Source organism: Anolis sagrei, chromosome 1 (genome assembly GCF_037176765.1).
Source record: "Anolis sagrei isolate rAnoSag1 chromosome 1, rAnoSag1.mat, whole genome shotgun sequence".
NCBI lineage: Eukaryota > Metazoa > Chordata > Lepidosauria > Squamata > Dactyloidae > Anolis > Anolis sagrei.
Window position 1 is genome coordinate 62,602,070 of NC_090021.1, and position 60,948 is coordinate 62,663,017.

The 60,948-nt window shown below is 38.2% G+C and overlaps 2 protein-coding genes across 5 annotated transcripts; one reads left to right on the top strand and one right to left on the bottom strand.

Moving 5' to 3' along the window:
• Positions 1–24,812: 24,812 nt before the first annotated feature.
• ERMARD (ER membrane associated RNA degradation) lies at positions 24,813–55,030 on the bottom strand. Of its 4 annotated transcripts, XR_010909433.1 has the most exons (19): positions 54,943–55,030; positions 53,145–53,313; positions 50,989–51,128; positions 49,391–49,492; positions 48,841–48,930; positions 48,284–48,381; positions 47,223–47,359; positions 46,177–46,291; positions 45,043–45,145; positions 44,210–44,239; positions 43,414–43,482; positions 42,648–42,818; positions 41,904–41,987; positions 40,731–40,810; positions 38,333–38,461; positions 34,032–34,241; positions 32,940–33,053; positions 28,545–28,619; positions 24,813–25,519 (listed from the first exon to the last, which is right to left on the bottom strand). XR_010909433.1 is itself a non-coding variant. In XM_067465542.1 (18 exons), the coding sequence occupies exons 1-18, from the start codon at positions 54,973–54,975 to the stop codon at positions 25,477–25,479; spliced, it is 1,917 nt and encodes a 638-aa protein (XP_067321643.1). In that variant the 5' UTR covers positions 54,976–55,030; the 3' UTR covers positions 24,813–25,476. The 4 variants fall into 4 exon arrangements, 3 of the variants coding, with proteins under 3 accessions (XP_067321643.1, XP_067321647.1, XP_060609754.2); XM_067465542.1 differs by lacking the exon at positions 28,545–28,619; XM_067465546.1 differs by lacking the exon at positions 24,813–25,519 and having other exon boundaries at positions 26,848–28,619.
• Positions 55,031–55,096: 66 nt separating this feature from the next.
• Positions 55,097–60,724, top strand: DYNLT2 (dynein light chain Tctex-type 2). Its single transcript, XM_060753775.2, has 4 exons — positions 55,097–55,180; positions 57,147–57,350; positions 59,512–59,670; positions 60,520–60,724. The coding sequence occupies exons 1-4, from the start codon at positions 55,100–55,102 to the stop codon at positions 60,628–60,630; spliced, it is 555 nt and encodes a 184-aa protein (XP_060609758.1). The 5' UTR covers positions 55,097–55,099; the 3' UTR covers positions 60,631–60,724.
• The last annotated feature ends 224 nt before the right edge of the window (positions 60,725–60,948 follow it).

Below are 60,948 nucleotides of genomic sequence, written 5' to 3' on the forward strand. Positions count from 1 at the left end.
CTTGCACGTTTCCACATCTCTTGCAGTTTTTGCTGTCTGGCTTACAGAAAAGCTGATGGCGTATGTCCTCTCTTCTGACAATCTGCAAATGACCAGGCTAGAGCCAAAATACTCTGAAGGCACCAAATGTGGTCATATCTCAAAAACTAAGAAATGTCAGGCTTGATATTATTTGGAAGGAAAACTGCCTGGTCATAGCCTCTGGGGTGAGAAGGGCGGGGTAGAAATAACCTAAATAAATAAATAAATAAATAAATAAATAAATAAATATGCCAACTGCTGTAAGTTATATTCAGAGTAACCCAATGGCAAACCTCCTGTGAAGAAATTGTGCTAAGAAAACTTCATTTGCAATTCCTCCAAAAGTGATGCCAAGGACATTGTGGGGATTAAAATGATAGCAACCCCCACCCAACAAGCCAGGTGCTGAATACATTTGACTAGTCCTGTCACCTCCTGGCACTGGCATCTATGAGTCCAAGGGGACCCTGCAAACCTGGAGCCAGCCCTGTGTACCCTGATTCTAATCTGAATGGACCTTGTCAGCTGTTCCACTCTCATTCTTCCTTAAATGATCCCTCAGCAGCCATTGATATTAACACCTGTCAGTTCAAAAGCTCAGCCATAAGGAATAGTATATGCCGGTGTTGCTGGCATTATGAGCATTTCATAATGTGTTTGTGTGTGTGGGGGGGGGGGGGGGGGAGGGGTGGCATTCCTTTAAAGGAACACTTAACGTGACAGCTGTCTTTGCTTTTGTCCATACAGTGGAAGTTCAGGGAAATACCTTTCAGATATAACCCCCGGTGGCGCAGAGGGTTGAACCGTTGAGTTGCTGAACTTGCTGACTGAAAGGTTGCATGTTCAAAACTGAGGAGTGGTTTGAGCTACCACTGTTAGCCCCACCTTCTGCCAACCTAGCAGTTCGAAAACATGCAAATATGAGTAGATCTGGCGGGAAGGGAACAGCACTCCATGCATTCATGCCAGCCACATGACTTTGGAGGTGTCTGCGGACAATGCCGGCTCTTCATCTTTGAAATTGAGGTGAGCATCAGAGTAGGACACAATGTCAGGGTAAAACCTTTACTTTTTTATAACCCATTCTCAGAAAATAACTTCATAATGTTCTAAGCTTGAAGATCTTTTCAGCTCATGGGTATCATACATATGATTGCTAATAGGCTAATCCTGAGTCTTTTGATACACATTTAATAGGAAGATCCACGCAACGCACTGGGACTTTTTTTTAGAATAAACAATCACCTTTTTGCACTAATAGTTGTTTGTCCTGGAACAGCTAAACAAATTTCTCAAGAGTTGCATGGAGGGAACTTCCCAAACATCTATGCTAATAACATTCTGCACTCTTTCCCAAATTAACTCCCCCACTCCCAGTTTTTATATAGACAGCCAAAGACTGTGTCTTGGGACTGACATTTTATTGGAGTTTTTGCTACTTATGTCAGAAGGAATATTTTGTATTCAGAGACAAACAGCACAGGATTGCAACAGATGGGATCGTTTTAATTTTTTAAAAATGTTTTTAAAAATCTGAATGGAAAGATTTTCAGCTAGATGGCATTAGACAATCCACCAGTTAGAGAGCTGAGTTTGAAAAGGAGGAGAGAGGAAGGGAAGGGAGAATCCCATTCTCTTATCCCACCAGTCTACCAAGTTAAAGCTTCTCTCCTTTGACAGAAGCAAGTGGCAAACTTAAGGAAGCAATGGGTCATGGGAAAGGTCCCATTAGATCAGTGGGAGCACACACTAAACAAATAAAGCCACATGGATGCATGCATTTAAATACTACCCAAGGGAATATGTAGACATATGTTCAATTGGGCTGACGGGGGCAAGATAGGGCCTCAAGAAAGTGATGTTGTTTCAAAAAATTCCATCAATCACTCTCTGGTCTGTGTGAAGTGGGATGATGAAAACTGCAAAAGAAACATGTGCTTGCCTCTCTTCACCTGCTGCCCCATTAAAGCATCACTGTCTTGGAGATGCTGTTATTTCAATTCCAGACCATTTGGGACAGGAGGAGAAAAGAGGAGGGAATAGTGCAAGACGGCAGAGGAAAGCAGACGAAGAGGCAAGTTCCCTTAGCTTTAGAGAGACACTTTCCTCCTCCAGGCTGGGTTACTTCTGATTCCAGTAATGACTTCAAAGGGCAAAATGATCTTGTAGGACTTCAGATAGTGACAGAGAGAACAAAGTTTGTAGCATAAGCTTTCATAGACCAAGGGTGCATCTGTACCGTAGAATTAATGCAGTTTGGCATGACTTTGATTGTCATTGCTCACTGCTATGTAATTGGGGGCTTATAGTTTGATATTACTGTGTTATCTTATACTGTTTATTTTATTTGTTATTTCATATATTTGTTATGATGTATTTTTGCTGTTTTGTGTCTAATTATGTTGTATTATTTTTGGGCTTGGCCTCATGTTAACCGTCCCGAGTCCCCTTTGGGGAGATGGTGGTGGGTTGTAAATAAAGTTTATTATATTATTATTATATTCTTCTCTGGCATCTCACCAAATTCTAACCCCCATGATTCCATGGCAATTAAAGTGGTGTCAAACTACATTAATTCTATAATGTAATAAATAGCCCTTAAGTCTACTTCCTCAGGTACAGAGTCCTCAACATTGAAAACACTGTATTGTCAAAGGCTTTTATGGCTGGAATCACTGGTTTGTTGTAGGTTTTTTCTGGCTATATGGCCATGTTCTAGAGGCATTCTCTCCTGACGTTTTGCCTGCATCTATGGCAAGCATCCTCAGAAGTTGTGAGGATCTCACAACCTCTGAGGATGCTTGCCATAGATTCAGGCGAAACGTCAGGAGAGAATGCCTCTAGAACATGGCCATATACCCCGAAAAAACCTACAACAAACCAGTGAAGACACTGTTTTGAAATGCCCTATAGTTAAAAAATCAGTATCTGGCAGTCTCAATTCTGTGCCAATTTGATGCCAGCCTGGTAAGATGGCACCAAGACTTTCCAATGCCATTTGAGATTGTAGACATATGAAGGAATCAAATTAAAATAATTATGTCTCCTCTCCCTTCTCCCTTACAGCTGTTTGTTTGTCAGAATACTTTGTAGTCATACTCTTGACATCGAATTAAGAGAATTTGAGGAATTGGCACTACACAATACATTGCTGTTGATGTTACCGTCCCATTGATTTGCCATGTGGAGCTTGTCAGTGGGACAGGAATGACTTGCAAATAAAAATAGCTGGCGGTACCCAAAATGCCAGAGCTGGAATCACTTGAAGAAATACTGGGACAGCATTTGAATGCACTTTGATAACCAAATGCTATCATTACCATGGCTGTACATGCATGTTAGCATTGCATTAATATGCGAGGAAGTTTGGGTCATGATAAGCTTTAACTAAAGAAAAAACTTGTGCACCAAATTCAATTGGTGCACAAGTTCTCCTATGGATGCAATTGGACATTTTTGTCCAACATAGGATGGCCATAGTCAAGATTGTGGGAGCAGTGTTTTGCATGTGACATCATTTGGTGCAATGGTTCATTGCATACAATTTGGATTGTGTGATTTTAATTGATGTTTTAATGTTTGATGTTTTAATTGTTCTGATTTTAATGCATTTGTTTATTTATCAATATGTATATGTATAGTAAAAGGAAAGGTTTTCTCCTGACATTAAGTCCAGTCATGTTCGAGTGGTGCTCATCCCCATTTCTAAGCCAAAGAGCTGCATTGTCCACAGACACTTCCAAAATCATGTGGCCGGCACGACTGCATGAAGCGCCATTATTTATATGTACATGTGGCATCAAATTGTTGCCTTTGTAAGGCTGCTCTGAGTCCCCTTCAGGGTTGAGAAGGGCAGGGTAAAAGTTTTGCAAATAAATAAATAAATAAATACGTAATCATGCATCAATGTGCAGTGTATATGCAAATGCATATATATGTTGGCTGTGCAACAATACAATTTACGAATGAGTCAGCCCTGTGCCCTAATAATCTTTTAGATATGTTTGTGGTGTGATGATTATGCTTATTTTTATACTGCGTAATGTTTTTCGTTACACGTTTGTTCACCACTTTGAGTACCGATTGCGAGAAAAGCAAAATAGAAATGATGATAATGATAATTATAATTGCTGTATAATTCTATGACAGTAAATTAGCAGTCAATCTTGTCAATCAAGCATCCTATCTACACTCATCAATAAATACAATTTGAACCTGGCTTCAAATTGCGGTGGCCAGACAACAAACTCCCACAAAAAGTATAAGAAAGAAAACCTTGGATATACATCAATGCTTTGTGGTTTGTATAATCACCACCTGGGCCTCAAACCAGTTCCAGGAATTCTTGTGTGATCATCTGCATAATGAGACCACTTTCTTCAATACTGGTTGGAAATGGCATTAAATGGTCAGTGTTGGATGAGGCCTTGATCTTGGCCATGTGTTTCCAGTGTAGGCTGCACATCTCTTATTGAAATGCTAGACATCAGAAGTATTTTAGATTTTGGATCCCCCCCCCCTTCCCCAAGATCTTGAAATACCTATAATATCACATACATGTATAATGAGATGTCTTGGAGATAGGAACCTAAGTATATTTCATATATACTTTATACACATTGTCTGAAGGTAATTTTATCCAATATTTAAATCATTTTGTGCATGGATGTGTGTAGAAGCTGTTGCTTAGAATAAACCATTAAAACCATTCTAAGTAAAAGGAGAAGATGTTTCGTAGTAACATTGGGGTGATAAGGGCGGGAAATGGGAAAGATAAGGGTGGGAAACTGCAGTCACTATATATGTGGAGAAGAGAAAATTGGGACTGAGACTAGGGAGAAATGACATCATCATGAGAATATCAGTTATAGACAAGAAAGAGAAAGTTTGAACAGCAGAGAGAGGGGAACACTTCGGGTGACCCTTCATATCTGTCTCTTGCTGGTACATAATGATGGTTTAGTTGCTTTCCACTTTCAACAATAATAGACAGTCAACTCAAACATTTAAAATGGATTTGAGAAATTTGTGAAGGATAATAAAACTCTCAATGGCTAAATCATTTCTCTGAAGGTAGTCTGAACCTGAGTGCTAGGAAACAGTAAATTACTCACATTTCCAATACAATTTAAGAACAATTATAATAGTTTCATAATACATTTTAAAATCAATTAAAATGACCTACAGTCAAAACATCAAACAGGAATGAGATTAATCTTTTGGCCCTCAAGTTTTAATAATTAAAGTTTTAATCCTGTTTGAAGGCTTGTTTGAAAAGCCATGTTTTCAAGTTTTTCAAAAGCACTGAAGTTTGGGGGCTAGTCTAATTTCTCTGGGGAGGGTGTTCCAAAGTTGGGAGGGCCACCACCGAGAAGGCCCTTTCTCTCGTCTCCAAGCTGCTTTTTGGTGGTATTGTAAGACGAATAAAATATTGGTCAGTTACCACCATGAAGAAAGGTCACATAAAACTTGCTATATTGGCATTTTTGGTTGTTCCTAATAAAGATATTTTGAGTCAAGACATTCTAAAGACATTATCAGCTGGACTGCAACTATTGTAAAAAAAAAAATTAAAACACTTTTCTTGATGCATTCTGTTTCTGACTTTTGTTGATACTTCCTCAGGATCAATTTCTTCTGTTTCATACTGAGTAGACAAAATAGCTAAGCAGCTTAATCTTTCTTAGCCCATAGTAGAATTGCTTATTTAAATGGGAGGCAGTTATTCTAACACCTGAAGTAGAAAATCACACAGACGTGCACACTTGCCTTTCCCCATCCCATATTGTTACACAACAACATGAAATCTAATTATTTCATGACACTGAACATGATAATCTGCTGCCTCAATTTGTTATATGATTTGGCTAACAGTTTCCTATGATGCTTATATTAACTGGTAGTATTTCTTGCCTCAGGACAATTTCTGAGGCAGCATATTAGTTTAGGGTTAACCTTTCTCACTATACACTGGTCAACATAATTCAATTCGTTGAATGGCATTATCCTTTGAACCTTTAAAGCCAATAAAATGCCTGGGTTTTCTGGCGCATTTCTAGGATCTTTCCAATAATAGACCTTTGGGTTTTGCCCTTTAGCTTTCCCACTTCCATTCTAACTTATCTTAAAATGTATTTTGCATTATGGTGAGTTTAACTGAAGCAACCACAAAACAGCAAGGAGGTTCACACCAGGGCAGAATTCTTTGGGGTACATATTTACCTAGACCTGCTACTAAATTGAGAAGTCCATCTTTTTCTAGCTCCATTTTAAACCACTGCTCAGTACCCACACATAAATAGTATACCAGTCACATTTGTTATTCTTTGTTTCAGAACCTGTGTCTTGGTCCTCACGGTGCCTTGGTGGCTGCCGTTCATTCTCTGCACCAGCCAAAATTTCCTTACTCAAACTGAACTACAGACCACTAGTGTAATAAAGTCACCAACTCTAGGCTGAGTAACTATAGAAACTCCCGCAATAATTACAGAGGCTGCTCAGGAGTGTACAAAAATAGATGGCAAACCACATTTAAGAGAGTTTGCTAATAAGTACCCAAGGACTGGATTCAAGGGAGGAACAAACCACAACTGCATAGCAAGAAGTGATAATCTCCTTCCTTGGTAAGTGTTGTGTTTGCTGCAAAACCACTGGCAGCTGTGGTTTCACAGGGAACAGAAGAATCACAGGGGTTAAAGGATCTTCCTTCATTCTACCTATTCCTGTATTGTGTTTGCAAAAGACCAGAACAGCCTCAGAAAGAAATACTGACTTTCTGAATTCGCTGTGTTTGCAAAGTCCCATATCACCAGAGCTTTATGAAGAGATCTCATTTATCCAAAACTTCAAGATGTCCTGTCAAAGGTGTCCTATCAAAGAACATCTTTACTGTTCTATTGTTGATCTATAAGATTGTATAATATCTGTACAGTTTTGAGGTTTCATCACCAGATATGTTCTTCTGATAACTTCACTTTTTTACCTCTAACATATTCTTCTACCTCCTGCTATAACAATTATTCTTTGTGCATGATGTCTATGTTCATCATTCTCCCCAAAATTTATTCATTTCTACAGAGTGTTTTGGCAATAAAATTTCCTCTGCCTTACTTTTTATGCCTTTTTACTGCTATCCCTCAATGCTTCCTTCAGAGACACTTAGATGCACTTTTCTTCAGTTGCTAAATCTGTCTTCTTTAGTCTTGTATCCATCTATCTCATTTACATTTCTCTCTCATTTACATTTCTCTCTGCTGCTACTTCTATCATTCACAATTTTAGTTCAGGGCTTCACCAGTTTTTCCTGCTATCTCTTCTTCAAATGTCAGCCAATTATTTGTTATTGCCATGTGCCTTCACGTTGACTTTAACCGACATTACTTTATCATAAGATTTCCTTGACAATATTTATTCACATATGGTTTGCTATTGCTCCAAGTCTGAGAAAATGAGACTTGTACAAAGTTACCTTGTAAATATCCATAGCTGAGCTGGGATTTGAACTCTGGTCTCCTGGAGTCCTAGTTCAATGGTGATATCTCTAACAGGAAGCTGGCAAGGTTGGGTCTCATACATTTTTGGAGAGAAAACCCTCAAAGGGCACAGGGATCACCTTGTTTTGCTTCTTTCAAAACTCTATAATAACTCATTCTATATTTGGAGCTTAATAACAGATGAAGTGGGGGCTAGTGGCTTGCATGATGGATGAATCAAATGGACATTATACCAGATAGTAAAGGAGCTCTCCAAAGTGCTGAACCTATTTGAAATACAAGGTTCAGAACTTATGAGAACTCCTTTATAATCTGGAATAAAACCAAAGACCACTGATGTGGCTGAGGTCAGCCACATAGTTTTAAAATCAAGTTCAGCATGATGTGGGGAACATTTTTGGCTTGAAGGGGAACATAAACACTGCAACACTGGGTTTTGGAGCACCCTGTAGACCACGGTCACACTTTTCCTGCCCCTTCAGTAGGATGTTGAATGTGCTGGGGAGTGCTCTAGAGTGAGGAACTGGAAATTATTATTATTTTTCCATTGTGCCAGGGACCATATATGTGCCTGTTGGTCCCATTTACTTCTTTCTTACTTAACTACACACTGGGTAGTAGCAGCTCAGAGATAGGCACTGATCTGGAAACCACTACGTAGAGTAATAATACTAATAAATTTTATTTATATCCCATGCTTACACATGAACTCCAAGGTGCAGCATATAACATAAATGGTACATGAGTATAAAACAATGTTCTAGGACTATTACTGAAGCAAGACTATCATAAATGAGTGGAATATATATTTTAGGAATACCTTGGAAACTTTCTACAGTGTAAAGTGATTCTATAACAGAAATACAGAGGATTTAAACATGTGCAGAAAAAAACACTTCAATCATGAAGGAGAATATAATGGAAGTTTGAACCTTTTAATTGCCATCCCAAACAAATAATAATAATAACTTTTTCATTGCTCAGTCCTCCAGTCAAGAACGGACCATTGTGAGAAATATATGTGTACGTGGAGAAGTGTCAATGAAGTGACAAACACTGTTATTGTTCCTATATGAACCCTAAAATATGGCAAAATATAAACTGTCCACCTGATTTCTAAAGTCAAACATCATGAAATATTATTTATTTATTTATTTGCATCACTTTTATCCTGCCCATATCAGCCTGAAGGCAACTCAGGGCGGCGTACAAATCAGCAACAATTAGATGCCATATATAAATACATACAATGGTTAAAAGCAAAAAATCACATCATAGTACATTTAAAAACCATAAAAGCAATAAACAGTAAAAATTATAAAAACTATGTTTTCTTGTTCAATTCCTCATTTCCATTGTCTTAGCCATTCCTAGTTCATATTCCAATTTGAGTTTATCTGGTCATGCTGAATTTTCAAACGCTTGCTCAAATTGCCAGGTTTTTACTCTTTTCCAAAAGGTCTAATATCCCTGGGCAGAGAGGTCCCCAGCCAAGAGCCCACCACAGAGAAGGTCCTGTCTCTCGTCCCTGCCAGACATGCCTGTGAAGCAGACGGGATCGAGAGCAGGGACTCCTCAGACGATCTCAACTTCCTGGAAGGTTCATAGGGAGATATGTGTTTGGATAGATAAGCTGGGCTGGAATTGTTTAGGGCTTTATAAACTAAAGACAGCACTTTGAATTGTGCCCAGAAGCAAACTGGCAGACAGTGGAGCTGGCACAGCAGTGGAGTTGTATGGCCCCTGAGTGCCACTCCTGTTAGTAACCTGGCTACTGCACGCTGGACCATTTGAAGCTGTATCAGTATGTATAATCTTGTGAGATGTAAATGCTATTTTAAGTGTATTTCTTATATTTTAATTGTATTTTAACCTTAATCCACACTCTATTGTTTAATTGTTTTTAATATTTGTTTATTTATCTTTATATATAAAAATGCTCTGTGCATAACGAGTACCTTAAAAACAAAAGAATCAATGAACGAAATTACACCAAATTTGGCAACAAAACGTCTTACAACACAAGGAGTGACCATCACTCAAAAAATTATGATTTTGTCATTTGGGAGTTGTAGTTGCTGGGATTTATATTCAACCTACAATCAAAGAGCATTCTGAACTTCATCAACAATGGAATTGAATCAAACTTGGCACACAGAACTCCCATGACCAACAGAAAATACTGGAAGGGTTTGGTGGGCATTGACCTTGAGTTTGGGAGTTGTAGTTCACCTACATCCAGATAGGACTGTGGACTCAAACAATGATGGATCTGGACCAAACTTGGCACAAGCACTCAATACACCCAAATATGAACACAGATGGAGTTTGGGGGAAATAGACCTTAACATTTGAGAGTTGTAGTCACTGGGATTCACAGTTCACCTACAATCAAAGAGCATTCTGAACCCCACGAACAACCGAATGGGGCAAACTTCCCACACAGAAGCCCCATGACCAACAGAAAATACTTAACGCCATCCAATCCAACTCCTTTCATCAGGGCAAGAAAACATAATCAAAGTCATCCTGACAAAGAGCCATCCAGCCATTGAGATAGATAGATATAGATAGATAGCTAGATAGCTAGCTAGATAGATAGATATGATTTGCACGCACACAGATATAGTATCATAGATTTGAAAGGGACCCTTAAAGAAGGACAATGATATGTTGCATGTTCCAGGGTGGGAAAACCTGACACTCTCCACATCAACACGGACAAAGAAACAGCAAGAAATACTGTTTACCCACAAGCATAAAGAAATTACATATATTAGAAACCAACATTTTCTCATTACTTTATTTTCCAGATCAACAGACTGGGCCACAGCAACGCATGGCAGGGGACAGCTAGTATGTTATATTGAATTCATTTATTTCTTGTTTTGTTTTGATTGCTATTTGTTTGTTTATGGCATTGAATGTTTGCCATTTCTGTTATACTTTAGAAACTGCCATGAGTCCCTTTGGGGAGAAGGGGCGGGTTATAAATAAAGTGTGATTGTTGTTGTTGTTGTTGTTCATTTTGATTTGAATTGTGACCAAAGTGTGGGATTGTTGGTCACTTTACATCCCCACAGAGAGAAAGCTGGGGTAGAAATAAAGTAAGTAAGTAAGTAAATAACCCTGGATGATAGCCGAAGGGAGCAGATGATGTGACACTAACATTTCCTGAGACGTAAGGATTTTTGAGACCACCCAGCTTTAGATGGAAAAGAGTTAAAATAGGGAATATGGAGAAAATATTTTATTTCTTATCCTTCTCTGACACATCATTCGCTGTGCAAAGAAAGCAGCCTGTCCTGAATATCCCTGGCACTAACATGGAAAAAAAGAAAGGCTGTGCATGTGTGAGGGAACAGAGACAGACAACAACAAAACCCCCAAACAGCAACCCAAGATTTGTCTTCAAATAGCAGCACTTAAATGCTAAGCTCTGACTGCAGCAGGTGCTTGCAATCCTTGATGAGCAGGTGCAAGCAACGGGCCATTGGGGCTGGGGATGCCCTGCAGCCAGATTAGGGAATTCATTCAGGGAAAGAAAAGGAATGTGCAAAGCCATCGGGGAGCTGGCCAAACACCGGGTGACTCTTCTGAAGAAGGCCACTGCCTGTAATGAGCCCCAAGGCCATCATAATTGGAGCCTCCACTTTTGCTCCCTGCTTTGCATCTGTCGCACTATCTCTTACAAAGAGTCGGGGCATTCAAGCTGCACAGAAGGAGGAGGAGAAGTAAAAGAAAGGCAGTGGCGGTGATGGTGAGGTGAAGGGAGGGGGAAATTGGGAAGGAGAGAGGCATCTTTGCAAGGCATGCCAAGCTCTTTCTCGGGAACAGATCGGCATCGTCCCCAATGACAAACAAATGATCCTGTAAATACTCTCCCCAAAGAAAAATACTGCCAGAACCAGGAAAAAAAAGGAAAGGAATTAAAGGACAGAAGTATTCAGGATTGCCAACTTTGTCTTCATGGTTCTGTAACTGTGGATGTGCAGATGTTAGCAAACAAAGGTGCTTACTTTGTGCCTTCACCTAATGATCTCTGCATATTGCTGCTGCCAAAGGCATGTGAACATATACCAGCCATGTTAATTGCCAATTTCTTACTCAGATTAAAATGGTCCCATCTGCCCTGGAGATAAAAGAGATGAGTGGTGTGTGTGTGCATGAGAGGGGGGCATAAACTCCCATAAGCACCACTGATTAATGCATTACCCTCAAGGGAGCATATATAGAGGTATATAATAGGTAGGTACAGAGTTGCACATAAAAATGTGGACTGCCTTGAGAATTCACTAGTGTCTTTTACTCACCCTCAAATGTTGGGAAAGTGGCACCAGGGTACTAGGGATGCCATTACAACTGGGAAAGTCAGGGGAAATGATCTGTGGTTGTATTAAAATGAAATGCAGTGAAGAAGACATTCACATTCTGAGTATGATTTGTTGAGATGGCCTAAGACATTTTGCAGCCTGAAAGAAAATGACAAATGGTGTCTCATGATAGTCAAAGTGCCCAGAACTCAATTCTAGAGGCAGCACACCTTTACTCCTATAGGGAAAACTCAACATTATCATCAACAACAAAGTGGTTACCTATCATAACATTTTAAGTTAAGCCTAGGTAAAGGTAGCAATCAGTTATTTGTGATTATTTTATGGTTATCTTCAATACATAATCTGTTTGAATAATAAATAAAACAAAACAGGATGAGACTAGTTATAGAAGGGATAATAAATAAGGAGGATTTGGAATGGTTGGAGGAAGATTCAGAAGAAGTAGAGGACAAAATTTGGAATATATATTTTTAAGGATATAAAAAGGAAATAAATTAAGAGAATAAAAAACCCAATGTTGAGAAATGTGATAGGAATTTGGAAGGAAATATTATTATCAGAAAGTTCAACACTAACACCAATAATAATGGATAAAAAATCCCAATTTTTTAAAAAATATATTAGATAAAAAATTAAGAGAGAAGAATATAGATAGAATTGGAGATTGGATAAAAGCAAACATGAGGAAGGAAACTATATTGAGAGAATTTAGAGATATTAAACTCTCATGGTTCCATTGCCTACAGTTAGAGCAATGGTTCAAGAACTGGATAAAAAATAATGGGGAAGGAGGCAAACTTACACAAGTTGAACAAATGATACAAAAAGAAAGAGCTATGAGAGGATACCACAAGCTGAAAGGAATAACTAGCAAATTGTATAAGATAATAATTGATATTAAGGGGAAAAAAATAAAGGACATAACATTAAGAGAGATATGGGAGGAAGATTTAGGGATTAGAATAAAAGAAGCAGATTGGGTACAATTATGGGATCAAAGATATTTAAAGAACTTATTGATATGTGTTAAAGAAAATTATTACAAATTGGTTTGGAAATGGTACTTAACACCAGTAAAGATTGCAAATATTAATAGGAATTCCACAAAAAATTGTTGGAGAGGTTGCATATGTGGTGGCAATGTAAATATGTAAATGAATTTTGAGGGAAGGTATTTGGAGAGATAGAAGCTATAATGGATATGAAGATAGGGAAAAGTGCAAGTATTGCATTGTTGTCACTATATAATGTTAAGAAATTAAAAAAAACAGAGAAAGATGCAATAGATAACATGTTAACTGCAGCAAGATTACTGATAGCGAAGAATTGGAAAGGTAAAATAAACATATCAATTGAAGAATGGTATAAAGAATTATGGAAAATAGCAATAAATGATAAATTGACATGTAGGTTAAGAGTCAGGAAAGGGGTATGGAAGGAAAATGATTTTGATAAAGTTTGGGGAAAAATTATTGAGAATGGCTTAAAAGAAGTAGATGGGAAATTACCTCCACAAGAAGAAATGGTATTTTGGAAAGAGAATGCAAATTGAAGTGGCTCGGAAGGGACGGGGGGCACAGAGGTGGGGAAAAAAATATATAAGATATATATATATATATACACTTTGATTGATGTAATGAATTGAGGATGGAATATAAGATTATTGAAGGTATTGATGTATTGATGTATTCTAAGAAAACCAATAAAAATATTTGGAAAAAAGAATAATAAATAAAATATATGTGTGCATGCACACATCCTTGTATGCATGTAGATGTTTCTACTCCAGCTGCAAGACTATTAAACCTAGACACTGGGGCCCCTTCCACATCTGTATAAAATCTCACATTATCTGCTTTGAACTGGAATATGTGGCAGTGTAGGCACAGATAACCCAGTTCAAAGCAGATATTGTGGATTATCTGGCTTAATATTCTGGGTTATTTGGCTATATGGAAGGGCCCTAAGAGGAAATTCAGAGTACGAATCTTGGGGTTATTTCCCTTTTAAAAATGGTATTAATACTAGCTAATTAAGTAATTAAGAGCTGCAGTAGCATCTTCAATCAGTATTTGATAGACTTCACTGGAGTGATCTGTGGAACAGGTTACTCAGCTTTGGTCCAGATGAATGATGAAATGAGAAAAAGTAAAGTCAGGTCCTACTACAATCAGTACTCCACATTCACTGGGGACTCATGTGGCACATTCATTGGGGACTCATGTGGAAGTAAATGAAACACCACATTTGATATTTTTATTGTTTCTTGAATTACATAAATCTCAATAAATATAATTACTTTAATAACTTTTTCACTTGTGAGAATACCTCTCTAGAAATTTCTAGGTACTCTTGCATAACTCAATGGTCAATGTCAACTGGAAGCTGAACATAGAATCACACTGTAAGACCTACAAATGCCAAGAGAGAACATTTTAATTAAATCTGTGAATAATCAAATCTACAAAAGTCAGAAGTACAGATCTGAGGGCCATAAGTAGTTCAGATAACAGCTAACAAAATTGTTGGTGGCCATTGCATCGCTGTTGTTGTTTTGCCAACATGTGATTGTACTAGTGCCAGAAAAAATAGACTCCCCTGGCAAAGGGACAGGATTCTTGCACTTCAGTCAATTCCTTTAGTGTTATTAGAGGAGACATCTCACTAATACTGTAGTTTGTAATGAAAAGTCAGTAAACCAGTCAGTCAGGAATTTATAAATATGTGTGATGATCTGATATGGCAGTTTCAAGCCTATAGCTGATTCGAAGGTTGTACTGCTCCAGAAAATCATCTGCAAATAAAATCTTAGCCTCATTTCAGTTGAAAAGAATCCCACTTCCTCTGGCTTCACATGTAATCATATGCTATTTCTTTTGGATTCCATGCTTCAGCAGTATGGAGGTTAAGCGGCCTTTCAGATCTTGTAGGGCTTGCAACTGTGATGAGCCCCAGCCTACAATGTCAGTGATCAGGGATGATAGGAGTTGCAGTCCAACATCTGAAGGACCATCCTCCATGTCTGTTATGAGAAATGGGCTTGTTTGTGCAACAAATAGTTCAGTGGCGGTACTGCGGCCAACCAAGTTATTCTCAGCCATCTCAATTATCCAAGAATGTTGTATAATAATAATAATAATAATAATAATAATAATAATAATAATAATCTTTATTTATACCATACCACCATCTCCCTCAACAGGGGCTTGGGGTGGCTTACATGAGGCCAAGCCCAAACAGCAAATACAATACAGTAAGAAACAACAAAATAAAATCCGAAATGTAAGCAACAACACAGTAAAATACAGAAACATGATAAATACAATAAGCAATGGACACAAAACATAAGAGTGCAATCAACAATCACAATAAAAGTGAGCGGGCCGCATGTACGATAAAATGATTAAAAACTCAGGTGAGATAATTCTTATTTATTATTATTATTATTTACTTTGCTTCTATACCGCTGTTCTCAGACCGAAGGCGACTCACAGCGGTTCACAACAATAAGAGACAGCAGAAATTCAATGTACAATATAAAAACAGTTAGCAGTCTAATCCATTACACAATTAATAACAATAAACAGGAACAGTTTATTTGCAGGGGAGATCTCATAGGGAAATGGGGTAATAAACAAGCCTTCATACAAGGGGGTGATTTATAACTAAATCTCAGGCCTTAAACAGTGCATCTAAAGCCAAAGTGCATATTAAAAAGCAATTAACCATGTAGTCCTATATGTGATCAGTCAGAAGTATGTCCAGAACCTGGGCATGCTATGGTAAGAATGACAACTCCCAGAGCCCCCCAGTGAGCACTGAGTTAAAAGAGACTTAATTCCAAGTAAGCATATGTATAACCAGTTTGTTGACTTTGGAGACCAGTCATGAAAACCTACTGTGGTGAGTTACTCACACTCATCTCTAGAAACCCCCTTGTACAACTAGTGCATAACACTTCATAAAATGTAATGAATCCTTTCTTCTTTCTCTGTATTTCTCACCGGTCCAGGATTCTTCTTATCAGAGTTTCTTGACACGTGAGAAACATGATTTTCAACCATTTTGTATTATTCACCCTCCCCTACACACAATTATACACTCATTGTTTCATTCTCATTTGAAAACAGTGTGGCATAAGGTAATCATAACCAACCAAGTGAACTTCTTCAGGTTGTTATTCGTTCTTGTTTCCTGTTGCTTCTGTAAGTTACAGGTGAACCTTTGGCATGCCCTTTGGGAGATTTATTCATTAACACTTGGATCAAGCTCACACAGTGGCCAAGATGCAAAATTGCAGTGGAACTCTTTTCTGTTTACTTGCCCTTTCAAGTGACATACATTTCCATTTTCTTTTTTTGGAAGGAGAACTTTGTTGAAGAGCTTCCCCTATTGTGCTGACTTTATAAAAGTCTTCAGAATTAGTTTCAGTAGTTATTTGGAAGTGGCCATTGCCTTAACAGACACCCTGTTGTTATCTCCCCCTTCTCTCTCCCCCCACCCCGCATCTTTTGCTAAGCCGGCTGCTTATTCTGCAGACCCAGGGCTTGTCCAAGTTCTCCTCCCAGCTCCCCCAGTAACCTTTACAGGAAAAAGCATCCCATTAAATGGTAGGTGTGTGCTGCACTCCTGACCACATAGCCCAAGATGTTTCCTGCCTGTATTTCAAGAGCAGCCTCGGATGCCACAACCCCACCTCCCCTCCCACACCCCATAGGGGCCGTTCTGTCAGTCCAGGCATTTAATTAGCTAATTACAACCTGCTGACATGAATACACCAAATATGGAGTTTGGAGAACATTTTTTCTTGCAGTTCATTTATTATTAACCCCCCAGTAAACATCTGATACGCTCTTCCCTTAGGGGACAGAGTGGTAATTGGTCCCTTGAACACTAAGTTCTCTTACTAATCTGCCTGAGCTGGAACTGAGTGTCGCCATCTGTCCATATTTACACATACACCCCACCGTGCATTTCATGTTCTGCTAAAGAAAGGGAGAGAAGTATCAGGGAAGCAGTTTGAATCCAGCTAGGAAGACCAGCCACTTTTGTGTGGCACTTTTCAGACAGATGTGCCCTCCTCAGGAAAGGAGATGAGACAGAGGAAAACAACAACAACAACAATCACAACAACAACAACTCCACTTGCCTGGTTCTCCTGTATTTGTTTTAATGCAAAGTCTTTTCCTTTTCTCTGTTTCCAATTTGTGAACCGTGTAAACATGGAAATGGCCCTTTTCTCAAGACTCGAGAAAAAATAAAAAGTTTGACAAAAGATTCTTCTCACCTCAAGTTAAGTCTTTTATCTAGAGGGGATATGTTGTTTTCTTGTTACTGATGCTGCTGATGTTGTGTGTTTCACGTTTCTCTGCTTTATAGTGACACTAAGATGAACCTATCATGGGGTTTTCTTGACAACGTTTGCTCAAAGAGTGTTTGCCCTTGCCTTCCTCTGAGGCTGAGATAATTTGACTTGCCCAAGGTCACTTGTTGGATCTCCATAGCTGATCAGGGATTCAAACTTTGCTTTTCATAGTCCAACACTCAGAATATGATATTCAAATGGAAAACATCTATAACAAATGAGGAAAATATATGCACACTTTTCAAGGCACTTTTCTCATCTAAGATTCCTTCCACTTGCCTGTGGACTGGAGAAGTTTCCCTGGGGCTTGAGAGTTAGGCCCTGGCATGTGGAAACCCTAGACATGTTCTACACTATCTCTATGTAACAGTTATGGTTGCATGAGGTGCAAGGATATCTGGATTCATCTGTAATTGCACAGGAGGACCCAAAATATTTTTCTGCAAATCCTGCCTACTTCCGTGCTATTATTCCCCAAACTGGCACCTCTTTCCTGCAGTTCCACTTTAATGGTTACATTCATACAGGTCAGTTTCTGAAAGCTGAGCTTGTGGTGGTAGGAGCACAGTTGTTTTATTTGTTTTTCTTTTGTTTTGTTTTTTAAATCATGAATTAGTTATATTCTGCCATGCTTTGCTGTCTCAATTACCAGACTCTCAATAGAAGAGTGGGCTCAGCTCCGTTACCATGTACACAGTAATAGTTCACTTCTCTGTTGTTCTTCTTTGATCAGACACAGGTGGATGACAAGCCTTCGACTTATCCGTTGAAATAGGTGCACATTATTGTCCGGATGATTATATCTAATTACATCCTGGTTAATTATCAAACATGATTAATTATAGCGGAGCCACTTTACTTCTGAGTCTGATGCATCTTCCAGATGTCATACTGCTGCCTGCCATGGTACAATTTCCTAAGGACTTGTTTTTGCACTGTGCCCATTGGAGAGAAACGTAAGGATGCAGGATAAATGTCAGAACAATTTACCATTGTTTTTCTGTACCTCTAACTTCCACCTCAATTCACATTGCAGGGAAGCATAAATTTATTTATTTATTTATTTACTGCATTTGTAGACCGCCGTTCTCAGCCCTAGGGCGACAATAAATGACAATAAATGGCAGCATTTAGCTTAAACCCTTCAGTTGTTGGAGTATGCAGAGGCTTGATTTGAATGCTTCAGTCTTCTATCTTCCTTTTGAATAATGTGATGTGATTAAATCATCTATATATTTTTGCAGTGACTTCTTTTAGCTAAGTGAATGCTAGTATCTGCTCTCCTTGCTTTTGTTTATCCACATTTGACAAGCGGATGGCATCTTTAGGCATTTTCTAGTTCCTCCAAGATGACTTTATAGTGTTTTTGGGCAGGAAGTCTTTCACTGCTGGAAGGTTTTCTATTCTCTATGAGTTTACATATCATCATGAACTCAAGGAACACATTATTCACAAATACAGGAATTATACTGCATATTTGCAATGATATTATTTGCCTCACAAGCTGCAATTTAATTTTGGAAAAAAAATTTCACCTTTAAGGATTCCAGTTTGATGTCTTTGCGAAATTTTCACATATATGTGTGATTTCTAGACACATAGTAGAGCAGGGGTCCTCAAACTAATGCCCAGGGGCCAGATTCGGCTCTCACTCAGGGTCAACCTAAGTCTGAAATGACTTGAAAGCACACAACAACAACAGTCCTATCTCATCAGCCAAAAGCAGGTCCACACTTCCCATTGAAATACTAATAAGTTTATATTTGTTAAAATTGTTCTTCATTTAATTATTGTATTGTTTTAAAGTGTTTTTGCTCTACAAATAAGATATGTGCAGTGTGCATGGGAATTCATTCATGTTTTTTTCAAATTATAATCCGGCCCTCCAACAGTTTGAGGAACTGTGACCTGGCCCTCTATTTAAAAAAATTGAGGACTCCTGTGGTAGAGTATGCAGGCAACTACTTGGCTACAGAGCCAATGGTCATGTTCCAGATATGACAAGATCTTCCATGAGGATCAGTCATTTAATGTCACCTAGAGACATTATGATACATACCTATGTTGAATAGATTTATTAAATCATCTATTCCTAATGGTGGCCATTGTATTGCAATTCCTTCTTAAAATAGGTGCTAATATTATCTTGCAAATTCCTCCCGCTTTCATACTATGATTCCACAAAATCCCTCCCATTTTCCACCACATCCAAATGTAGAGGCAGTATATTTTTGACAGCTGGAAGATATTTCAGAAAAAATGAAGCAGATTGCCTTACCATTTTTTTTAGATATGGTGGGTGAAGAAAATTTTCCATGCCTATTCTTCATAATATCTGGTCACATCACATAACAAACAATATGACAGGCATAATGATAAAATAGTACAGTTTGAGACCCATATTCGAGAGGGATACATATCCAGACCTCACATGGATATGCAAAAATGAAGGACTTCTGGCCCATGAATACCACAGAGTTGTACTAGAGGACCTAGAAAATGTCTAAACACATGTTGAATGTAGGTAAATGAAACTGCGGATACTGGTCCTGTGGATATGGAATATTCATACAGGCATCTCTTTTTCTCATGCTTAGTGATGTCACAGGCACTATTCAATCATTCCCTTAAACAGCTGCACATTCCAACTGGCAACCAACACAGCTGTGCAAATGATAAAAGGGGCTTATAACAGAAGTACTATTTTCCCCTTTCACTCTCAGCTGGGTTCAAAACATTTCCGTACAGCCTGCATATTAAATATGCAGAAAATGACATTTTCCCTTGCACGTGTATAACCTACGTTATAGAACAATGTGATTTCCTTACACTGAATGGTCAAGCTTGGGGGTTATATGGATGATCAAGGCAGAGGAGAGAAGCCTGCAATAATTGGGCAGGGTTGGCACATTACCTTGGCTGGACCAATGACAATTGACTGGAAAGAGCCTTGCTTTATTTCTGCAATTTCTGGAGAAAGAAAGAAAGAAACTCAACCCACAATTGCCCATCCGACTCAAAACATGGCAAAATACAGAAGGATGGGAAAGGTGCCAAGACTGCATTCAGCCTGCCTTTGGTTGGAACAAAGCTGCCCAATGCAGATGTGTATGGGGACATAAAGACTCTAGTGATGACTCCACAGAATTAATTTTCTCTAAATGAAAACAGCAACCGAAGAGAAAAGACAAGGCAAATTATCAACGCTAATCACAGTCTCTAGCTTTTGCTTTTCCCCTCTTTCTCTTGTATGATAATTATGATAATTAACAAGCTAACAAGGTCCTAATAAAAACAGTTCTTGGTCCTCAATGTATAATTAATATTTACATTAATAACAAGCTTCCATTTATAGTATGCTTGGGAGATAAATCCCCTTAGAGAATGAACATTATAAATGCTGCTCACATGCATGATACATTTACCTAGTTTCTCACATTTCAAGGAAATACATACAGACTCTTTATACTGATGGCTTTACATCTTTTCTGTTAACCAACGGATGAAAGTTAAAGGCAACTTTAAAGTCAATAGCTATGTTCCTTTCATTGGCACTGATGCAGCCTTTGAAACTGTTCATGATTGTGATAGCTACTTCCTCATAATTCCCAGAAAAATGTTTAGTTTTTTTTTAAAAAAACAAACAAACAAACAAACCTCTATGTCTCAGAATCATGACTCTAGCATTATATTTTTGAGATGTTTCTACATAAAAACACTTGTACTTGGATGCAGTCAGTTACTAGAAATCCAGTGTAGGGTAGCAATTAAGAAACTTAAGGTAAAGGGTGAAAACCCCTGACATTAAGTCCAGTCATGTCCAACTCTGGGGGTTGGTGCTCATCTTCATTTCTAAGCTGAAGAGGTGGCATTGTCCGTAGACACCTCCTAGGTCATGTGGCCAGCATGAATGTATGGAGCGCCATTACCTTCCCACCAGAGCAGTACCTATTTATCTACTCACATTTGCATGTTTTTGAACTGCTAGGTAGGCAGAAGCTGGGGCTGACAATGGAAGCTCACACTGCCCCCTGGATTCAACCTGCGACCTTTCGGTCAACAAGTTTAGCAGCTCAGCAGTTTAACCCACTGCACCACCGGGGGCTCCATTATTCTGTATGAAGGACTACACCCTGCCCTATGGCTACCACCAATTTGCTAGAATGATCATGAAGGAAACATTAGTGACCATGTCATGGGTGGCATTGATGACAATGGCGAAGTGTCTAGCTATTGGTAGAAGGACAGTTATGGAGGCATATTCTGTTGGTCTTGAAAGTTGTAATACAGAAAATATGGGTCTCAAAAGAAGTAAAACAACAACAAGGAAACAGCAGCTGAGGAGATAGAAGTCCATATGAGAGGGGCAGCATAATGCAAAGAAGGAAGACAGGTCAACTAAGGCGTATAAGCAATAAAATATTGCTTGATCTTATACAGTATAGCAAGGGCAGTTGCACTGTGAGCTGTAGTTTGTAACCTAGATGTTGCAGTCACAAACCTATTAAAGTTTGTATCGAGAAAGGACAGCCATATACAGTCCTCAGGCCTTTGTACATGACTTCTCCAGAAAAGCTGGAGCTGTTTGAATAAATCTTCAAGAGTATTAGATGAAAATGGCATTTCCCATAACTATCCAGTCATCATAGATGTAATATTTGAGACTCCAAAGACATAGAACAACAGCATGTAACAACTACTGTTGTGCAGCCATGCTGGCCACATGACCTTGGAGGCGTTGATGGACAAAGTTGGCTCTTTGGCTTGGAAATGGAGATGAGCACTACCCCTCAGAGTCAGACACGACTAAACTTAATGCCAAAGGGAAACCTTTACCTTTACCTTACAGTGGAAAATGAAGTCTAAGGGTATAAACTGTGCAACAGCTGAAATTAACTTTAAAGAAAAGATAGAGAGAGGTAGTTTTAGGTAGCAATCAGTAGCAAAGAGACAATGAAGGGAAATGGGTGGCCTAACAAGAACTTCAGTCAGCTATGGATAGTAGCATTTCAGGAGTAGGCATCAGAGATACAAGAAGGAAATAAAAAACAAACTAGATTTAGAGCAATGATATTGTTGAGAGCTTTCAAGGAAAAAATACCTTTATTCTGAAGATGAAAGGAGTGAGAAGCTAGGGAAGGTAACTGACATGGGTGACATGAATGGTGGGAAGAATTGGATGTTTCTTGCAGCAATGTTTTGAACAGAAGTGAGAATAATGATTTGGAAAAGATATTTCTAGAGATAAGGCAGTGAGGTTACCAAGACAAGAGGTTCTCAATCATGAACCAGAGTTTTAGGTGATATGATAAAGAAGAACCTGTAGGCACAATACCAACAAGTGGTCACTGATTGGTGGTAAAGTCATCTTGCAAAAAACTAGTTAAAGAAGAGGTAAACTATCAATGTTAGATGATTACAAAAATCTTGAGCCAAAGTGCAATGCAAAGCTAGCAGATCATGCTGAATTTTCTATGCAAATGGATCATGTAGTATTTGTGAGACTAAAATACATTGGTAGTATAAGCTTTCATTGACTTCATCGGATACATGGAATGAAGACTCGATTTAGCATGCGCATGCACATGCGCGTGCACATGCGCATGCACATGCTAACAGCCTCCAGCCCAGCTTACCTGCCTGAACGTATCTCCCTCTGTGAACCTCCAAGGACCTTAAGATTGTCTGGAGAGACCCTGCTCTCAGTCCTACCACCATTACAGAATAATTTGGTGGGAACAAGAGACAGGGATTTCTTGGTGGTGGCCCGTCGGCTATGGAAATCAGATCTGCCCCCTCCCTCATGACCTTCCAGAAGAAGCTCAAACCCCGATTATGGGATCAAGCCAGATACAGTGTTCCCTTAATGCTCTGTGGTTCACCTCCCGCAGACTCGCTGTTTTGCGGGTTTTTTAAAAAAAAAATTAAAATACAAGTACTGAGGGAACACTGTATACAAAGATCTATAAACCCCACTTGCCAAAGTGGCACCAGCGAGGAGCACAGAGAGGGCCACCAAGGCAGCTTCCGCTGGGGCTTCTTCCTCCGAGGCTGGAGAGGGCTAAGGCAGCTTCCGCCGGGGCTTTTTCCCGGTTGCTCTTCCTCAGGCAACTGGGTGAGAGCCCCATGTCAGTGGGGAAGCAGGGAGGGAGATGGGTGGCTCCAGCAAGAGGAGGAGGGAGGGAGGGAGGGGGAAAGAGGAGAGGAAGAGAGAGGAGGGGAGAGAGGAGTGGGCAGAGCTATACTGTACATATACAGTATAGCGTTGCTACATCACAGTTTTTCACTTATTGCGGGGGTTCCTAGAGATGGGTCTTTAGCTGATGGCAATGGATTGATTTGGAAGATGTGAAATGGTGAACTGTTTTAATGTATTTATAATTGTTTTAATGTAGGGTAATTGTATATTATGTTTGTTTATTGTTTGGCATCGAATGGTGCCTGTTGGTAGCTGTCTTGAGTCCCTCTTCGGATGTGAGAAGGACAGGATAGAAATGTTCCTAACAAATACATACATACAGTCGTAGGCATGCTGTTCACTGCATCACCTTCAGCTCAAAACAGACTTCAAAACTGCATTTGATTCTCCACTTACACGATTAGTGCAGCACTGTTTGTGCTGGCAGAAAGTCACTGTTCAATATTGGTCTCAGTTATATCAAGCACAAAATAATCCACATGGAAGACTCTATAATAGAGAGATATGTATACAGACTTGGTTTTGTTAAAAAACATTTTTGTCCCTGAGAAAAGGGTGTGATTCTCTCTGCAGTCAAAGCAGACACCTTTACCTAAATCTCAGAATAACTTGGAAAACGGATATAGACAGATCTGACTCTCGTAGGACAGAGCCACATTTTCAGCCATTTGTCTTATGAATGATTTAGTGCTTGTTTGAAAATTAGAGTTACTTTAAATAAAAGACAAAGCCTCTAAAGTTCCAATGAACCCTGTGGAAATGATCAAAAGGATGTTTAGCTAAGGGCACCAGGTGAGAGGATGATAATGTCAAGAATTACAGTACTATACACACAGTGGCACACCGTTCAAGACAGCTTGTCCAGCAGGCCTTTATGTACACAGCAGGCTGGAAGGGGAAACATTAACTAAGTCACAAGAATTGGGTCATTTATCTTATCGGCAGATGGGGGAATAGGTTATCGTTCAAGCAGGCACACCTGCTCTGCTTTGTAAAAACTGTACTCATGCCATCACAGAATGTAATATTGGTCCTTGTTTAAACATTCCAGGGGTGGAATGGGATATATGGTATCCTGTCAAGGCAAGGCAAGGCACATAGTTTTGTGCTCAGAGGGGAGCTATTCCGGTTTAGGTTTAAGATTAAGTGATACATTTCATGAAGATGATGTTTTGTAATGGACATTGTCTATAGACAAATAAAATTAATATGAATCTCAGCTTGAGAAACGAATACCCACCCAGTACTTTCCTTTTTAAAAAGTGAATAATATTTTCATAAGATAAGGCAAATTAATTAGACAAATGGTATCGTAAAAGGTAAAGTGCTAAGTGTGAAGCTTCATGTTTAGCATGATTGAACGAAAACCACTTTTGTTGGAATGGAAGGCTACAACATTATTGGTTACTGCTTTATTAGTCTATTGTATTGGTTCAGATCTGTATATAAGTTGGCCTAACAGTGTGATGGATAAATGAGTTTATGGGTGTTGGTAGAAAGCTTTAGTCACTTACTCCTCAGCCTAACTTGGTCCCAACCATTTCAGTTGCCTCTGATTGGCTGCCAGAAACCATGAAAACTGTGTGGGCTTCTGGGCAAGAGAAGCAGATTTGACACACACCATCCACCATTATTTTGCCTGCAGCAGCAATTCACAAATCAATGCTTCAAATGAGTTGAGAAATGCACTTAACAGTATCATTGCTGAGTAGTGTAAAGGTTTATGTCACTATTTTTGTATTTGAAGGATTTGTTTTGGTATCGTAAAAGGTAAAGTTTCTCCTTGACATTAAGTCTAGTCATGTTTGACTCTGTGGGGTGATGCTCATCTCCATTTCTAAGTCAAAGAGCAGGAGTTGTCCATCGATGCCTCCAAGGTCATGTGGCTGGAGTGACTGCATGGAGAGCAGTTAGCTTCCCTCTGGAGCAGTATCTATTGAGCTACTCACATTTGCATGTTTTTGAACTGCTAGGTTGGCTGGGGCTAACAATGGGAGCTCACCCCGCTCCCCGGATTCGAACCGCCAACCTTTCAATCAGTAAGTTCAGCAGCTCAGCAGTTTAATCCACTGCACCATCAGGGGCTCCTTGTTTTGGTATACATCTGAGAAAATGATCAGATCAATTTGTTACTGTAGTATGTGTTTATACATTAGAATAATGAGACTAGACACAGAGATGTGGTTTTTTATTTTTAAAAAAGCCAATTTAATGACCTAGAATCAATTTAAACTGATGAACCTGGAATGGAGAAAGATTAGTTTAGCCATGAAGCTAGATTTCACCTGTTGACTACCTTCTCAGCCTTCCTTGGATGAAACTCTTGAGTGCAGTCCAGTAACTGGGTTGCTTCCTAACACACTATCTACTGGGTGGTAAATCCATGGTACTTCCAGCCAATTCCCAGGATTTTATAAGTGAGAGCACAAAACTCCTGGTCTACTTATTAGGGTCCAGAATTAATCAGTCCAAACCTACATGTGCAACAGTCAGGAGGTTATGGACAACAGGGTCATTTTATGTTTCTATTAGCATAAGGATATTTCTTTGGAGGAGAGGATAATAATATTGCTTTCTTAAATAAACAATTTTTCCTTGAATGTTATTCAACATGTCAGTGTTGCAGAGAATGATACACTGAATATACAGAGTTGCCTGAGGGCTGAGAAGGGCGGTATACAAATATAATAAATAAATAAATATTATCCATACCTACAACTCTCATATTTGCTGTGTTCACATCCCTTGGTAACTTTGTCTGCCCCTTTTCTTTGGGTGCCTAGAGATTGTATTTCTAAATGCTCAGCTACAGTGCTACAAATTTGAGGGCTGGTGAAAAATTTCATTTGTGGAGAGATTTCTTAATAAACACAATTCCCTCAGTTTAGCTCCCCAGCCTATACCTACACAACCGGAGAACTTTGGGCTTAATTTGTAAACATTACACACACACACACACACACACACAATTGTTGTTTTGAAAGGCTTGCATTTGTATGCTGTCTTGGGATATCTCTATATAGTGTGGGATATAAATATTGTATTTTAATAAAATTAAAATAAATGCAATAAGAGACTCGTGTGCAAGGAATCTCATTACATCCTGGATCTTGAAAGGCAGGTGCTGCTGAGCCACATCTGCAAATTGTAAGCATTACTTATTCTCCTACACACACCACCATACATCACTCGAAAACTACCCTATCCATTTTTATGGCATATGACTCCGGAGACCCCAGACATGCCATCAATTTAATGGCTATCACTTCTGTAATTGTCCCTCAGCTACCTCCCCAGAGACAAGTTTATCACTGGATTCATTTTTTAAAGACAAATAAATTGTCAAGCCTCTAACATTTGTTCACCCTTTTGTGACACCCCAATGCAGCATTATAGTAACGTAACACAACACACCCCATGTGGTACCATGGATTGGCAATTCCAAGGACATTTATTGTTATCTTTCATTTGCTTGTATCTCTTTGAGGAGCACATATATATTTAAACGACATGAATGGCATATTTTAACTCTGCATCCAAAAGCAGTAGGATGGGAGAGTGGATGGATGGCAGACGAGGGAACAGATAAAGTTACTGATAGAGACCAAATGTTCAGAATCTCACACCTTTGTCTTACAATCCTAGGATGTTCAAACCCCTCCAAATGCTTCCTGATGCAGTTGTTGTTACTGGTTTACATTTCCATGGTGCAGGGAATCCGCTCTAGGTTTCAGTCCAGGCTTTCTAGGAGTTTTCTGGGGTTCTGAACATTATTCTTAGTTGGGTCAAGCACTACCTTTAAATCTAGCCAAAATCCGGAATGGCTTCACTGCCCCAATGATATGGGAGCCCTCAGTGGCCATTGTCCTCATTAAGGTTATCTTGCCTTAACAAGGAGTTTTGAAATACTAATGTTTTAGCTGATAGCTCACATATATCAATAGGATAATTTATCTGCTCTGAGTTTTAATTATATTTTAAAGATGCTATCCAAAACACTGAACCCATTTCAGGAACCCACTTCCAAAACATGGAAGCCTCCAACCATTCCTGTATATTCTTCATCTCAAAGGAACTGTTGCCTATTCCAGTGGCTGATACTTTAGTTGTTTTAGGAGTTTCTAGTACTTGGAGGAAGAGAGATAGAAGAGACAGTGACAAAACACAGGATGGGTGCAACTACTAGAAGATGCCATCATTTGGTGGTGATTTGCTGATGACTTCAACTTATGGTGACCCTATGAATAAGAGGCTTTCAAGGACCTCTATTATCAATTGCCTTGCTCAGGCTTTTTAACTTTAGAGCTATGGTTTCCTTAACTGTCAATCTAAATGTGCTCTTTCTTTTTCCCCACTGCTACATTGCCTTTCGGTTCCTAATGAAAATAGTCTTTTCCAGTGGACCATGTCATCTCATGATGTGTGAAAACTATAACCTTAAGTTATTTGGCTTTTACCACTTCATCACATGGCACTTTTTTAGCCTCCAAGGACACATTCCTGCCAGTCCAGTGGCAGATGGGCACGTTGCCCATCACACAACAGAGGTCCTGCCCACAACCTAGGAAGCTTCCCTCAAAACACAGGATCCTGTTTCCTCCATGTGATGAGGGAAGCATCGCACAGGGTGACCAGGTTGCCCCTCATCCCTGCCGTTTCACCACGGAGGCTGGTGAAACAATACTGGGAGGGAGTCCCCCATGTAACTCCTAGAGGGAGTTAAAGATGGATTTGTTCTATAATTCATTTGGCATTTTTTATAAAATTAATCTAAGGAAGCAGGCTGAGTGAAGAAGAAAAGCCTCATTTAGAAGGACCCTTCTATCATCCACATTAATTGCCTTCAAACATTTCATTCTCATGCAAGAGCACACACATCACACAATTACCATGTAGAACAAGTCTTGTTAAAATACACAGACCCCACTCTCTTTAAATGTCCAGTGTGTTGCTTGTTTGGATTTCAGTTGATCTTATGTGTGGCCTTGCACTATAGCTGTCAGAAGTTTCTGAAGAATAGAATGTAACAACTGGATGTATGATTTCAAGATGTATGCCCTATACACAAAGTAAAAAAAATCACTGTGAATTTGGAAGACTGTGAAGAGGACAGTTAATGTTTTACTGACCTCTGGAGGGGAAAATACTATGTTCTCACATAACTTCTCAATTAGCTGTTAATGGTGGTTCTTCAAAATTTCACTCTAAAAAAATGAAAAATTTTACACAAAAAGAAATAATGCAAGTAATGGTAGCATTAGTAACACTGATATTTCACTGTTTCTGCTGAAAAATCAGCTGCCTTTGATTTTACTTATGCTGTCACACAGTAATAGCCAACCCAAGGAAGAGAATTTCAACATCACTGTTAGGAGACCAGTTGCATTTGTTCTTCTTTCAACCATCATATAGTCAACAGTTCCAAGAATGGTGACTGCACTTGCTTGCTTTCCCTACTACCTCTTACTTCTCTACTCACTTTGCCTTGTATACCATGTCTCTTAGTCTGTTTTAGCATTGATATAAAGAAGCCGTTTTGGAAGCTGATTAGTTAAAACATTTCCCATTATATTAACTGCACAGAGACTGGCAATGCTCCCAGACTCTGGAATTCCCTCCCCAGAGAGTCCAACGTGGCCCTATCCCTGCTTGCTTTTCATATGCAGATAAAAACATTTGTTTGCCATCAGGCATTTATAAACTGATGAGAGTTGAGCTTCTAAAGACAGAGTATTTGGGATTTTAAGATGGGTCTTTAAAATACATTTTAATATTTTTAATATTGTTGAATAACACATTGTTTTTTAACTTTTGTATTTATATTTCATGAGTTCACATAGTTTTTAATTATCATTATTTTATATTTATTGTTAGCCACCTTGGGAGAAAGGTGGGATAAAACAACATTAAATAAATGAATAAAAAACCTAGTGGTGGGATCTGGAATTCTAAAGATCTTCAAGATTTTCTCATCCTGCACCAAAGCACCAGTGGTGATTTTGAGTAACTTTCAGGCCTTACAACTGAACTGGTATGAGACTCCTAATATGATTGTTTTATCAGAAGTGAAGCAGCAATCTTCTGTGCACTTACTTGAGAGTAAGACACACTGAATAACTGACAAAACATTCAACGTTCAATGACTAGTGATAGAAAGGCCTTTTGCTTTGCTTCCCCTTGTCTCTCTACTCTGCATCCTTCATAGTCTTTAGTGTTTGTTCTTCAGTTTTTAAGAAAAGCTATCATAGCTCTTCAAGGCCTTTATTTATTAAATTTTCATAATAATTTTCAGTAAAAACAATGCTTAAGACAGTGAAAACAAAAATAAGATTAATGCTACAGTATTAATTACATTATTTAAAAATACATGATTAAAAATAAACAGCATAAACTAGCTAAAACCTACATAAACAAGCAAGTCAACTTAAAAGCATATATATTATACAAATAAAAATGTGTTTCCTTGTTGGGGAGAGGACACCAGGGATAGAGCTAGACTGGGAATGAGTTCCAGAGCCTGCAAGAAGCCACCAAGAAGGCCTTCTCTCTCATTTCTGGCTCAGGTGCCTCTGATGGTAGCAGAGGAGAAAGTAATGTGCCTTTGACCTCCCTAAATAAAATCCAACACTGCAGTCATCGTTGATTTATTATTTAGCATCAAGGAAAATAATTATTGCTTTAACTCATTATCAAGCAGGTGAACTGATTTGTTTTGTTTCTGAAAGACCACATTGCTTCTCAAATGAAGCAATGTGGTAATTTTGTATGCCTTTAAGTAAATTCAGCATAAAGAACTCTCTTTTAAAATCAAACAAAAACAAAGCCTCCATCAGGAAAGGACATATGATGGAAGAATGAATTTTATTGCCATTAGGAAAGAAAACTGAAGTTTTTAAATAAAACAAGAGTCCAAGATCCACAGAAGAGTGATGTCTTTGTAAGTCAGCCAAAATGCACAAAATACATCGCTCAAGAAAAGTATCATTCTTTTGTGATTTTGTTGTATTTGCTCATGGCCAACATGGTATGAACAAAAATTAGTTAAATATTATGGAACACTGCAACCTTCTGTTCATTTTTGCGAACTGCAGTTTATCTTCCATTGGAGGGCATCTATACATCAGACCATTGTATGTAAATCCATATAATGCGATTTGAAACTGTGTAGATTCATATAATTCAGTTCAATTGAATTAAACTGCATTATATGGATTTACATTGACCATATAATGCAATTTCAAACTGTGTTATATGGCAATGTAGATGGGGTCCTAGGAATAAGAGACTTTGTTATACTTATTCTCAATAAATGACTTTAAATTGTGAACATTTTCTTATGAACTAACACACCTTGGGATTTGCAGTGTAGAGGTGGACATTTATAAAACTTTCAGGTGGAGAACTTTGCAAACTACAAACTCCAAGATTCTACAGGCTGGAATCATTGTAGTTAAGGTGGAAAATAGCATTATGACTGTAATGTGTGAGTGGGTCTCTTGGAATGTCTAGGTAATACAGCAGTCTTGCTTATCCAACATAAATGGGCTGGCAGAATGCTGGCTAAGTGAAAATGTTAGATAATAAGGAGGCGTTAAGGAGAAGCCTATTTAAACATCAAATTATGTTATGATTTTACAAATTAAGCACCAAAACATCATGTTTACAACAAATTGACAGAAAAAGCAGTTTAATACACGGTAATGCTATGTAGTAATTACTGTATTTACAAATTTAGAACCAGAACATTGCAATGTAATGAAACAGATGTGGATCCGGGTAGGAGACAGACTGCACTGAATACAGAACGTTGGATAAGTGAAGATTGAATAAGGTATTAGGTAAACCATTTTTTTTTTCAAAACTGAAAATATACTCCTGGCCAATTCTTTTTCTTCTTCTTCCTTTTGACACTTCTGGTCATCTGTGTGTCTCCCTAAGAGTCCCACAAAATGTGAGTGCGAGTTCCATGTAGTTGCCTGCTCCAGCTAAGGCTATAGTTCCAAGTTCACTTCCTAGCAAAGCTTTGTAAAATTACTTTTGGAACACCAACTCTTAAAATCTCCCAGACCACATGATCAGTGAGCATCCTGGAAATTGGTACAACAATGAAGTCATGTTTCTATCCTTTGCTAATTAAGAGTTAAATTCAACTGAACTCAGATAAATATACATACATTTAAAGATAGTGAACATCAGCTGTAGAAATCTATGAGTATTGGGTCATGAGCAGAATTTATTGCTAGAGACCCATGTATTCTACTCTATCCTATTGGTAGAAAATCATCTTCCAAAGTTTTTTTAAAATATAAATCTAAGAATAAATAAAATATAAAAACCCTTATAGGTTGAGAAATGAAGTGAGTATCAAATGAAAAACAACATTCACTTTGATTCTTGGTATTGCTGTGCTACCCATTCTACACATTCCCTGGGAAATGTTATCATCATAGTGATAATACAGAGTAAGTTGTGTTGTTGTTTTTTTTCTCTCTCTCTTACGTTTTGGTCAGCAAACATCCACTAACTCCACTAACTGCACAAGTGCTAGCTGCTTTCCTAAGAAAGTTCTGATTTTCAGCAGTGCTTTTTCTGTAAGGGTCATAGTTTCATTCCATTTATTCTTTTCTGGGCTTGTGTAGGTCACCAAGTTCTCACTGTACTGCAAAACCAACTTCAAAAACCTGCAAAAATGAAGACCAGGGGGAAAAAAAGCCTGCTAAACCAAGTTTTGATTGTAAATAAAAGTTTCCAAAAACTATTGATTTTCCAAAAGGTATTTTTCTCTGGTTTTGCAGACCTCCAGAAGTACAGCTGATAAAAACAAAACTTATAACTAGGCATGTTTACTCCAAGCGAGCCCCATTATGTTCCGTGATGCTAGTTCACTCGCCATTGTATTAGGAGTGGAACCTTAGACCATGTTGGCCGAACACAGATGCTATGTTGGATAAATTTAACTTTTGTGGTTTTATTTCTGTAGAAACACAGCCACCAGTTGCATGGATATAAGTATGAAACATCCCCATTGTGATCCTAATCATCACCAAGCAAAGTGGGGAGAGCAATTTGGATAGGATTAATTTTTATTAGGATTAGATCACTGAGAGAAAAGGTTTTATCCTGCAATTCACATCAAAGCATCATTGTTGTTGTTATTACTATTATTTTAAAACCCCCACTATCCAAAAAAACATTGTACATAATATTATAATGAACTTCCACAACATGCCCTGGATCATTTTTGAAGTTTTAAACTTCAACTAAAGTGGGGGAGGAGGGATAAGTAGGAATGCTGCAAAAGATGGAAACATCAGCCCGACAGTATTATCTCGGGGGGGGGGGGGGGGCATGAACAGGATTGGTGCTGGTGCTATGCTAAGACTCTCTTCACTTCATGCATCATCATCATCATCACTATCATGTGTCTGGTAAGAGGATGTGTAAGAAATCACTCAGGCAATCAACTGAATGACAGTGAGAAAAAAAGAAGTTACATAAGTTACTTTAAACTAGATTGTACTCACTTTAGGTATTGCTGATAGTCTGAAACATTTTTTTCACAAGCCGCATAGATACTGATTAATTCCAGAGTAATCAAGATTAAAATGAGCTGTAACACAGGAGACAGAAATCCAATACTGGTGGAAGAAATAAAAACAACAGTCAGATTAGAAAAGTGATAAAGTCTTAATGAAGAAGAAAAAACAGCTTTATATTATGTTAGTCTTCCCAAAGAAGTCAGGAGGGAAAAAGAAGAAATCAGCATTGTGGACAAGGACCTTCAAACCTTCTCATTTTTGAATGGCAAGATATGGGGGTGAGATTTGGGTGTGCATACAGTTTGTGTGTGAGCAAGCAAAAGAACATATTAGTACATGAAGAAGAAAAAAGTATGACATGTGTCCAAATGCATCAGTGTGCACCTGTGGACCTTGGCTTATCACTTATTCCCCCATGTGGCAACTGGAAGAACTGTCCTTTCTTGATGTAACCAATTTTACTCTACAAGTACAAGCACTGCTACATATAACTCTACAAAACAGCAGTTGATTAAAGTCTAGACACAAGTTTCTCCAATGTCCATGCTGTGAAAGGACTCGCTAGCAAACCTAACTCAAGGAAGCCTAGAATGGCTTAGGGAATACTGTGGAGGGAGACTGCAGGGGAAAGCAATGTAACAAAACCAAAGGCTTGTCTCTGTGAGATACAGATGGGGGTTGAGTATGATGCTGACAGTGAAGTGCTGGAATAGAGGCAGCATAGTTATCAAGAGAAAGAGCTGACTAGTTTAGGGAGCTGCAATTGTGTGCTCCATTTAATTATTTATTACATGTGTCTTAACATTTGTAATAATTATAATAATTGTTTTAATCACTTCCACTGCTGTTATTAAGCTTGGCAGGGGTGGTGGTACTTATAGTGAATTATGTTAGATCAAAGACATCTATTCAATAAAAATGAAAACTACACAGAACTAACTTAGTCTGGACCAAATCTATAAAATCAACATAGTTATGTAGAACATTTAAGATGTATTTCATAAACCATCCATTAAACAATATTTTCCATGGAAGTTAGTTTTTGTTCCTTTTCAAAATAAATAAAATAGAACTTGCTTTCTTCTCATGCACAGATAGTTGTTCCGCTGGCGTGATCGCAGTGACTTGTTTATCCATTGCTTATGTCTCGCTTCACATGTAGAAATGACTTGACATGAGACCTGGTGGCACTGGGTACTTATTTGACGAAGCACTACAATGATTTCCAGAACCGTTCGTGGGCAGAAAAGGACAGGGATATGCTTGCCACAGAGTTCAGTCAGTAATCTGAAAGGCACAAACATATCTTATTATTTTAGAGCAGCAGTAAAATATTACACAGTAACCTGGTCATCTTGGAATTAGTGGCCAGGTCAGTAACTAGAGATATGCAATGTTAGGTTCAAAAAAATACATGGCCACATACAGTTTTAGACAAGACTATCACTACCAGTCTGCATAATCTAAGACAGGGGTCCTCAAACTTTTTAAACAGAGGGCCAGGTCACAGTCCCTCAAACTGTTGGAGGGCCACATTATAATTTGAAAAAAAGCATGAATGAATTCCTATGCACACTGCATATATCTTATTTGTAATGCAAAAACACTTAAAACAATACAATGATTAAAATGAAGAACAATTTTAACCAATATAAACTTATTAGTATTTCAATGGAAAGTGTGGGCATGCTTTTGGCTGATGAGAAAGGATTGTTGTTGTTTGTTGTGTGCTTTCAAGTCGTTTCTGACTTAGGTTGACCCTGAGCGAGGGCCGGGTAAATGACCTTGGAGGGCTGTATTCAGCCCCTGGGCCATAGTTTGAGGACCCCTGTTATAAGACAACATTTTTTTTCTATTCTGTTTGTTTGCTTAGATGTATACTCTGCTATTCAGACTCAAAGGCTCTCAGAGTGGCTTACAAATTACTAATTTGCTCTCAGGCTTAAAAACTAAAGTAGTAACAAAGAAGGAAAAAGGAATGGTTGTATGGAAGGGTATTTGCTTCTCCCTTTGAGGCCAGGGCAGTAGCAGTTGGGATAGAGGGAGAGTCTTACACCTGCTTTTTAAAGAATCTTTGAGATTCTGTCTTCCAATCTCTCCACTATTTCTCCATTTAGCTGCAATATGTGTGTGTGTGTGTGTGTATCTATATAAATAAAAATGTAATGTTCATTTGTGGCATGAACATAACTCAAAAACCACTGGGGGAATTGACACCAAAATTGGACACAATACACCTAACAACCCAGTGTCTGTCCTTCACTCATAAAAACACTTAAAAACACGGCAGAAGGGACTTAAAGAGCCCCCGAAAGCTAAATGACGAAAAGCTAAATGACAATACAGAAAAAAGGGAAGAAAGAGGGAGGGAAGGGGAGAAAAAAAGAAAGAAAGAAAGAAAGAAAGAAAGAGGGAGGGAGGGAAAGAAAAACGGAAAGGGAGAAGGAAGCATGGAAGCAAAGAGAGAAGGAAGGAAGGAAAGAGGTAGAGAAGGAAGAAAGGAGAGAAAGAGGGAGGGAAAGAAAAAGGGGGATGGAAGGAAAGTTAGAGAAGGAAGGGAGGAGAGAAGGAAAGAAAAAATAGAAAGAAGGAAGGAAAGAGGGAGCGAAGGAAAGGGGGAAGATGGAGAGAAAGAGGGAGGGAAGGAAAGAAGGAAAGAGAGAAGGAAGAAGAGAGACAGCAGAAGAGAAAGAAAAGGGGGGAAGGAAGGAAAGAGATAGAGAAGGAAGAAGAGAAGAAAGACAGGAAGGAAGAAAGGAAAGAGGGAGTGAAGGAAGGACGGAAAGGAGGAGAGAAAGAGGGAAGGTTGGCCACAGCAACACGTGACGGGTACAGTATAATACACACAAACACACACACACCATAGTGTAGCATGTTCATGAAACGAATTCTAGTTAGGATTACAAGAGTGAGTCTCACTTTCCACACTCACATACTCTCTCCCTTCTTTGGTGCACTCTTGAGGATTTCAGAAGCTTTTATTCTGTTTTTGATTAAACACATCTTGCTATAACATCTGAATCAAATTTGGCAATTTTTGAAATGCAATTTGTTACTTATTTTTATTTCTAACATAACTTAGTAACAGTTATTTCCTCTTAAAAAGTAACACACATTACTGTTTTGATACTTTCAAAAATTCAAATGTCAAAATGCAACAGCAACCAAATATGACACAAAATACCTCTAAAGGCAATACTTTCAAATTAGGAAATGTTCCTTTTTTAAAATAGTAACTAAGTATATAACCCCTTTAGAAATGCTATTATTTTAGTTCCCAATCCCATAATTAATCACGCATAACATTGTTGCTTGTAATATGCTGGAATGTTTACATGAAGCCACTGGGAGAGATCATCCACAGTTTTGGAGTGCAATGTCATTTGTATGCAGATGACGTTTAACTCTCTTATGCCTTTCCACCTGCTGCTAAGGAGGCTGTTCAAGTCCTGAACCGATGCTTGGCAGTTGTGATAGTATTGATGAAGGCGAACAAATTGAAACTGAATCCAGACAAGACGGAGGTAGTCCAGGTCAGTGGTAAGGCTGAAGAGGGAGTTATAGCCACTGTTGGATGGGGTTACACTTCCCCTTAAGACACAGGTTTGCAGCTTGGGAGTGATCCTGGACTCATTACTGAGCCTGGAACTTCAGGTTTCGGCAGTGGCCAGGGGAACATTTGCACAAGTAAAACTTGTGCACTAGTTGTGTCCATACCTTGAGAAGTCAGACTTGGTCACACTAGCCCACGCTTGTTACATTCTGAATAGACTATTGCAACACACTCTATGTGGGGTTACCTTTGAAGACTGTTCGGAAGCTCCAAATGGCTCAACAGGCAGCAGCCAGATTGATCACCGGAGTGACATATAGGGAGCACACAACCCCCCTGTTGTGTCAGTTCCAGTGGCTGCGGGTCTGCTACTGAGCACAATTCAAAGTGCTGACTTTAGCTTATAAATCCCTAAACGGTTCCGGTCCACCATACCCATCCAAACGCATCTCCCATTATGAGCCAGTTAGAGCATTAAGATCAGCTGGGGAGGCCCTGCTCTCAGTCTCACCGCCGTAGCAGGCATGACTGGTGGGGATGAGAGACAGGGCCTTCTCGGTGGTGGTCTCTCGACTGTGGAACTCCCTCTCCAGTGAGATTAGATCAGCCTCCTCCCTCCTGGTGTTTACAAAACAACCAAAACTTGGTTATGCAAACAAGCATTCTGTGAATGACAACAATAATGTAGCAGATGGATGACAACCTTGGGATCAGTACAATGTCAAAATGGTTTATCTATGTGTTTGATGGTTTATAGTTTTTAATGGTTTAATTTATAGTTATATGTTATTATTTTAGATGTGTGATATACTGTTTTTATTGTATGTAAAGCACTGGATTTTTGCCATTTATTTGATGTGAACTGCTTTTCTCACCCCAGGGGTGAGAAAAGTGGTATATAAATGCAATAAATAAATGCCACTTTCAAGGCAGCATCAAAGAAAATCCTGCATCACAACTATTTAGTGAAAAAATGCCAACTGCAAATCAATAACTGATGAATTGGGCTTGGATCCATTAATCTCTTAAGATTAAATACAATCACAAGTAAGAACAAAATATTAAGCTGTAGTTATTTAGCACCAGAAGTAGAAACTTCTCCTGTCTTTGTAGTTATAGTGTAAAACAAGATTACACAAACCTGGAGGGAAGTTAGGGTCAATTTTATGATGTTAAAGTTAAATCATGCAACCTCAAGATGAATTCTGGTGTCATAATATGGTATATTATTCTTCCAAACCATCACTTATGCTTAGATGTCAGGGAAAACTCTTGTTTGACAAAGCAGTAAGTTCATTAATTGCACACAGGTAGTTAATTGTGTTTCAGATCACTTTCTAAAAGGCTACAGAACATAATGCAGATTGAGTATCCCTCATCTGAAATGCTTGGGACAAGAGATACTTCGTACTTTGCTTTTGGGAGGAGATGGGGGGAGGGGATTTTGGAATGATTACATAGACATAATAGACAGTGAAGCTGAATCTAAACACAAAATTATTTTGTGTCATATATACCTTATACACATGGTCTAATGGTAATTTTATACACTATACTTTAAATAATTTTGTGCACAAAACAAAGTTTGTGTACATTGAAACATCAGAAATCAAACATGCCATTCTTTCAGCCACACATGTCGATACTTTTGGATTTTGGAATTCCAGATGAAAGATACTCAACCTGTATCTGAATATCACCATTATATTCACATTTTCATACACAACATATTCATGTGGCATACCTGCATGAAATCATTCTGCAGCAGATCACAAATGATGACAAAATGATGAAGGCTACGGGGAATGTTATAAAACTAGCTTACTTTTCTGTTAGCAAGCTGTTCACAGGATCAACAAAAGGTCTTAAATTCTGAGGTAAGTAGGGCTGCAGTTGGGAGAAAATATCAGCAATCACTGAAGTACAAGGAAAATCAACATCATCTTTTCTCGACCTTAAAAAAAAGAACAGAACAAAATGAAATAAAATGAAGTTAAGCTACTTTCAGAATTTCATTCCAGATTTGTTAAAAATATACCTTATTTAAAACATCAAATCACTGACATCAAACAAATGTTAATTTTACAGAAGTAATTCACAGTAGTAATTTTGCAGTACTTAATTTTTCTAAATTTTAGTCAACAAACAACAAATTCTTGAGTGAGTCATACTGAGCAGAGTTCTCTCCAAACTTCTTATGGAAAAATCATAAAACCTGATAACTTGGTGTTTTACCTTTTAAAACATATGCAAATGCTTTCTTTCACTCCCACAAATTTTGCTGTGGTCAGTATTATGTATCTCTTACAAAACTACATGGTTCTTTGACCAGCTCTGCAAGGTTTCCTACAGTATTACTGAAAATGATTCATCATATGTAATTAACTATTGCCAGTAAGTTCACCAGTCTGGACAAAATACATTCCATCAGATAACTTCAAGAATAGTTTTTAAAAACATACCGTAACTGTTCTTTGCTACTTCTAGCTATGTCTATTTTTGTAATGTTGGTTCTTTGTTTACATTGCCAATGAACTATGAATTGTAAAGTTGCCTCTGCACTTTCTCCTCCACAAAGTAGAAGATAGACCTGAAGGCTTAAGAATTTTGAACTTGATGTTTTTGCAAATTAGATCTTTATTACTTTAGAACCCATAGGTTCTAAGAATCGTGATGACATCATTTACTTTTAAGATTACAATAACTTGCTGCCATTGTGATTTTTTGCTCTCTAGGACAGGATAGGACAGGAAGTCAATTTAAACACATACATAGATATAGAGAGACACACAGTGGAAGGTAAATGAGGCTACTTTGTATCCTCAGAACAAATGCTATTGTCTGCAGTGCCCCTGTTCCCCCATGTTTTCACCACATATAACTGGCAGGGAGAGCCATCTGCATGCAAGGTGTTTCTCCACGATATTGGACTCTGGCTAATCTGGGCAGACTCAGATGAAGCTATTGGGAAATAAGGCATGTGGCAATGCTACATCTCATACACTCTACCTTCTAGCAGAGCTGGGCTTCTTGATAATAAAATTAATAATAATAATAATAATAATAATAATAATAATAAGTGTATATTCTGCCCTATCTCCCTGGGGGGGACTCAGGGTGGATTCTACCATACAAAAAGGCAAACATTAAATGCCTCATTAAAATAACAAGCACCAATATAATAATCCAAAATAACCCCACATCTGAAAACAACTTAAAACCTAACATCTACAAATTTATTTAAACATAATCAATCAAAAATATAAAATGGTATATACAACCTGAACATAAAACATCCACATTGATTACAGAAGCCAACTACATTTCAACAAGTTATGTGGGTTGTTTGTGTGGCCACTAGTGATAAGTGGGTTAGCATGGACTGACAGGGCCCAAATACAGTAATCACTCTCAACCAGAGGTCCAATAGAGCTCTCTCATTGTCTAATCCTTCTCCTCTCCATATGCTAATGAGCAAAAACAAGTCTTCAATTGTTTTTTGAAGGAGAGGAGGGAGGGGGGCATCTTTATTTCTTTTGGGAGGGAGTTCCAGAGGTGAGGGGCAATCATGGAGAAGGCCCTCTCTTTAGTTCCCACCCGCCATGCTTGAGATGGGGGTGGGACTGAGAGCAGGGCCTCCTCTGCGGACCAGAGTGCCCGAGCTGGGTTGTAAGAGCAGATGCGATTGGTCAAATAGCCTGATTGTATTGGAAACAAGGAGAGCAATGTCTGAATAATTCTACCTCCCAGAAAAACCAGAAAAGAAGTTATGGTCTCAGAATTTACATTTTCATCACTGTACTCTGAGACCAGGAGTGGGAGTGTGTGGGCATAATGTATGTGTGTGCAAGAAAAGAGTATATGGATGCAGGGGAGGAAGTACAAGTATGTGGCATGAATCTGTGATGTGCGCATGCACCAGGAAACCATCCTATATGGCTCTATGTGGCCAAGGACAGAAAAAGAGTGACAGCTATCTCTTTGATGTAAAAACTGTCTTACTGCACAAATGCACAATCTATCTCAAGTCCCCCACAGGTAACTTAAATAGGCTTAATTGTTAAATTCTAGAAATTCTTCCTGCCATTTTGGTAGGTGAGGTTGTGAGAGGCGGTCCAACACATCTACAGACTGGAAACGCTTGTTTCTTAAGAAAAAAACATTTATCACATTCTGCTTCCACTATACAAATGTCAAACAGGAAGAAAGAAAAACAGAGTTACCCTGCAATTTCCTGAACTTGCTCTTCAGACACTGCAGGAAGATCAGTCCATGTATTTATGCTTCTTATGCAATTTAGTATCTAGAAATTGAAAAATAACCCTACATAGAAATTGGAACTAATTTTTTACTAGAAGACATTTCAGGTGATTGTGCAGGGAAAAACAATACTCAATGACATTCTGACTTTTATCCAAATTGTGGCCTTATCTTCAGAAAGTGCTGGGAAATGCATTAAGGAAGAATGGAGGACTAATCTGTGAGCTGTGTTCCATTTCAGATCCCAACCAATATTTTATATTGCCAAGTATTTTCTGGCAATCATTCCTAGGTTAAAGTCACAAGTAACATAGATCAACTTTTGATTTTTTTCCCCCTGTAGCAGTCTATTTTTATAAACTTTGGAAGTAATATCAGACATTCATTTTTTTAAAAAAAATATTTTATGAAAATGTTAAAACTCCAGAGAGAAACAAGAAGTAGTTAATGATGATGCACAGTGCCCTAATCCTTTTTACTTCCCAATTAAGACTAGGAATCAAGATTTAAATTCAATAGTTTAATTCTACAAAGTAACCAATGTCCAATCAAGAGAAGCCAAGATAATGCCAAGAAAAAGTACCACGTTTGATTGTCTCTGAATCATGGGTTGTATAGTCCCAACTGATGCAAACATGCACATGCACGCAAACCAAGAAATCAAAACTTTCTTTAGTCTTCTCTCTCTGTAATTTCCCTTCCTTTTGTTTTCCTCTTTTCTGTACACATTTCCTTGTGTTCCCAAAACAATTTCCACTTATTCTGCTCATTCTTCCTCCCCTTCCCATCTCTTCACGTCAGCTTGACCTTTTTTCTTGATCTTCTACACACTTCTTAGCAACACTTTAGTAACTCTTATCTCTCTCACATTCCTTCATTCTTTCCTTGCTCCCTCCTCCCTTCTCTTTATATTTCCTCTTTAACCCATTCTAACTTTGTGAAATTCACTTTACACATTTTCTGGTCCCAACATACTGAGACATTCATTGGACACTGAACATTCATTGAACATACATTTATGGGCAATTCTGAACAGGATTTTAAAGTCCATAATTATAGTTACCTCAGAGTCCCGGTATTTATAAGTATTTTGCGATAAACTCATTATTGAATAATAATGAAAAAAGGCTATGTACCTGTTTTTTGAGTTGGGTTGCCGGATGAAACTTGGAACAATAGTGACTTCCACAGTTCATGAGTGATTCCAGTAATGTGTGGTTCTGGTTTAAAGAAGAGTTGCAGTAAATGATAAAATGTTTAAAGCACTCTTTTGTACACAGTTATATATTGAATCGCACTGAAAATAATGGTACTGGGTTATATGAGAACTACATAAAAACATACTGAAAAATGTGTAAACTATATTGTATCATAATATTTTTATGGAACTTAATCATTCATATAAATGATCTGAAAAATAGAGAGAAAAATCGGCACATATATATTAATAGGAATAAGAATCTGCTATATCAGGGATTTATGCCCAAATACTCTTAAGGTATCAGACCATCTGAGCTGGATCAGTCCTGGCTAGGATTTGGGAGGGAGACCAAGAGGAAATACCTGGCACTGAAGGCCGTATTTGAAAATGAAGCAAGGTAAAGTTAATCTTGCCAAGAAAACTCTGTGATAGGGTCAATGAGAGCTTCCTAACCTTCAGAAGTGCCTTTGCAGGAAGTTCTAATAAGCTCTAGTGGAAAACATCATTTAAACATGAAAAAGTATTTATAGCAATCTGCAGCAGTGTTGTAAAAATGTGTCCATAAAATGTACAGATAGGTGATAGAAGTGGAATAACAGATGTTCATAATTCCAAATGATATGGATGCAAGAATTGAAAAAGGATATTTTAATGTAGTACTGCGAAACCTGGATCTTACCTTGATGGGTTCAATTTCGCCATTAGAAAACCTGCACAAAAGTGTGATAGAAAATGCAAGAATAGAATTTGCTATTTCTCTTGGAAAGTTCTTTAAACTGTTCTCTCCATGGCTCAGATGATCTCTAACACGAGGACCTTCTTGGTGATTCAAGAAATCCCAAAGAAATTCCTGCAAAAATGTTCACACAATACAAGAGTCTTTGTATTAATTGTGAAGATTCTGTATATTGTAAATGTCAGTTGGAAAAAAAAATCAAATTTGGAGCTTGGCTTGATATTTTTGCTTCATTTCTTTCAGAGGAGATATTCATCATGCTTCTTTCAAGGTATTTTATGAGGTCTAGGTCTTGTATTTATATTCCTTCAATTTCTCCAGTATTTCTTTCACTCTTTTTTATTAACATAGTAAATCTATTATGGAGCAAAATAAAGAATGGCTTCAAATGTAATATACAAGTTATTTAAAGTACCTAACGATAAACTATTTAGTAGCGGACACTGTAGTACTAACACCATACAATATCATACAAACTTAATGCGACTCTATGCTATATTATTAGTGTATATTTTAACAATGTGTACTAAGAAACTGATTCATGATAAGGAGCTAAATATTACTGCAACTGCTTGCAAAATTCTATTCAGCTCTACTCAAAAAAAAGTCCTTATGGGAAATAATTCAAAGTAAGTATGTATAAGATTGAACCCTTACAAAGCTATCAAATTCAAGCTGCAGTTCAAAGAAGCAAAATCCATTCCCATACCATTGTCGGTTCACCAAGTAGTAGAGGAAGTTGATTGGTTTCTTCACTGTTTAAATGTTTTGACAACATCTACATAGGAAAAATAAGAAATGCCAGATACTGAAAGACATAATGTTCTGGAGTTAAAATACAGACTAAGCAGAAGCTTGTAACTGAATTCCTAAAGTAGTATCATACCTAAATAAAATCAGAAACAGCTGTTAGGCTCTGCCTACACACCCCTAAAACACTTCCACTTCTTCCTTGGCTACACCTTTTTGCTGTTATTAGCATGAAGTGGTATAATTATGTTCTGAAGAAGACTATATTCTATCTAGTCCGGTACAATTGATATGAGATTGGCTTTCCTGGAAACTATAAATGGGTTAATTTATATTAATTAACTTTGTTTGATCACAAACAAGGAACATGGCTGAATCATACGAAATCCCACAGGTCAAGAGGTAGAAAACGAGTTCTCTAGTACTGGTTTTTGAGACCTAACATCCAGTACTTTGGGGGATTAAACAGGATCCTACAAAGGGCTGATTTCCCATTACAACTCTGGGAGCTAATAATAATAATAACTACTACTACTACGGGGACTAAACAGGTTGGGAACCACTGGGTTAGATAGAATGATCCTGCCCCCTGCTAAAATATTTCTATTTTGCTTCAACATGAGCCCAGATAAGGAGTTAAAACAGAAACATATTTATATTTTCAAAGACAAACTCCATTTGTTTTTCTTTGCATCTCAATTTTATTTTTTTAATGTCCAATTATTGTATGTTGAAGAATCACATAATTAACTTACCTCATCAAAAGTTGTATATAAAGAAGATGACTAGAAACACAAAAAACAGGCATTAGTAATGGAACAGTTTATTTCCAGAGGAAAATCACACTGAAATTTTATTGACTAGTGGATTGTAAAGTCATTGTGCATTCAAATTTAAATTTAACTTTTAACCAGCAAATATTATGGAAACACTACAGTGAAGTGGGAAAGCTACACTGAATATTTTACATCCCCAACAATTATTGTAGACAGCACAATTGGTTCCATCACACAAAAAATGCACATTTAACCAAAAATACCATGTTTTGGATGGTAAGTGTTAGGAGTTCTATGCAGTCATAAAATTCCCTGTCAGAGTGGAAAGGACTCTATTAGTTCCAGTTAAGGAGCCAGACATCTTCAGATAGCTGTGGTGGTCTTCTCCAGGAACAAGAACATGCAAACCAAATAGTTCTTTCCAAAAGGAAGGTTTTTTACTTTAGTTGCAACAGAAGTATAAGCATAGTATATAATATATACAATCTCTCTCTCTCCAATCCTCATCAAATACAGGGTTACTACAACCTATATAATAGTCTCAGCACTAGACACCACACCCCAATTACAATGTCACTCGTGGTTAAGCCTGAGACACCGATCCTGTTATCACTTAAAGAAATGCTGTGTAACTCTGTAATATTTTAACTAAGAAGGAACAGCACTGTGAAGCATGTTTCCGAACTCACTTCTGCTAGCTATATTGTGTTTTAGCGAACCAGATAATATACATCTGAATTGGACTGTTATTTGATATTAGCTAAAGACAGAGCAGAAGAAGTCAAAAGAAGTAAATGGTCAACAATAAATACCTCAGCTGTCATTAATCTGCTTGGACATTTATTAACAGTTGTGAAAAGCAATCGGAGTCCACTTTCCAGCTGAGGAAGTAACAATATGACACAGTCGGCAAACCTTAAAGAAATAAAATGCTAGAGTGATTTTTTTTAATTTCTTCTTTCACAAAAATGTTTGCTTTTTCCAAGCATAATATACTAATGTATTGTCTATCAAGGACTGTACTTAATCTCTGCAGCATGTTGTATGGGTCATATTTCTTTTAAACAATTGTCAGAAACCACATGCAGTGGGAAAGGGGACGGTTTAATGTCAACATTTACACATGCTTACCCCTTTATTGATGTATAAGGCCTTCTGCTGCAATAGCAGGTCTCAGTTACTCTTGCAAACAATTCAAGCTGCACTTCTGTGCACACTCAGCTAGAAGAAAGACACACTGAATCCAACAGGACAGCGTCCAACTTAGTGCCCTCAAGAAATGTTGGATCACAATTTTCATAAATCCGAATAAGGAGGACTATAGTAGCTGGGTATGATGGAGTTTACAGTGCCAAGCTGAACACATCTAGAGACCACCCATTTGGCTAGGGTCAGCAGGGGTTACTTCTAAATAAATATACATAGGCCTGGCCTAGCAGTTCCTTCAACTGAATAAAGTGTTATGCTTTGCAACTGCTCTGAAGTTAGAAACTGGAAGTAAACGTTATTTAATTCTACATTCCTAAATCTATGGAGAAATCCAAGTTAACCCAACAATCTAAAGAGTGTGTCTATTCCAATATGTTCTAATGCATTGAATAATTGCCTATATGTAAGCCGCCTTGAGTCCCCTTTGGGGTAGAGAAAAGCGAGGAATAAATAGGGTAAATAAATAGAGAACTTTCAAAGTACATTGAGTTGTCTGTCTTTGTAACAATCTATTTACTGAAAAAGTGTGACTTCTCTAATTCCTTGAATAATAAGCTCTTATATATAATATATGACTACCAGCATCGTAATTTATGACAAACAGAAAAACGGGCCCTGAAAAGGAGAGATTGTAGCCTTGGTGACAATCGAGTAATATAAATGTGATATCTGCTTAAAAAATAATTCTAAGCCTTAAGTCATTAATAAGTTAAAAATAAGACTAGGACTATTGTTACCTGGATTGTCTAAATGATGTCAAGGCAGTAACCCAGAAAGGAACCATGCTTCTCAACACAATACTTGATTTCATGACCAATTCTTCTGCCAATGACAACAATTCTTGATTAACATCTGGAAAACAGAAAAAAGGAATAGGAATACAAACTGGAGTAAAATGTTTCCAGAGCTTAGAAACAATTTGTAAACATTAAGGCTACCCACCACACCTTACTTTTAAGGGCAATAATGGTATAATATATTTATTAAAAAGCATAAGGAAGGTAAAGACTACTATCTTAGTAAGTAAGTAAGTAAGTAAGACAAACTTTATTTTTATCCTATCTTCCTGTGGGGACTCAGGGCAGCTTACAACATAAAAGGCAAACATTCAGTGCTGCAAAATACAACAATAAACTAAACAATTCAAATATACAGTACAGAAAATTTGACCAAAACAACAACAAAACCAAATCACATAAGAACAAGAATGACAAGTTATACAATATTAATAAAAGCAAGATTAAAAACAGGTTAAAAGCCATGTCCAAATTCCATTCCTTATTTCATAATGATGGATCTTTAAACATTCACATCTTCATATGCCTGAGTACATTGGGAAGTTTTTATTTGCTTCCTAAAGGAGGAATACATATGAGATGTCGAAAGTGTGCAAATTAACATGTGCTGTGTATTTGGGATTTTTTATGGCTTGAGCTCTTTACTGAACATATACTAAAGGCAAACTGAGATTTATGTATAATGTATATATGCATAAAGTCATATATGATAGTTGGTAAGATCTCTTAAAATTGTATGCTATTCTTTGCTCTTAAACAAACACCTGTAATATGTACAGACAACAGTATCAGATACATGCCATCTCTTTTCCTACAGCTGATTACTGTTGACCTACTAAACATGATTCATTCACAGAGACTTAGTTTTGCAAGAATATTACAGTTTCCAGACTTGGGCAAATTTAAAAAAGACAAACAGAAAATCTTTAAGGACCACCATGAGTTGTGCCAAATCATTAGAACAGGTGATATATAATATTGCTTACCTGGAAAAATATGCAACTCTTCTAAGCCAGTAAAAATAACATATGGTCGATGAACTAAAGTAGTTAGACTTTGCAGAAGGTAATTTCTTAACAATTGCCCCAATCCTGCTGTTAAAAAAAGCAGCATATAGAAATATCTAGGGGAGAAATATGGCATGCGATAAAGTTAGAAACAGTCAAATCTGAGAGACAAGAGTATTAAAAGATCACCATAGGTACAGGAGGTACATAATAATTTAGCCACTTGAGTTCATACACTGCCAACTTTCCAATTAGACTGCAACTAGGGACTCTACATGGGGCTGCACCTGAGAAAGACTCAGGAACAAATATGCTAAATGTACCTACTGACTGATGGAACACTCCTAAGAAACACACATAACAATGGTTTTAAATGATTCACACTGGTTGCCAATATACTTCTGGTTTGAATAGTGATTATATCAATTCTTGAGGGAGTGCCTTTCTCTATAAGTGACTGCCAAAGAGCTGAGGTCTAGTGGAAAAGTCGTCTTTTGCATATCACTGGTAGAGGTACTTAATATCTACAGTGGTATCTCATTTGGGGAATAGTTTTTTTTTTTGGAGGTTCGAAAAGCGTCCATACTTGTATCATTTTAGCAAATAGTTTTGCAAGATATATATGATTCAAATATCTTTTCCCTAAGGTCAGAAAAGTTGTACAGGCAGAAATACGTTTACTATGTAAACCTTTTTAAAGTTTTCAACAAGTTGTTTTCCTATATTTGATTGTCCTTCCATCACTCTTCTTTCTAATAAATTACACTAGGTGACAAATCAAATCCACAGTTGAAAACTATTTCAACTGAAGAGAAAACCAACATGAAATATGAAAAACAGGGATGAAGGAAGGTATTCAGGAAGGTGGGTTACTGATAAAGGCTGTTTGCCCATTAATGAAGATAAAAGTGCTCTAGCCCTTTGCAAATTTATGCAGCAACTTTGAGCTGGTCCAACTGTGGTCCTGTTACTATCATTTCCAGCAATGAAAATACAAACAAAGATACTAAAGTGCAATTAATTTAGTTTGTGGAACTTACTTTACAGGGATTTCTTGCGGTGATGCAAACCCATGCCACAAAATATTGCGGAGATTTAGACCATCTGGAGATCCAATGAATACTCTCAGAACATCCATCTAGTTTGGATAAAGGACAATGATGTCAGTAACCATTTAAGCACTGACATAGTATCAGTGTCACATACTGGAAGACAGAGGCTGTAAAGAATACAAGCCACCTATATCCCTTTCCTAGAAAAACCTTTTTGTTTGGCAAGAGTTGTAAAACCCAAGCCACTCTGGATTCTACTCAATCAAAATGTACAATCCTATGTGCACGAAACAGTTACCTAAGCTCTAAATGTACTGAAACTCTGGCATAGCGTCAGAGGAACAGGTTAGAAAACACAGCTACCTACAGACATAAATACACACAAATAGTACCTACGACTCCTAAACCATGCATTGAAGATGAGCAACAACTGGTTGTTTTTGCACTCCTTGCCAACCAATTTGTTTCAAGAAACTGATTTAAAACCCATGAAAGTAAAATACTTATATATAATTACTTATGTGTTTTAAAAATCCCACACTCACCACTGACTGCCCAAAGACTGTAGCAAGTTCCTGAGATGCAAGCAAATCTCTCAGAAGAAAAGGACATTCTTTCCCTATTAATAAGAATACCTAGGAATGAATAAGAATGTCTTTTAATCACTACCTAGGAATTAACATTTTATTAACTTCTCATAACTTTCAACAAAATAAATGACGTTCTTCAAAACATTTTCTTGATTTTAAAGTATAATTTGAAATAAAGGCAAATAAGGAAGACAATCCACTGGAAGGTTTAATGACTTAAGTTGAATCCTCTTCTTCAGGTAAGGAGTAATGAAACAGATTTATAACTGTAACTTTATCATTTGCCTAAGATGTAGACATCAAAGTATTAAGATTTGGCCAATGTTTCTGCCTAAAAACATGCAACACAAAACCCTCATATTGTCGAAAGGAGAGAATCAGCTGCTAATTATATTCAACATACAACCTTCTGATTGTTAAACGAGGAAGTGAAATACTGGTTTTGTAGTTCAAAAAAGACCTTATTAACCTAAAGCTTGGCAGTGTCTAATATTTTGGCACTTACATCACCCAAGGCTCGCTCCAAGCATGATGTTAGCTTCATTAAGCTCAGGGCAATGGCTGTAGCATCTGGATCCTTTATGGTATGAAGCATTTCAAGAAATATCTGCCATTTGGAACATCAAGAGTAATAATTTATCACTTTTTCCTAGAGCATTTGTAATAAGATAGCAGAACAGTCAAACTTCAAGTATATTTTGGGTGGAACCCCCTCCCAATACTCTTGAACTACCATTTTATTTACTATGAACAAAATGAGCATTCCCCTTTCATAAAGAATACTCCAGGTAATTATTTTATCTATATATATTTCCAGTCGTTGCATCATATAATTGAGAAGGCAACAGAGAAAACTTTTTCTCTCTTTATCAGCTGTCTCCTCTTGTCACATTGTCCACGCAAGACTATCACCATTTTGTTTATAATGAAATATTTTGGCAGTTTGCAGAAGTGTTTGGAACACAGCTTTATCAGCCCTTCTGTACTTGCTACCTTATGAATTACTAAACCAAAACGGATCGAAAGACCAATTAGTCCTACAGTTTAACACTAAACAATATTATTATTATTATTTATACCCCCCTTTTCTTCTACAAAAAAGAGACTCAAATCAGCTTACAATAAAAAATACAATACAATTTGAAACTCAAAAAACATACAGAAATTAAAACAGAATTAAACATGAACAGTATTAAAAATAAACAGGTAAAATCCTTAAAACCAATTACAAGCCTATTCATGGCTAAAAGTACAGCACCCCTTGACTTGATCTTTTAAAAAATCTTTTTTTAAAAGCCTGCATTAAAGGTTTTAGCCTGCTGCTAGAAAGAAAACAGGGAGGAGGCCTTCTAGCTTCCCCAGGAAGAAGAATTCCAGAGTCGAGGAGCAGCCATCAAGAGAGACGGCGAGCTCTCTTGTTCCCATTGACTGAGCTTGCAATGGAGGTGGGACTGAAAGAAGGGCCAGAATTGGTGTCTGGGCAGATTCACACAGCGAGATGGGATGGCTTTAGCACAGCAGGTTAATTACCAGCTGCAGTAAATCTTGCCAACCAAAAGGTTGATAGTTTGAAGCCGGGTCAGGGTATGCTCCTGGCCTTCAGCCGAGTTTCCCTACCCACCTAGTGAATTGAAAAGAGCAATGCAAATAGAAAATAATATTTATACACTAAAAATCCTTCTGGATGTATGAATAAAGTATCAACTCCAGCTTTCACATATTTGGGAACCATTAAATCGTGGAAAGGCAGAGATGTACTACTGTCTTCTCAAAAGCTGTTGTATTGAAATATGTTTGTGTAGAAGATGCTCATGTTACCCCACTACAGTCACTCTTTACTCTAGTTGCATGTATGCAGCCACTTACAGCCTTCAACAACATGCATACATTGCTGTATTCAAACTGGTAGATTTCTATTAAAAGCTCTATAGTGAGTATATTGGATTCAGATCCTACCCCTTGCTATCTTCCATTTCTTTCCCTCCTGTTTGTCTCAGGAGGGACAAACACAAGCACAATATACAATAATGGAATTACAAAACACTTCTGAAGAATCATTGAGTACCACACCATTTTCTGTTCAGATTAAATATCTTTTCCTACCTCTGAGCAGTTTGTCCACTGGAACCATAACATAAACCGGTCTTCCAATTGTTCTATGGTAAGGGATTGTAAATGCAAGTGAACACATTCACATATGGGACCTAAAGACCTCACACTGTTTGTGTAATCCAAAGTTTGACCTTAAAGACAAGATGACAGGGTGTTGTCAAGCAAGGCATGAATTACACCATATTCTACAAAGCAAACATGTACCAGATCTAGACTGAGACTTCTTACCAGATTTAATTCTTCCTCAATGAAGAATCTTTGATAGCCCTCTTACATATGAAATTGATTAAAGCAGTTATTGAATCTATAGGAAACTGAAATACTCCAGTGCCTGATGATTTTCCAATTTAATGTTATAAAGCACATTGAGACACATTAGTTCTTAGACTTTTCTGTCTATATTACTAAACCATGAAAAGATCACCTTGGTTGTGAGAATTATATACCAAACTCTCCTGAATGTTGATTTTAAATACTGGATAATATTGGATAATACTCGCAATATTGGATAATAGATGTTTTATTTCTGTGGCATGAAAAAAATGATGTTTCGTTAGAATTTCTGGAATGGATTAGGGTATTTTTACCTCTCTCCTAGGTCACAAATGATTATAAACAGGATGCTTTTTTACTTTTTTAATCCAAAAAGGGCTGCAGAAAAAGGACATCTTGCCTTGCCTTTGATATGTGACTTAGAACCATCCGCATGAGGAAATTTAAGCAATTTCTGTCTACAATATTTAGTATCCACTGGGATTTGACTCCAGGACTGAGTGAGCAAGTCCCATTATATACAACTATGTAGTAAAATGGCATCCCTTATATAAAATAACAAAATCAAGGTCTGTTTTTTCAACTTTTCTGTGTGTGAATATTTTCAAGCCATGGATGGTTGAATTTGTGGATAAAGAATTTGTGGATACTGAGGGCTGACTGTATCATATTAATTGTTCTAAATCGATGGCAATAGTAATTGGAGTTAATACTCTTTCTAGTTCTGCTAGAGCAGACATGGGCAAATTTCAGCCCTCCGGGTATTTTGGATTTCAACTCCCAGAAATCCCAGCCAGCTTACCAGCTGTTAGGAACTGTGGGAGTTGAAGTCCAAAACAACTGGAGGGCCAAAATTTGACCGTGCTTGTGCTAGAGCACTGACATTAATAAAAATGTGGCACGACTGATTCCTAGGATATAATTCCTTGTTCAATGCTCAATGTTAACAATGCATTAACATATTTTATGAAAGTCAGTTTCAAGACAACGCATTTGTCCATTCCTAGTTCATACCCTATAATATTCCTTTCTATCTTTTCCCATGGGCAATTACTTTCTATTCTGGGTTGTCTCATGAGGAATTTGTTAGGGGCTATGTGGGGGACACTGAATAATAAAGCTGGAAGAGACCGCAAGATCCATCCAGTACAAGTCCATCCTGAAATGCAGGAACTCTCAGTCAAAGCACCTCTGACAGATGGCCATCCAGCCTCTGCTTAAAAACCTTCAGAGAAGGAGACTTCATCACACTCCCAGGCAGCATATTCCACTGTCAAACTACTCTTACATCAGGAAGTTCTTCCTAATGTTTTGGTGGAATCTCTTTTCCTGCAATTTGAATCATTTGCTATGTGTCCTAGTCGCTAGAGCAGCAGGAAACAAGCTTCCACTGGGAAGGCTGAACAAGCTATATGTAGAACGAGGACCCCAAATGGCTGAATAACCCCGTTCTCTTCCTACCCTCCCAATCATTTTTTTTTGGCCAAGAAAAGGACAACTTGCTAAAGTCAAAAGTGACCATTTGCTAAAGTCTTCTAAAATTAGCCTGGGTTCTACAAGGAGCTCTGTAGCTGCAAGTTATTCACCCAATAATTATTATGCTCCAAAATAGGTGCTCTATTATTTTTTGTTCTGAAATGTCTGTGTAAAAGCATCACACTTTGCATCTGCAGATCATGCTCATATTAATTCTATTGTAATAGACAAAAGCTACTGTTCAAATCAGATTCCTGTTCATTTATGGGTTTTCCAATGCAACCTTCCACGTTTAAAATCAGAAGCCCCACTGTGTTCTATAGGATTTACAAGGAAAGTGATCCCTAGAACTGCAGCCTTATCAAACCAAACACGGGCCATTTGGAACAAATACACACCTGAGTCTGCATATTGTATGTGTTCTGTGATTGCTCTCCAACATATCTCACCGCTGTCAGGTAAAATGCTATTAATGACATGGTTCTCTTTTATTTCAAAGCCAGCTTCACAAACCATATAGTGAACAGTAGCGGAAAGGCAAGTAGAGACTGGCTCAATGAGAAACATCTGGAACAAACAGAAAAATAACAAAGAAAAGAAAGAAAAATACAGTCTGGAATAAATGTAACTACTGTACCCCATAATGAGTCTTGACAAATAGCCCCAACAATGTGCACCATCGAATATAAAAACACATTTAAAAACATTTTGGATGGATAAAACTACACATTTTTTATTACCAATCAAAAGAAAACAGAAAAAACTCAAAGTCCTGTGCTGCCATTTTGATTATCTGGAGATGTGATTTTCTCCACAGCATTATCATCTCTAGGTCCTTGTGGGTTTTTTTCGGGCTATAGAGCCATGTTCTAGAGGCATGCCTCTAGAACATGGCTCTATAGCCCGAAAAAACCCACAAGAACCTAGTGATTCCAGCCATGAAAGCCTTCGACAATACATTATCATCTCTCTCTTCTTTTGCTTGTAGCTTGTTTTTGGCATCATGTAAAAAAAATAAATAAACAACCTAGTTTACATTGTTTAAAAATTATTCAATATGAATTGAAACATTTTTTTGGACCTCCGTAGTTTGACAGGAGTTGACTATGGCTTTTGATAAATCTAGATATGGAAAAACCAAAGAATGCTAGTCTGCTTGTCCCACAAAGGTTCTTGCTAGGTTAAGTGGTCCTCTGTAATGACACTTCTTTCCTCCTTTTTCCCCTTTCTCCATTTCCTTCCCCTTTTCTTCATTCCCCTCCTTCCTTTCCCTCATTTCTTCCTTCTTCCTCTCCCTCCTTCTTTCTTTTCTTTCCTCCCTTCCTTTCCTTTTTCCTTCCTTCCTGTCCCTCCTTGCTTCCTTCTTCTTTTCCTTCTTTCTATGTAAGATATAAATACAATATTAAATGGAAGGGACAGTCAAGAAGTAACGAGAGAAAGAGGGAAGGAATGAAGGAGGGAAAGGAGGAAGGAAGGAGACAAGGAGGGAGGGAAAGAAGGAAAGAAAGAAAGGTAGAGAAGCAAGGAAGGAGAGAAGGAAATAAAAAAAGTGAAAGGAAAAAGAGAGGGAAGGAAGGAGAGAAGGAACAAAAGATAGGGAAGGAAGGATGTAACCAAAGAGCAAAGAAAGGGAGGAAAGAAACAGGTAGAGATGGAAGAAAGAAGAGAAATAGAGAAAGAAAAAGAGGAAAGGAAGGAATGAGGGAAGGAATGAGAGAAAGAGGGAGGGAAGGTTGGCCACAGCAATGCGTGGCGGGTACAGCCAGTGAAGGATAAAAGCTGGGGTCAGTGGTCCCTCTTGGCACTCGGGCAATGCCAGCTCTCATATATTTGCCTGTTGATACTTTTAAGATGGAATTGACTAGTGAATGCAAAGGAAATCTGTCTTTAATATCAATTTTATGCAAATGTTTCTGTATGAACTTATTAATGTGTATTTTGGGTGGGGTAGAGTCCTCTAGCTTTGATCAGATTTTCAGATGGCCCCATGTTTTTCTTTTTTAAGGCTAAGAATCCCTGGAATGATCACATAGAAAATCTACTATAAAAGTCCAAAGACTAAGGAAAGCAGTTAGCTGTTCCTGACCAAGACCTGAACTTTCTAAGGCAGCCTTGCTGATTAATGACATGACGGCTCTTAACCCACGTGCACTTGAGACTCCATGCTTTGGAATCCTGGCAGATGCACGCGCTTACTTCCTTTCCTTCCGGATTCCTTGGTGACGTCATGAGGGGGCGGGGCGTCCTCCTGCCTCAGGCCCGGCACTCCAGGGGCGGCCGTTAGTCGGGAGTTTTCCGCGATTAAGGCGGGAGTTCTTCTTGCGGAAGCGCGTTGCCGAGTCACGGGTCCAAGATGGATAAACTCAAAAAAGCGGCAGGCCCCTTGGCTGCGGGGAGGAAGCATAGCGTTTTTGACAAAGACGCGGCTTTCCGGGTCTGTGTTAAGGCTTGGGGTTGTAGATGCGCATGCGCCGGGGGGGGGGAGTAAACATACTGACACGAGAAGCCAGTAGTAGACGCTGTTGGTTGTTGAGAGCGAATATGTATCACTGCGCATGCGTGCAGTCGTCTCGTGCGCATGCGCCTGTGTACAAAGCCTTGAGTGGCTCAGATACAAGAGAAGCCAGAAGTAGGCGCTGTGGCATGTTGAGAACGTGGAAGCCTTGCGTCTCTAAGGGATTCCATTCTGTCGTGATTCCCAAACACTCCTTCAAGATGTTCCCAGATGCTATGGGAAATGGTCAGGGATTCTGGTTGTAGAATGAATGCAGTTTGACACCACTTTAACTACTATGGCTCAATGCTATGGGATTGTGGGGGTTGTAGTTTTGTCAGGCTCCAGCATTCATTGGCAACTACAGGATTCCATAGCATTGAGTCATGTTTGCTAAAATATTGTCGATTGCATTTATTCTGGCGTGCAGATCTGCTCTGGGAAACACTTGCAAAAGCAATCATACATGGACAACCTCATTGAGTTTAATTTATTTACGATATTTATAGCCTGCCTTTCTCAGCCATACGGCTGACTCAAGGCAGGCTACAGATTGGCAGGTATTCATAAAAGTGCCATTAAAAACATTACAATATAAAACATAAACCCTTAAAGCATATAATCATCCTGTTAAAAACGTTATCCAGTAATATTGTCAGGCCATTCCATGTTCATCATTCATAGTTCTGTGTTATCTATTCTGCAGCATTCTCAAAAGCTTGCTCAAAGACCCTGGTCTTTACTTTTTTTCAGAAAGTCAGGAGGGAGGGGGCCAGTCTAATATCCCTGGGGAGGGAGTTCCATAGCCGGGGGGCCACCATTGAGAAGGCCCTGTCCTTCATCTCTGCCAATCGCACTTGCGAAGCAGGCGGGATTGAGAGCAGGGCCTCCCCAGACGATCTTAAGCTCCTAGATGGTTCAAAGGAGGAGATACAGTTGAGCAGGTAAGCTGGGCCGGAATAGTTTAGGGCTTTATAGGCTAAAGCCAGCACTTTGAATTGTGCTTGGTAGCAAACTGGCAGCCAGTGGAGCTGACACAGCAGGCCTTCTGTTGTATAGAACTGGGCACTTCCATTTCTGTATAGGATTAGCTCAGTAAAAACGATTTCATTTAGAGCCTTTGAGGTCTAGATTGCAACTTTGGGGAAAGAGCTCATTCAAAGAGAAGCCAGGGAATTTTTTTACCACCCAATAGCAGAGTCTGAGTTTGAGAAACATCTATGGTGCACCTGCACTGTAGATGTAATGCAGTTTGACACCACTTCCATTGCTGTAGCACAGTGCTGTGGAATCATAGGATCTGTAGTTTGGTGAGAAGGCCAAAGGCCTTGCGAAACTGAAGCTCCCAGGATTCCAACATTGAGCCATGGTGATTAAAGTGGTATCAAACCACGTTTAGTCTACAGAGTAGATGACTGGGTGGAACTCCAGCAATGAATGTACTCTTTAACCATGTTTAAGGAAACGAGATAACTTGCCAATAATTTAGCATGGTTTCCAACATGGAATATCAAGTAACGTTGCATGATTATTTGAACAGATATTAGCAGTTTAAAATATGTATATGTTAATTGTGATGTAGGATTAAAAAAATATGTTGGGGCACGGCAGACTTGTTTTCTGCTGTCCTTGAAACTAGGACTTGGAGCAATGGGTTCAAATTACAGAAAAGGAGATTTCCACTTGAACATTAGGGGAAAAAATCCTGATTAAAAGCTGTTCAACAGTGGAACTCTCTGACTAATTTTGTGGTGGAAGCTCCTTCCTTGGAGGCTTTTAAACAGAGGCCAGATTGCCATCTGTTGGAGGTGCTTTGATTGTGCTTTTCCTGCATGGCAGTGGGTTGGACTAGATGGCCCAAGTGGTCTCTTTTAACTCTATTATTCTATGATTGTATTCATCACAGGCGGTCAGACGACGAACGTCGAGTCATGATGTTACAGGAAGTGAGCCAGGAGATGAGGAATCCATTACAGATTTGACAAGAAATGAGCTTTTGGCACTCAAGACTAGTTTTGCAAGACCAAGGTATGCCAACACCTACAGAATGGAACCTTACAGGAAATGTGAGGCGCATGTAGCAAGGAAGAAAGTGGAAGAGATCATGAAGGTAATGTATGAATGGCTATGCTGCTCCTAAACACTTTTTATATCATATCTTTAGAATTATTTACTGGAGTTCCATGTACCTCTATGATTTTGTGATGTATAAGCCAAATCAGTTGAAACTTCTTGCAATTTAATGGACCCTTAGGCTCTTTTCCGCAATTATTTGAGTCGTTTGCCATATTATATACCATTGTATACAACGGGACTTATGTGGATGCTCCTTCTTTGAAGGCTTTTAAATCCAGGCTGGGTGGCCATTTGATGTGCTTTTCTTGCATAGAATAGAGTTGGAAGCGACCTCATGTGCCATCCAATCCAACCCCCTGTCAAGAAGCAGGAAAATTGCATTCAAAGCACCCCTGATATATGACCATCCATCCTCTGTTTAAAAGCCTCCAAAGAAGGAATCTACACCACACTCCAGGACAGAGTTCCACTGCTGAACAGTTCTCACAGTCAGGAAGTTTTTCCTAATGTTCAGATGTAATCTTCTTTGTTGTAGTTTGAAGCCATTGTTCTGTGTCCTAGTCTCCAGAGCAGCAAAAAACAAGCCTGCTCCCTCCTCCCTATGATTCCCTCTCACATATTTGTACATGGCCATCATGTCTCCTCTCAGCCTTTTCTTCTGCATGGCAGGGAATTGTATTAGATGACCCATGTTGTCTCTTCCAACTCAATGATTCTATTCATTTATGTAGTTACAGTATTTATATTCTGCCCTTCTCACCCCGCAGGGGACTCAGGACGGATTACAATGCACATATACATGGCAAACATTCAATGCAAGTTAGAAATACAACATATATAGACAAACGCAGAAACAATTTTAACATTCCAGCTGAGCCCAAGCTTTTTCCGGCTTTCATGAGGGTATGCTAGATTCTGACTCGATTCCGGCCACAGGGGGAGATGCCGCTTCACCGTCCATTGTGACACCGAATCCTTTGATGGAGTACTTCCTCATTCTTCAGCACACTGCTGGAAGGATTTTATGGCATCATAAATTAGTTCTATGACCCATAGATTCTGCTATCCATGGGGACCAGGAACCAAACCCCAGCAAATACCAAGGGTTCACTGTTCCTGGAGAAGATCCCAGAGTCAAGCCTGGAAAGAACATTGTCAATGTAGCCTGAGCTGGATGGACTTCGGATTAGACAGTTTAATGGGCCGTAGCCATTTCGTATATATTCCGCAATTATTTGAAAACAGCTTTATTAAAGTAACTAGCTAAACCTGACCAAGCTTTGCTGTGGCTCAGTATGATATGAAATGAATGAGATAGTAAACAAAATAGTTGCTGAGAACATAGATTCACCGAGAAAACACATCATTCAATTCATGATTTGAATGCAATATTCCTGCTTCTTGGCAGGGGGTTGGACTGGATGGCCCATGAGGTCTCTTCCAACTCTTTGATTCTATGATAATACCCAGCATTGCTGTGTCTATGTGGAATGAAAGGAAAGGAAATGAGGTTTTTAACAGTAATAATTTTTTATTGTTACGCTATTGGATTGACTACATTTTGGGTTTGTCTGTTTTCTGCATAAACATAAATATCTGATGGTTTACTGGCTCTGGAGCATGCAATGTATAAGTTCATGCTGCCCACTTGCAAAGATTTCCCCTTCGCTTTATTGATAATCATAGCGAATGCAAGATGTATTGGAAAATGAAGTCATTAGTACTCAAATGCTATATCGGTTGGAATGAGTGGTATGCCAATAGCAACCAATCACAACTCAAAATTCATTTCTTATACTGCTGAGGTAAAATGAAAGCTAGGCTGTGAGTGGTTACTTTGGGCATCACAGATTCCCCTTTGTGGGGAGAAGGGTGGGGTAGGAATGAAATAAATGAATAAATAAATAAAATTATCTATTCTCAGGCTGCTAGTTTTACACTAAATACACATGTGTATTCAAATGCATCATTGTTTCCAAATACCATTTTACTATAAAAAATGGGCATATTGGAATGCGACATTGTGTCAAAATGTCAAGTCAATCGTTTGGCTACTTTCTGAGTTTTGCGAGCATAAACATACGTAGACTGTGATTTTACATATAAACATTCCTTGTAAAAATCATTTTAAAATATTGCTATTTTCAGACTAGGATTTTATTTGAATACCTGCAACTCTGTTTAATTCTTTATAGAATAAACTTAAAGATTTCAAATATCAAGGTTTCAATGGTGCCTCCATATGTACAGACCTCACAGGAGAAATATTAGCAGCTGTCAAGGAGCTGGACTTTGATCGCTACAAATATATAATTCAAGTATTTATTGTAGAAAAGACTGGACAGTCGATACATGTGAGTAAATACATTAGCTTACCCTGCTTTCAGAAAACGGTAGGATGTAATTCTATTTTTTACTGAAGTGTTATGGTACTATAGGATTTACTTCTAGGTAAAGGACTGAGTATCAATATTCTATCAATTCTGCTCTATTATAGTTGTGTAAAAACAGGACTTCTGAAAAGAGGGTTTGCCAGACCGAGAATGTCTGAGATGATTCTACTAAAAAGGAAAAGGTTATTCAAGAGCAAGGATGGGTAGCAAATTTTGAGCACATCCTAAATAATCTCCTTTATTTCTAGCAGCAAAAATGATGATAACCCATGCTGCAGCACAAAAATACTTCTTTGTGTGCACATTTGCCAGATCCACATCCTCATAAAAAGTAATATATTTTTGGCCACTGAGCAGACCTGGGGGCCACACAGAAAGGCCCACATTGCTTGCCTCAATTCTAACACTATTGTACTGTGTTATGTGTGCCTTGCCTCTTGTACCTATCAGTAAAAATTTACATGCATTCTTGAAGTTAGATGTGACCTCTATTGTAGGGGGATGACCCATATCACAAAACATAATATTTCTGTAAATGTCTGCAATTATATTTTGATATTAGTTTGGACTATTAAAATTATCTTGGCCTGATTTACTGGCAGAATTTATACTTATGGGATTCTTTGCATTGTCCTGAAATGATAACTCTGGGTTTACAGAACGTTCTGTAAAAATATCTGAGAAGTATTCTCAGAGAAGAAGATTTCCTGAGAAGATTTCCTGCAAATGAAACATACGTGTGAGGTGACAGAGAGTTCTTTTTCCAAAGTTTTTATTTTGCTGATAGGCTAATGCTTTTCTCTCCTTCAGATTGCCAGCAGATGGGTCTGGGATGTTGCAAGAGACACATGGATTCAAGGTCAATATGAAACTGAGGACTATATAGCAGTGGCTCTGGTAATTGCTTGTTATTATGAGTAACTCTTGGCAAATGACCACAATAACATTCCTGTGTTTATCTATTATGATACACTATGTTTGATCAAATAAATGTCGCCACCATTATTTTTCCAGATGTGCTGTGTGACATTTATTTGCAAGAGGGTTTTTCAGACAAATTAGCACAATTAATGATTTGTTACTTGCTGTGATCTTTTAGAGGGGGCAAACAGTCCTTAATTTGTTTCTGTGTGGACCTATTTCTTTTCTGTGTCTTAAATTCATACTTTAGTTTTTAACTATTCAAGCCCTTCCCCAGTATATACTTTGTTACTGTGTACCCTATATCATATATATTGC

Bases quoted from the DNA above. Each gene is read 5' to 3' on its own strand.
- ERMARD (XM_060753771.2), bottom strand. From the start codon at position 54,975: ATGACGTCACCAAGGAATCCGGAAGGAAAGGAA. The intron at 44,240-45,042 runs GTATTTATTGTT...TTGTGTTTCTAG, and splicing joins GCAGATTAATGACAGCTGAG to TCATCTTCTTTATATACAAC. The intron at 42,819-43,413 runs GTATGGGAATGG...ACATTTTTGCAG, and splicing joins TACTTGGTGAACCGACAATG to GAATTTCTTTGGGATTTCTT.
- DYNLT2 (XM_060753775.2), top strand. From the start codon at position 55,100: ATGGATAAACTCAAAAAAGCGGCAGGCCCCTTGGCTGCGGGGAGGAAG. The intron at 55,181-57,146 runs GTCTGTGTTAAG...TATTCATCACAG, and splicing joins ACAAAGACGCGGCTTTCCGG to GCGGTCAGACGACGAACGTC. The intron at 59,671-60,519 runs GTGAGTAAATAC...TCTCTCCTTCAG, and splicing joins AGACTGGACAGTCGATACAT to ATTGCCAGCAGATGGGTCTG.